General features: G+C 36.3%; 3 protein-coding genes across 3 annotated transcripts in view; 1 reads left to right on the top strand and 2 right to left on the bottom strand.

The window, feature by feature from the left end:
- The window catches only part of LOC121409961 (dehydrogenase/reductase SDR family member on chromosome X-like), a 16,578-nt gene extending 944 nt beyond the window's left edge, over positions 1-15,634 (bottom strand). Inside the window, exons 1-5 of the mRNA XM_041601757.1 lie at positions 15,444-15,634; positions 5,946-6,053; positions 4,415-4,585; positions 3,605-3,812; positions 2,675-2,894 (exon numbers count right to left, since the gene is read on the bottom strand). Coding sequence (XP_041457691.1) covers positions 2,675-2,894; positions 3,605-3,812; positions 4,415-4,585; positions 5,946-6,053; positions 15,444-15,543 — 807 coding nt within the window. The 5' untranslated portion in view covers positions 15,544-15,634. The remainder of the gene's footprint in view (positions 1-2,674; positions 2,895-3,604; positions 3,813-4,414; positions 4,586-5,945; positions 6,054-15,443) is intronic.
- A 23,811-nt stretch (positions 15,635-39,445) lies between these two features.
- Positions 39,446-60,079, top strand: LOC121409941 (probable cysteine--tRNA ligase, mitochondrial). Its single transcript, XM_041601736.1, has 14 exons — positions 39,446-39,857; positions 40,477-40,527; positions 48,161-48,353; positions 48,987-49,092; positions 49,889-50,117; positions 51,207-51,340; positions 51,846-51,980; positions 53,114-53,252; positions 54,741-54,864; positions 56,306-56,401; positions 56,567-56,705; positions 57,122-57,237; positions 57,645-57,701; positions 58,790-60,079. The coding sequence occupies exons 1-14, from the start codon at positions 39,577-39,579 to the stop codon at positions 58,805-58,807; spliced, it is 1,818 nt and encodes a 605-aa protein (XP_041457670.1). The 5' UTR covers positions 39,446-39,576; the 3' UTR covers positions 58,808-60,079.
- A 1,640-nt stretch (positions 60,080-61,719) lies between these two features.
- On the bottom strand, positions 61,720-69,763 carry LOC121409951 (cilia- and flagella-associated protein 97-like). Its single transcript, XM_041601747.1, has 3 exons — positions 68,430-69,763; positions 63,434-63,590; positions 61,720-62,146 (listed from the first exon to the last, which is right to left on the bottom strand). The coding sequence occupies exons 1-3, from the start codon at positions 69,648-69,650 to the stop codon at positions 61,965-61,967; spliced, it is 1,560 nt and encodes a 519-aa protein (XP_041457681.1). The 5' UTR covers positions 69,651-69,763; the 3' UTR covers positions 61,720-61,964.
- Between the last annotated feature and the right edge of the window lie 2,326 nt (positions 69,764-72,089).

Genomic DNA, 72,089 nt, shown 5'->3' with positions numbered 1-72,089 from the left:
GATGATGATGATGGTGGTGGTGGTGATCTGGTGATGATGATAATGATGATTATGATGATGGTGGTGGTGGTGATGATGATTATAATGGTGGTGATGATGATGATGACGATGATGGTATTTTGATGTAGATGATTTTAATTTGTCTCCATTTTTAATTCCACTTCTTGAAATACAATGTCAAAACTTATGTACTGATTACAACTATAGATTATTCTCTCTTTTAGAAATTGCAAGGGAAAATTTGAAGATCTACATTTTGTGCAATAATAATTCTACTTGTATGCCTATTTCTAAAATTCATTCATTTTCAAATGAAAAAATAAGGACAACGGAGGAGTAAATAAATGTGATGGGGAGGTCCCTACACTAAATGTACTGTTCATTGTCTGAGAAAAGCCTATTGATGTACATCAATGAAAAAAAGTGGAAAAGGACATTTTTCATATAACCATCCAAACATTGCATAGATCACATAAAAGGCCACCAACTTAGTGGGTATTTTATCAAGTGTATTTAAACCAAACGAATAGCAGACCAAACAGGTTTAGCCCATGTTTTATCAGACTATCCGTGAACCATCTTTCCAATGTGACAAAGTAAATAACAAGTAGATTTAAATGGAAATGAGACCAGCCGTGCATTGGGCAAAGTGAAAAGTCTAAATGTGTATTTGACCAAGTGTGCTAGACCAACTGCGGACATCGAGTTAATATAACCAAATTTTTCTCCTTGAACTTGTAAAAAACACACAAACTATATAAGTGTGATGTTCTACCCATAATCAATTAGGCATTCACCCATTATGATTACTATGCCAAGGCAATGAGAAAACACAAAACAGAACAAACCTTAATACCTCTGACCTACTTCTGAACTTTTGTACAGAGTTCAACAAAAGAAACAAACAATATATCACACAATGCAATAACACTCATATCATGAATAACATTGAGCCAATGATTATCACTAAAGTGACAATAGTATCAAGGGCACAATACCCTTTCAGACACACCAATTTAATCATACAATAGTATGAATAAATGTACGGTTTGATAGTGAATTCATTGTTTGGGAGCAAACAGCCCATCAATAAAAATACAGGCTCAGTGGAAGAAAGTCTGTCTCATAACAGGTCGTCGGTTCAATCCCTGACCAAGTCATACCAAAGACTTAAAAATGGGACCTTTTGCCTTCTTTTCAGGCTATCGAACTAGAACAGTTCATGAGAGCTAAAATGGCTAACCTGAGTAATTAAATAGTCAATATAAGGACATTCAGACACAAAAGAAACACTGTACATAATGCATTAGTGTATCTCTACAAGATCTCTCTTGTCTGAATGAAGGGTTTTGTTTGCTTGATAACTATGAATGGACCTTGGTCAGATAATACCAAGGTACTGTAATGTTTTGTTCTGCAGTTGATATGACAAGTGCAAAGTCCAAGTCATTGTCCATGATTATCGCTTCAATGGGCATACAGCCAAGAAACCAAATTTGTGACCTAAATGTATTTTAATATAATTCAGTGAACAGCTTGAATTGATATGGATTATTTAATAGCCTTTGAAGAGGATTTTACAAAATTGAAGCTTACCAGTAAAAAAATTCTTAATGATTATTGTGAGAACAAGCCATATTATTGAGTTTACCCCTATAAGTCAAATCACTACTTAGATCATTAGTACCCTTACAAGTACATCATACACATGAGCCTGGTTTGTGATTGATTCATCAAAAGATTTTTAATTTATCAGACAGAAAAAATATCTTCTGGCAACCACTTTGGCCCATATTCTGAAGTCGGGTTTAAGTTAAACTCAGGTTTAAAGTTGTGGTTTAAGCATGGATGGCCAATTGTTACATAAATCACTAACAGTAAAGATATCATTTCAGCTCATTCGGCTCTTAAATCATTCATAATTATCTAGGAAGTATAAATAGATGATTGTTTTCACCATCGATGAATCAGGAAAGAGCAGAGTCAACATAAGAAACGTACAACTTAATAAAAATTTTGATACTTTTGTTTTCCATACTTAATCCACAACTTAAACCGACTTCAGAATAAGGGCCATTGTGTGTATTGCTTGACTATGATAAACTTAAACTCTAATCAGTAAACCTTTAAACCTTGTGTTTTTTTTCTGGCCATAGGATTAAAGGGTTTTCACTTTTTCTACAAGTATTAAATACCAAATGGTTAAATCTAGTTGTTTACTATCAATTTTGTATAATTGCTGATACACTTGGTGTAATAACACCAAATCTTATTCTCATTCAGTCTAATGCCCAGATAATCTAACTTGCTAATTTTGCCTATTGTCAAATGGAAATCTGGTGCATGACAAGTGAATTTAGACAAGTTAATTCAGGTAGTATTAGAACAAGTGGATATTAGACAAAATAAGTACAGCCTACATGGTAATTAGACAAAATGGTAATTTGATTTAGAATGGTAATTAGACCTAATTGTTATTTTTTAAAAGTGGTTGTAAAGAAACTAGGATTGGACCATGTGGGAGAAGACCAAATGGAACATAGACATAGCCGGAGGAGACCAAGAGTCAATTAACCTATTGACTACTGAATTCCTTGATTTCCATAGGCTTTGTACGGGGATCATTTGGTTCCAGTTGGCAAGTGGTTAATTGATAAAAAGAGATTCTACCTACCCAAATCAGACCAAGCTGAGAAAAAATAATCTTTGCCATCTGCATGATCGGATGAAGGTTCTGATAGAGTTGTGTTCCAACGACTCCAGGATGAAGGCTGTTGACGGTTACCCGACGGCTAGCTCGGTAGATACGACGCTGGAGCTCTTGGGTGCCTAAGACTACGGCTAGTTTGCTGTCGGCGTAGGCCTTGTAAGGGGAATACTCTTTCTTTGGCATGCTTGGAGAAGAAATAAACAAGCATCAAGATTAAAATTTGAAAAATGAATGCAGATTTACAAGATTCTATTGCTTTTATCTGCATGCATGTCTCTCACTTTTGTTTATGTTTCATTTCAACTTTAGATGAAATAGCTGTAATACTTTAAAAACTGGTCAAAAACTATCACATCACATTCAAACTTCTATGGACTTATGTGCAATGAAAAGTGGCATTGCAAACTCATAACCATGACTGCATTTGCAATACTGTGAGAAAACTGAACATTTTTTTTAAGACGTGTGTGATTTATGTATTGCTAATAGTAAAATGAAATTCATGATGAAATGAAATGACATTGAATGAAATCAAACTTTACATAAATCTATTAAAAAATGAGTCAGCCTGGGGCTTATGACACTTTGGCTCTCCATCTGGAAATAACGTTAAAGGCCCTGTCACATTTTTCCATTCAAGACTTGCGGGTGAGCTGCAATCAATCACCTGCAATAAAGTTTTGAGCATTAAAACTTTTCTGTGTAAAAATTGGACTTGCACGTGCTTCTATAGGCGACAGCATGTGATACACACAAGTCACACTCAAGACTTGCATGGAACGACGTCATAGGGCCTTAATGTGTCTAGATGGCGAGATACATTATCTTGTCATCTAGACAAGTCAATGACACTTCAAAGCTTCCATACATGTACATCCGAGCTCATAGACTTACATTTTTGGCATATGTGAAGCATCCATCCATCCCCCAAAATGAGCAATGGAAGAAACATTAATGATCCTTGCGTAACTCCTAGAATGAGCTGAGGTGTGGAGTTTATCTAAGAGGAGTCTAGTCAAGAGGTAATGGCCGAGGTAGTTGACCTGAAACTGCATTTCAAAATCATCTGCTGTCTTGCAATATGGTGTCGCCATGATTCCAGCTTCAGAATAGAAAGAGATGAAGCGAAATGATTAGAAACAATCAATGTTGTCCATTTCATGTAGTTAATAATAAAACAAATTTTCTGAGAATTATAATGAGATGAGATTTACGGCTTAGAGTTCTCATCAAATTCTGGAAATGAATTACAGAAGAAGAGAACTGAAAGATATAGAAGCCGAGATGAACATAAATTTGACACAAAACGAACAAAAAGAAATGGGATAAAAAGTAATTCAACCCAAAATTATCGACTCTTTTGGGGTCACATGATAATACAAGCTACACGTATGTTTTTTTATTAAATCCCCCTAAATCTGCAGATATTTACAAATCTCTCTTTGAATGTTCATTTTGAATTTTCTATGATTATGAAAGTAAAAATGTTTATCCATCTGCTTTTTATGTTAATTTTTTATGATTTGGTATATATTTTTTCTGTTGAGAATGAATTTCACGAATTTAATTTTCAATAAATGAAAGTGCATCATATTCAAAAGTCCAGTAACATTTTCTAACAACGATGATCAAGTAAACTAGCTATGTAAAAAAATGTAAAAAAAGCACTAGACAATGATGTGAAATCACTATTTGAATACTCACCATTATTAACTAAAATATGTAGAGGTAGTTTCTTATCAAGAAAACTTTCAGCAAAGTCACGCACTGACTGAAGGGAAGACAAATCAAGTGGTATCCACTCAACGCGAGCCAAGGCATTATCCTTTTTTATTGCCTCAATAGCCTTCCGTGCTTTTTTACTCTGAGGGGTACCTGAATGCAAATATAGCAAAGATAAGTGCATGATTGAATTATCATCACTGTTGAATAATATGAAGCTATAATATCGTCTATTTTTAAAGATAAATTCCAGGAGTGGTATTCTGAGATCCATTTTATCTCAGATAAAATAAAATATTTTATCTCCGTTAAAATCAGTGAGATAAAATACCCTTAAAATCTCTCCGAATTGGTATTCTGAGAACAATTTTATCTTCATTTTATCTCTGTAAGACACACCTATTTTTTAATCAATATCCAATTAGAAATGCGCTTTTATAGCTCTCTGATATCACTCAACCAATGGAAATCCAGACTGCGTCAATTTATTGAGTTCACATACGCTTGCACAATATGCTTACGTGTCTTTCAGAGATTTCTTTTTAACAAAAATGACAATACTCTCATCTTTTTTTCGAAGTCTATTTCGCATCTTTTCAAGCATTGTTTCAAAGACAATATTAGTCAAGAAAAGTCTTATGAAATACTTCCTAATTGTACAGGTATAACTTTAAGGTGTTGTTCTCAATGAATATATCATTTTTCTTCATTTTCATGTCAATATTTGGAGTTAATTCATGTAGAAATATTGACGAAATCAACGTCGCGGAGATAAAATAGCCCCTACCCTCTTTTAAGTTTATTTTATTTTTTCTTCAAAGTAAATTGGGCGCAAGCACATCATCCGCGTTGCAATGTTCAGATACGCGTTGGGCATGTCTACGCAGCCACTGCTCTGTTGCGTATCATCATAGCTACGCAAGATAAAATTTGTACGCAAGATAACATTTTTGATTTTATCTGAGAGATAAAACGTCATCTCAGAATACCAATTTCATTTTAAGAGATAAAATAAAATATTTTAAAGATAAAATGACCTCAGAATACCGCCCCAGTTCTGGTAACGATCTCAAAATGACTTTTTACAGAATCTAATATAATGACCACCCCAGTGTCTGTTTGTACGAATAAAAAATATGTGCCAAAGGATTCTGGAAGAAATTAAATAACAAAAAAATAAGCGTGGATTCGGTCACTTCCGTCGGGTCTTTATTCCAGTAATACTAACACACTGTCCCACATGTGCCTATCTGTGTTGGCGATCTTCAGTGTGATCGTATTTCAGCTTAGATTTTATGATTTCACATAGTTCAGTTTATGTAACTGTACCAGATCTAGATCCACAATGATATAATCATACTTAACCTTGGTTTTACAGACTTTCTCACTATATTAGTGTTTTACTGCAACTACTATCATTTAGCTTTAAAATTTGAAAAACTTACTCTCAAAAATTACTTGTATCCTAGTTATTTTGTAATCTGTTGGATGTAACTGAAAATATACTACTCACCAAGCACTACTTGTACTCCTTTCTTGCATAATACTTTGGCAGTTTCTAAACCAATACCTGAGGCTCCTCCAGTTACTATGGCAACCTGTCCATCATGCCTTGAAATATCTAAGGTAGATTCAACGATGGAGAGAAAAATATTTATCAATTATCAAACCTATTGTGGATAATTACAAAAAAAAGAACACAGACAAGATTATTGCTGACATGTTCATGATACGTGTCAAAATGCCCCTCTGACATATGACTCAATTGATTCCAAAATTAAGTAGTATTCTAAATTAAATGTGCATAACTAGAAAGCTCATTTCAAGTTCTAACTTCTGTAAATATTTCAGCGGTCTTGCTTCAACAGTTTGGAATACCTAATCTATTGGGTAGCAGTGGTGCGTTTCAGCCCATTCCAAGCTTGCATGCAGCATAGCTGTATGTTGTGCAGTGTCTATCATTTCATCATCCACAATCTGACCAGGGAATTTCCTAATCTGACCAAGGAAACCTACAATCTCAGAATGGGCTAAAAAAAAAAACACTGCTACACAACAGATTTACATTGTATCCATATTTTCATAAGAGTTAGAAAAAGAAATGAGCTTTGACTTGTTTACATTTAATTGAGATTTTTTTTTAATTCATTTTAAAAATGGTTAATTAAAACATGCGTCTGCTCATTATTCACAGACAAAGCTGGTAAAAACAGGTGTACAATTCAAAAGCATATAAACAATAAACATAATGATACTCAAATGACATACACTGAAGTCACATACATGTACATGTAGTGGAAAATAACCAACTTCTAATAACACAAGGAATTTTATGCACGTAGCCATGTACATAATTGTTGAAAACAAAAAAATATACTTTGTATTGAGCATTATAACACTAATGTACATTTTGTAAGTTATTGAGCCATACAAGTATGTCACTCAGAGGGATATTTTTTTTTGGGGGGGGGAAGCTGTAATAATTTATTTCTTACATTTTTAATTAAAAAAAAGAGTGACTTGTATTAAACTATTGGCCTATCAATATCATTTATAGTTTGAAAAAAAACTCTTACCCGGTACTTATAATCATACTTAACAAAATGAAAATGAAGTTTTGGGGGAATCCCCCCCCCAAAAAAAAAAATTAAAAAAATTCTTCAAGTAGTATACTGTCATCCATGTGGACCCTCTAATAGCCTCTATTATTAGTTTTGACAAGCCATATACTGGAAGAGATGGGTTTTTAAGGGAAGGGGCTCGAGGAGGGGGGGGGGCAGTCAAATGTACTGACCAAATCATTTCCAAACACCCTCAAAACAAGTTTTTTATGTGTGAAAAATAACCCCCTAAAACAAGTTTTTTGCGAGCTTCATTACACATTTTGGCCCCTAAACAGTTGTCGCCAGAATATGACCCCCAAACAAGTTTTTCTATTAATTTGCTAACAATAAAGCTTAAATAGACAAAACTACATTGATGGGAATTGCACACCCCAAGTGCAGTTAGGATTAAAATACCATAATTATTTAGGGAAGAACATGAACACTTTTCAGAAACGAGAAGGAAAAAGCCTCGGGGGAAAAAGCTTGAGAAAAAAACATAGATCTACCCTAAACACGCTTGGCTAGTCTTTAAAAAAAAACTTTGGGAAAAAAAATACCATATGTTTGACCCTGTGATTGACCAGTCTTCCAAAACCAATAGTAGACTTGTTAAGAGGTTGAACGCTGCACTTTTTAGTACAAATGTCCCACTTGGCACAAATGTTACTTGAGTCAAAAGAAAAAGATTCATCCAAAGAGACACGCTGTATCTATGCAAATAAGTAAGTAATTTGCATAAATTTGCATATTATGTCGATATAGTGAAAACAAGTACATGTATTTAAGAATACATATTTAACCAGAATTGCCCTAAAATTGGAAATTAAGTCCTAGGGTAAGAAAGAGAAGAAACTTGTCATAAAATGATTGGGATGTCCTTGTTTATTATTACCTAATTTACATAAAGTATGCAAATTATAATTTAAAACAGAGTATTTTTTCATGAATCCTGAACTGTTTTATAAATAACAGCAATTAATACACAATGTCATTATTCTACATGAAAGAGAATATACTAACGATAACATCGATATGCTTCATGACAGTATTAGTGTCTTAATTTGCTTAGAAACAGGGCAAATATTTCAAAATGTATGACGTGATATTGCGCTAAAACGAGACCAAAACAACCACTATGTCACAGTCACACTCACGAATCGGACAATAAGGCGATCAATGGTAGATAACACAATCCCAACACAATAGCTTCAATCGGCTTCTCGTATCCCTTTTGTTGGTGTGTCTGCCACACCATGATCTATGGTATATACGGGCAAAATGCATTTCGGTATCGGTAAAACACTATCTGTTTCATTTCTTTCTAATTTGTTTCTCTTAATTGGAAAATTTACAGGAGACATTGCTTTGCAGGTTACTCTAATGAAGCTCTGGCACATGAATCATGACAAATGTACCCCACCTCAATCCACATTTTAATTTAATTAAAATATATATCTTTTGGAGACTGTGAAGTGGCAGAACTGCATTCCCCCGGCACTCCCGCCACTTGACAAAACCAGTTTGACTTGTATTATCGACTTGGAAAAGACGATTTATGAGACATCAGTCAACATGTTTCCTGAAGAAAGTTTTTTTATTTTTTATTTAAGCCTACGCCCACGGGAGCCCTCGGAATTTATCCCATCCCCTCGATCTCCGTATTTCGATACTAAGTAAAAAAATATCGTGTTTTAAAGCCATCGGCAAGGCAAATTGCGTTTTTTTTTATAATAAAGGCACTTTTATTTTAATCTATATTTCATATTTAAATTAATTGGCATAATCGTGATATAGTCCCCAAATCCAAAAGTGGGGATTATTAGATTCACACCTACCAGAACGCATGAAAATCACTTCCTTTCTCCAGAACACAGTCCCCAACTCTCGCACAACAATGTGGCAAAATGATAACACACACAAATGAAACACACAGTATATAAACACTAGGGTTCTCTCCCTATTATATACTCGTGATACAGTCCCCACTCAATGGGAAATCAAGTTCGATTTTCACGGCGGTGGGGACAGTTTAAACAGTATAGTATACTCGTGATCCAGTCCCCACGCTATGGGATACACAGTTCGCTTTGTACGCAGTGGGGACGGTTCCAACAGTATAGCTATACTCGTGATACCATCCCCACGCTATGGGATACACAGTTCGCTTTGTACGCAGTGGGGATAGCTCCAACAGTATATATACTCGTGATACCGTCCCCCCACAACATCAAAGCGTGCTCGTTCAACAAGAGGATGGGGACAGTTTCCCGATGCAACGTGACAAGGATAAAACACATTTGGGTATGGTTGCGGAAGTTGGGGGAGGATGGGGGGGGGCGGGCGGGGAGGGGGGAAGGACTTCAGCCCCTTCCTTTTTCCAAACATAAACGTAAAAATATGACCATAAGATTGTGATTTACTGTGCATCTTCAGTTTCCAATGTAATGCACTTTAACCATGAATGTAATAATTTTTGATCGCCCACAAAACACACAAATGAAACACACAGTATATAAACACTAGGGTTCTCTCCCTATTATATACTCGTGATACAGTCCCCACTCAATGGAAATCAAGTTCGATTTTCACGGCGGTGGGGACAGTTTAAACAGTATAGTATCCTCGTGATCCAGTCCCCACGCTATGGATACACAGTTCGCTTTGTACGCAGTGGGGACGGTTCCAACAGTATAGCTATACTCGTGATACCATCCCCACGCTATGGGATACACAGTTCGCTTTGTACGCAGTGGGGATAGCTCCAACAGTATATATACTCGTGATACCGTCCCCCCACAACATCAAAGCGTGCTCGTTCAACAAGAGGATGGGGACAGTTTCCCGATGCAACGTGACAAGGATAAAGCATTTTAGGGTATGGCTGCGGAAGTTGGGGGGGGGAGGACTTCAGCCCCTACCTTTTTCCAAACATACACCTAACTAGAATTTAATTCGTCATGCGGACGAATTAGGTGATCTGTCATGATTTTTCATTCAGAGTCGGCTAATGTATAAAATGAATAATTTAGATATGATTGATAATCTTGATTCTAGACATCCTAAGAATAAATTTTGACCATTGCTCAAAGTGATTATTAATGTTTCCCATAGACTTTACACGTAAGCAATTTTGAGAATTACAATTCCAATATTGCAAGTGAAAAACGGGCATGATCCCGGCATCTGATCAAAAAGTGGAGTGCACATTACCGAAAGCACAGAATCTCAGCTATAACATATTAAAAGCTCCGGCAAAACTGACTAGAAGAAATGGAGATATGGCTCACGAAATAGAGGAATGTCGAATCTAGTTTTGAGAAAAAGTCATGTCCCATAGAGATTACACACAAAATACATGTGATATGAAAAAAAACAATTATAATCTGTTTTATCTTGCTAAATTTTAACTTTCATACCTTTTAATTATCATAAAGGATCATGTAAGAGGTGGCAAAAAGAAAAAAAAAATGAAAAAAAAAATCATCTTTTCTACCCCAGGAATCGAACCTCCGCCGCGCCCTCGAGAAAGCAAGTCAAATGCGTTATCCATTGAGCCACGATATTCCCCATAGAGATTACACGTAAGCAATTTTGAAAATTACAATTCCAATTTTGCAAGTGAAATACGGGCATGATCCCGGCATCTGATCAAAAAATGAAGGGCACACTTCCGATAGCCCAGAATCTCAGCTACAACATGTCTAAAGCTCAAGGAAAGCTGACAAGAAAAAATGGAGATATGGCTCACGAAATAGAGGAATGTCGAATCTAGTTTTGGGAAAAAGTCATGTCCCATAGAGATTACACGCAAAATGAGGACAAATGACATGCCTCTTTTCATCGCTGTTTTACGCAATGATGCGTTTCTCAAAACGAATATCCATGTTAACTGAGGAGAAAGAGTACCTTCTAAACTAAGACATATCGAAATCTGGGCGAAAAATGATCTATATTCGAGAAGTTACAGCCAAATTTGCATAAATTTGATGACGTCATTTTTGAATAAATGAAATTTTTAGTTTGGGCGCCTATTTGATGACGTCACGAGATAATTTAGGGACAATGGTGACATGATATCAAATCTACAACTCATAATCTATCGATATATGAAAAAAAAATTGGGGGTCAACGGACTATTTAAAGAGCTACAGTGAATTTGCAATAGGCATGTTTTTGCCCATATATGGCCTATAGTGAGAGCTCGCGCGCACACGTGCTGCAAAGTTTAACGGGTGTTAATTTCGTTATTAATGGTTGTAGAAGGTTGATCAAGGTATCAAATTGCTCAGAATTTTATTAGCAATGCAATGATATTAAAAGAAACGGTTTTTCTGCGTTGCGTTAAGGTGTAACGCGCGGAAACGCGCGCGCATATGTGCGCGCGCGCAAATTTTCGAAATGCTTAAAATGACCTGAAACGTACCCAAAAAATTTTATAGGTCATTTGGACGATTTTTTTACCTTTGACGCGCGCGTACGCGCGCGTCATGACCTCTACATGACCTTTGATGACATTGACATTTGATCCTTGACATGAAGTTAATGTCATGTAAATATTGTTAATTTTTGATAATTGATAATGAAGATATGATCAAATGAAGAATTTTACAAAATGGCGCGTAGATGACGTCATCATGACCATATGACCTTGAAAAGCTTATTTTGCCGTCTCTATGATAGATTCTATATATGACGAAAAAATCAGCAAAATTGATTCAGCCGATTTCGAGAAAAGTTGGCGACAAAAAATAGGTACAATGAATAAAGATAGGAAGAAAGAAATAAAGAAAATTCTGACGAAATCAATAGGTGATCTGTCATAGACAGACCACCTAAAAATATGACCATAAGATTGTGATTTACTGTGCATCTTCAGTTTCCAATGTAATGCACTTTAACCATGAATGTAATAATTTTTGATCGCCCACAAAACACACAAATGAAACACACAGTATATAAACACTAGGGTTCTCTCCCTATTATATACTCATGATACAGTCCCCACTCAATGGGAAATCAAGTTCGATTTTCACGGCGGTGGGGACAGTTTAAACAGTATAGTATACTCGTGATCCAGTCCCCACGCTATGGGATACACAGTTCGCTTTGTACGCAGTGGGGACGGTTCCAACAGTATAGCTATACTCGTGATACCATCCCCACGCTATGGGATACACAGTTCGCTTTGTACGCAGTGGGGATAGCTCCAACAGTATATATACTCGTGATACCGTCCCCCCACAACATCAAAGCGTGCTCGTTCAACAAGAGGATGGGGACAGTTTCCCGATGCAACGTGACAAGGATAAAACACATTTGGGTATGGTTGCGGAAGTTGGGGAGGGATGGGGGGGGGGGCGGGCGGGGGAGGGGGGAAGGACTTCAGCCCCTTCCTTTTTCCAAACATAAACGTAAAAATATGACCATAAGATTGTGATTTACTGTGCATCTTCAGTTTCCAATGTAATGCACTTTACCCATGAATGTAATAATTTTTGATCGCCCACAAAACACACAAATGAAACACACAGTATATAAACACTAGGGTTCTCTCCCTATTATATACTCGTGATACAGTCCCCACTCAATGGGAAATCAAGTTCGATTTTCACGGCGGTGGGGACAGTTTAAACAGTATAGTATACTCGTGATCCAGTCCCCACGCTATGGGATACACAGTTCGCTTTGTACGCAGTGGGGACGGTTCCAACAGTATAGCTATACTCGTGATACCATCCCCACGCTATGGGATACACAGTTCGCTTTGTACGCAGTGGGGATAGCTCCAACAGTATATATACTCGTGATACCGTCCCCCCACAACATCAAAGCGTGCTCGTTCAACAAGAGGATGGGGACAGTTTCCCGATGCAACGTGACAAGGATAAAACACATTTGGGTATGGTTGCGGAAGTTGGGAGGGATGGGGGGGGGGGGGAGGGATGGGGGGGGGGCGGGCGGGGGAGGGGGAAGGACTTCAGCCCCTTCCTTTTTCCAAACATAAACGTAAAAATATGACCATAAGATTGTGATTTACTGTGCATCTTCAGTTTCCAATGTAATGCACTTTACCCATGAATGTAATAATTTTTGATCGCCCACAAATGCCTTCATATGAAGCACAAAAGTGCAAAGTCTTTTTCCAGACCCGGTTAATTAAAAATTATAATACAAGTCCAAAGTCTTTTTTCCAGACCCGGTTGTTTCAAAAGTCATAATATAAGTCCAAACTAAGATACCATAATGATATTCCAGTGGAATAAAAATTAAAAATCGAGTTTAGTCTTTTCTCCAAACCCCGATATTCCAAAATTATAAATAATACAACAACAATAACAGTATAACTATAAAGACAGCCCCCCCCCCATAACATGGACATATTTATAGCATAGTCTTTCAGCCAGACCCAGTTATTTTTTTCCAGAATAACGCTAATAGTAATAATAAGAATAAGAAAAACTCAATATCTAAGACCAAACAATCCTTCAACCTAAAAACCTATTTTAAAAAGAGGTTTTGAGCGTTTTCTTTATTCCAGACCTAATCAATTTTCATAAAATATGAAAAAAAATCTTCTAACGTGAGACCCTATCATATTCTTATTCTTGTGGAATAACACAAGTTTTAAAACATACTCTTTCCTCCAGATCCGGTTATTTAAAATCAATTTAAACAATCTTAAAAACATAAGACTTTGTCACATCCTTATTCCTGTGGAATAACAGGAGTACATGTATTATGCCTAGTCTTTCGTCTATAGACCTGGTTATTTAAAAGATAAACAAATATTGGAAAAAACATCAAAGCTATAAGACCAATCTTCAAAATTAAACCCAAAAGTTAAAATGCTTGGATTTAGAGTGTGGGGAAGTTACAAATTGATGCAGAGGTTCGAGGTTCGAGCCCTGGTCACGTCTTTCGGATGGTGACGTTAAAGGTCGGTCCCAGACGTAAATAATCATACCTGATTGATACACGTCTGACAAAACTAAAACACACACACACACACACACACGCTATTCAATGTTGATAAGATTGCGAGGTTTATGTCTTGTCGTGTTTTTAACGATTTTTTAAAACTAGGTCTGGAGGAAAGACTACACTATATGTCCATGTTGTTCGAAATAAATATTTTTTTATTATTATTATTAACTTATCAGTAGTAGTATTCATTTTTATTTCAAAGATCTGGGTCTGGGTGAAAGACTACGCTATATTTCCATGTGGGCCTTTGTTACTTTTTTACTCTGGTCTTGAAAAAAGACTTTGAACTTATATCACAATTTTTTAAAACAACCGGGTCTGGAAAAAATACTTTGAACTTATATCACAATTTTTTTAATTAACCAGGTCTGGAAAAAGACTTTGCACTTTTGTGCTTCATATGAAGGCATTTGTGGGCGATCAAAAATTATTACATTCATGGGTAAAGTGCATTACATTGGAAACTGAAGATGCACAGTAAATCACAATCTTATGGTCATATTTTTACGTTTATGTTTGGAAAAAGGAAGGGGCTGAAGTCCTTCCCCCCTCCCCCGCCCGCCCCCCCCCATCCCTCCCCCAACTTCCGCAACCATACCCAAATGTGTTTTATCCTTGTCACGTTGCATCGGGAAACTGTCCCCATCCTCTTGTTGAACGAGCACGCTTTGATGTTGTGGGGGGACGGTATCACGAGTATATATACTGTTGGAGCTATCCCCACTGCGTACAAAGCGAACTGTGTATCCCATAGCGGGGATGGTATAACGAGTATAGCTATACTGTTGGAACCGTCCCCACTGCGTACAAAGCGAACTGTGTATCCCATAGCGTGGGGACTGGATCACGAGTATACTATACTGTTTAAACTGTCCCCACCGCCGTGAAAATCGAACTTGATTTCCCATTGAGTGGGGACTGTATCACGAGTATATAATAGGGAGAGAACCCTAGTGTTTATATACTGTGTGTTTCATTTGTGTGTGTTATCATTTTGCCACATTGTTGTGCGAGAGTTGGGGGACTGTGTTCTGGAGAAAGGAAGTGATTTTCATGCGTTCTGGTAGGTGTGAATCTAATAATCCCCACTTTTGGATTTGGGGACTATATCACGATTATGCCGCATTAATTATTATCATTATTATTAATGTTATTATTATTATTATTATCATCATTAACAGACATTATCATCATCATCATTATTATTATCATTGTTCTGCAGTTTGTATAATGCTCTAGCACAGCAGTAAAGGCTATAAATGTTAAAAAACTGCTCGAAACATTAACAGCCAGCGATCGGGCGCGGGCCTCACCAAGCGCCAGGCCAGAGCGCAGGGCGCACGATATGCAGTAACGGTACTATATGCCAAAGACGCACGCGACGCCACGTCCACCTTGCAAATTGTAAGAATAGTTCTCACCTTCGGGCTTTTTGTTGCCTCTCAGAAGCTGACGAATGGTCGCAAATATTGCAATAGCATAGACAACAACCATATAAAACGCCTGCCTCCACCACTCCATTCCGCCATCTGAATAGTCAAGACAAAAGTCTGTGAATTAGGAGACGACTTTGTCACGTCTTCAACGCAAAAGCCCTGCAGCAACAAACGTAGAGCTAGAGTTTAATATATCATCACGTGTGCTAGTTTTGTCACGTGATATCTCTGTTTGTAAACATTGGGTTGATTTGGTTCATTCTACATGTATTTTGAACAGTGGCGTAGTTACGGGGGGGGCATAGGTGTGCGTGCCCCCCCCCTGAGATTAGGTGTGCCCCCCCTGAAAAAATTGGCGGTCGAGCCAAAAAAAGGGAGAAAGAAGGGAAAATACAGAAGGAGAAAAAGAGAGGAAATGAAGAGGAGGAAGACGAATAAATAAAATAATTTTGGGGGAATTAAGACTTGTAAAAAATCTTTCATGTTACTTAGCAAAATTTTCTCTCTCGCTTCGCGCTTGATAAGATTCATATCTTACTCAATATGCCGATATGGAGCTTAAAAAATATCAAATTTTGAAGTCAATGTATATTTCAGCTCGGACATCGAGCTTAAATATATAAAAGAAGTAGCCTAGTAGTAGTAGTAGTAGTGGTGGTAGTATTAGTACTAGAAGTAGTAGTAGTAGTAGAAGTAGTAGTAGTAGTAGTAGTGTTACGATACTGCAACAAATAACAAGTAAATTTGATTTTTTTTTATTTCCTCTTTTTTATTACAGGAAATAATTATACATAAATAAAACAAATAATGATCTTACATAAATTTCTTGAAGTGTCCGATGTAAAATCCCGAAGTGATGATGCTATATCCAAGTAATAATCCAAATGATAAAAATCCCAGTTGACTGGCGAAAATTCACAATGATGGCGATGATGAAACTGATGTTGAAGTCCGATGAATAATAAGAGTCACTGCAACGAGTTGAAATGTCCGTGAAGACGATGTTGATGATGATTAACAGTCAATTTCAGCAATCCATGGGTTGAAGCGTGTTCATTGAACAGGTTGATGATGTTGATGATCTCGATGAGAACTGATAATTTCTCAAAATAACTGCAAACAGTTCATTGATGCATAAACTGCTCTGATCTGATCTGGTGAAGTGATCTCATATGATGTGATGTGATCTCCTGCTCTCATATGATGTGATGGTGTGATCTAATATGATGTGATGATCATCTTGAAAAATCTGCAGCTTTTATACTAATTACAAGTGTTCTAGATCATTCTCAAATTTCGACTAATCTACAAGCTTCTAGAATTGTCTTCCAAAAGAACTTTCTCCTTTCAGGAGCAGTCAAAATCCAGAACACTCTTGAATGACCTCATTGAAATCAAGAGTGTCAATAGCATAGCTAAGCCTATTGTTCCTAATCTCTATTCAGAAATAACAATACAACTCCTTGGCCTTTTAAATAGGCAAGGCCTGCATAATAAAAAGACATTCTTGAATGTTCTTTACAATTCTTGGCTAACCTTAAAGGGAAATAACTAATAGATGAATGTAATTGCTTTTACAATTCTTTTACAATTATTCATATATGTAACACCTCCCCCACCGGGGAAAAGAAAGCTTTACCGTAGTAAAGGTTTCTTTATGATTATTTTTTTTCTTTTAACTGTTCAAAGTCATCTTGATAAATCATTTACAGTTATCGTGTACAAAGATATAGTACTTAACGAACATGTTAAAATAAATGAACATCAAAGATGTTTTCTTCAAATGACACACTTAGTCAAAATCATGAATAATTTCACTTTTTATACTCTTGATAGAGCATCAGCAATTACATTATTCTTTCCCTTTATGTGTACAATTTTCAAAGGGAATGGTTGGAGCATTAGGCTCCATCTGTACAGTCTTTGGTTCTTTGTTTTGAATTTCTCCAAAAACACAAGAGGATTGTGATCTGTATAGATTGTAATCTCTCCATTGGTTAGATACACCTCAAACTGCTGAAGGGCTAGTACGAGACTCAGGGCCTCTTTTTCAATAGTTGAGTATTTCTTTTGAAACCGATTGAGTTTCTTAGAGAAGTAGCACACTGGTTTTTCGATGCCTTCTTCATCTTCTTGGAGCAATACTGCTCCTACTCCAACATCACAAGCATCAATAGCTACTTTGAATGGCTTTGTGAAGTTTGGAGCTGCCAAAACAGGCTCATTCACCAAAATGGCCTTTAATTTCTCAAATGATCTTTGACATTCGTCAGACCAAACATACTTCACTTTTGCCTTCAGCAGGTTTGTCAGAGGACTAACCACTGTACTGAAATTTGGAACAAATTTCCTGTAGAAGCCACTCATACCTAAGAATCTGAGCAATTCTTTCTTAGTTGTGGGAATTGGGAAGTCTAAGGTAGCTTGTATCTTGGCTTCTCTTGGTAGCACTTGCCCTTGACCAACCACATGACCAAGATATGTGACCTTTGCCTTGGCAAATTCACTTTTCATCAGATTCACTACTAGATTGGCTTTGTCCAGCCTGTCAAACAGTGCTCTCAAATGATTCAGATGATCATTCCAAGTATCACTGTATACTAGGATGTCGTCTATGTATACGACACAGTTGTCAAGTCCGGCAATCACTTGATTTGTCAACCTTTGGAAGGTTGCTGGTGCATTTTTCATTCCAAAAGGCATGACTTTGCATTGAAATAAGCCTTCAGGTGTGACAAAGGCTGATATCTCTTTGGCTCGGTCAGTCAGTGGCACTTGCCAATATCCTTTAAGCAAGTCTATCTTTGTGATATAGGCAGAATTTCCAACTCTATCAATACAATCTTCTAACCTAGGAATTGGATACGAGTCAGTCTTAGTTACTGCATTTACCTTCCGGTAATCAATGCAAAATCTCTGAGAGCCGTCTGGCTTTGGAACCATTACAATGGGGGAACTCCAACTACTCTGACTCGGTTCAATTATGTCATTATCTAACATAAACTGTATTTCCTTATTCACCATTTCCAACTTGCTTGGATTGAGCCTATAAGGATTCTGTTTGATAGGTCTTACATCACCTACGTCTACATCATGTACAGTTAAAGGTGTACGACCTGGTTTGTCTTTACATACATTCTCATATTCTCTTAACAGGCCAGATATATCATTTCTTTGATCTTCAGGCAGGTGTTTTAATGCCTCATCCATGTTTCCTAACATCTCTGAGTTAGACAACTTTACACCACATGGTTCGTTCTTAGATACATCTGTATAAGACAATTCATTATCTGTCTTTCCATAACATTCTTCTTCATGTACATCTACATGTTTTTCTTCTTCTTTGACCTGTGTTGTACCTATTGGCTGACTAGCCTCTCGCTCAAAGTATTCTTTTAACATGTTTACATGACAAACTCTTTGAGACTTTCTTCGATCAGGGGTACTGATCACATAGTTGACATTATTCAATTTCTTTTTGACTATGTAGGGACCACTAAACCTAGCTTTCAAGGGCTCACCTTGCAAAGGCAACAACACTAACACTTTGTCTCCAGGCTTGAAACTTCGCTCTTTTGCATTTTTGTCAGCGTGAGCTTTCATTTTTCCCTGCGACTCTTTCAAGTGTTCCTTAGCCACATCACAAGCTTTTGAGAGCCTTTCTCTAAACTTTGACACATAGTCTAGAAGGTTTACATCATCATCCTGAACCATAAACCTCTCTTTGATAAGCTTTAGAGGACCCCTAACCTCATGACCATAGACCAATTCAAATGGACTGAAACCTGTGGACTCATTCGGGGAATCCCTGGTTGCAAACAGTAGGAATGAGATCCCTTTATCCCAGTCATCGGGATAGTCTTCACAATAAGCCCTAATCATGGTCTTCAAAGTCTGATGATAGCGTTCTAACGCTCCTTGGGACTGTGGGTGATAAGCAGAAGACTTGATCTGCTTTATTCCCAACTCCTTCATAACTTGCTGAAATATTCCTGACATGAAATTTGACCCTTGATCAGATTGAATTTCCTTCGGCAGACCGTACCTAGTGAAAAACTGCACTAACGCCTGCACCACTGTCTTCGCAGTGATACTCCTCAAAGGTATCGCCTCTGGAAACCGTGTAGACAAGTCCATAATCGTCAGGAGAAATCTGTGACCCGACCTCGTTCTGGGTAAGGGTCCGACACAATCAACAAGAACCCTAGTAAAAGGTTCATCAAATGCAGGAATGGGTATCAATGGAGCAGGCTTGATAGAAGGCTGTGCCTTACCAATAATCTGACATGTGTGACATGTCTTACAGAAATGCACAACATCTTTGTGCATCTTAGGCCAATAGAAATGCCTCATAATTCTATCTTCTGTCTTCCGAATACCGACATGACCTGCCATAGGTAACTCATGAGCCATTTTCAGAATATCTGTGCGGTAACAAGGAGGAACTACAACCTGGTGAATTATACACCAATCTTCATCAGCTGGTCTCCGGGGAGGTCTCCATTTCCTCATCAAAATGTCATCTTTGACATAAAAACACTCAGGAACCTTATCAGCCTCAGCCTCAGAACATGCTTTTTGTGACAAGCTTTTTAATTCTGGGTCTGCCTGTTGTGCCTGTACAAGGGAGGATTTACTAAACAAACTATCATTGTTAGCAACAGAGCCTTCAACACTATCCCCATTCAAATCCTTGAAAAAGGTTTCAGCTAACCAGACATCAGTACTCTCCTCTACATCAGCAGATTCCGCATCATCCTTTTCAGCTCTACGAGTCTGAGACCTAGTAACAACACAATCCGGGAAAATCCCTGGAAAATCTTCCTGCAACAATTCAGTTTCAGCTACCTCAACAGGCTTTTCCGAAACCACTGGAGATGCAACAACTTTATCTCCAGCCAAGTCGTTACCTAACAAGAAATCAACACCTTTCATGGGTAATTCTGGAACGACACCAGCAGTCACAGGACCACTAACTAGGTCACACTTTAAGTCGACCTTATGCAAAGGAACCGACATGAAATTTGGGCCAATACCTTGAACTAAGACGTTGGCATTCTCTGAACTCTCCGGAGGAAGAGCCGAATCCCCTGGCACCATCAGGGACTGTGCAGCCCCTGTATCCCTAAGGATCACCACTGACCTACCAGCAGCACCAGACGAATAAGGGGATACTTCACCATCATGCAAAAAACTCCTAAAAGTTTCATCAACCTGCTTGACTTTATCAGCAAATACTACAGAAACACTCTCAACATCTCGATTGGGCTCTGATGGAACAAACTCCATCGAGGGAACACTTGTTTGCTTGACAAAACCCATGTCTTTCTTAGTTTTGGTTGGCATTCCAACCAATTTCCAACATGATTCTTTCAAATGTCCCGATTTATGACAATGAGTACAAATTTTGGAACTACGACTCTCAGACCGTTTGGTTGATTCTGTGCCCCCACTAGCCTGATTCTTATTAGCGTCTTTGTCCTTGCTTGCATATTTTCCCTCACTAGGTTTATTGTGGGATTCAAATGACCCTTTACCTTTCTTTTTCCAATAATTCTTGAAAGGAGGCCTATCTCCACTACCTTTATGTGTGACCTCAAATTCATCAGCTACTATGGCTGCTTTACTGACTTCAGTAACTCTATGGTCATCTAAGTGAGATTTAATGCCAAAAGGAAGACTCTTTTTGAATTCTTCTAGGAGGACAACTTCCCTAAGGTGAACAAAATCTTTGTCAACTTTCAGTGATCTGTACCACTTATCGAACATCATTTCTTGTTCCCTAGCAAATTCAACATAAGTCTGGCCTGATTGTCTTTGCATGTTCCTAAATTTATGTCTGTACGCTTCTGGTACTAACTCATATGCATTGAGAATTGTTTCTTTTACTGTAGCATAGTCATATGATTGCATTTCAGAGAGCGAAGAATAGACTTTTGCAGCCTTTCCAACAAAAACACCTTGGAGGAGAAGAGTCCAGTATTCCTCGGGCCAATTCAGTCTCTTGGCCACTTTTTCAAATGACACAAAATATGTATCAACTCCCTCTTCATCAAATTTTGGCACAAGGCGAATGTTTTTCGCCACATCAAAGACTTGGGGAGATTTATCTTTCGCAGAGTTAGTATTTGCATGAGCTAACTCCATTTCTTTCAATTTCAACTGGTACTCCAATCTCATTCTCTCCTTTTCAATGTTTATTTTCTCCATTTCAAGGTTTTGTTTGATTCTCTCTTTTTCCAATTCAATGTTTGCCAGTTGGATCTGAGCATCCTCTGACATATTGATGGAAGTTTCAGGCTCCTCTGTAAGCTTCATGTGACTAGCTAACAAGTCAATTATCTCTGCCTTCTTTAAACCTGGGGCTAGAGATACACCCAAATGATCACAAACTGTTATCAAATCATCTTTCTTCAGTGACTTCAAATGATCATATGACAATTCTGTCATTGCAAGAAATTCTTCAACATCAAATGTAGCCATAGTGAATATACACAAATACAAGCACGTAATAACACAGTACAGTATATTCTAGAACTTTCCAAAATGTTTCCAATTCAAATTGGCTTTTGTTTCCTGAAAAACTGGTTTTAATTTCAAATTGGCTTTAAATTTGGTTTTCGTTTCAAATTGCCTTGGCTTGTACAAATTTGGTTTTCGTTTCCCGGACAACTGGTTTTAGTTTCAAACTGGCTTGTACAAATTTGGTTTTTGTTTCCCGGACAACTGGTTTTAGTTTCAAACTGGCTTGTACAAATTTGGTTTTTGTTTCCCGGACAAGCCCCCAAAATTATTTGTTACGATACTGCAACAAATAACAAGTAAATTTGATTTTTTTTTTATTTCCTCTTTTTTATTACAGGAAATAATTATACATAAAATAAAACAAATAATGATCTTACATAAATCTCTTGAAGTGTCCGATGTAAAATCCCGAAGTGATGATGCTATATCCAAGTAATAATCCAAATGATAAAAATCCCAGTTGACTGGCGAAAATTCACAATGATGGCGATGATGAAACTGATGTTGAAGTCCGATGAATAATAAGAGTCACTGCAACGAGTTGAAATGTCCGTGAAGACGATGTTGATGATGATTAACAGTCAATTTCAGCAATCCATGGGTTGAAGCGTGTTCATTGAACAGGTTGATGATGTTGATGATCTCGATGAGAACTGATAATTTCTCAAAATAACTGCAAACAGTTCATTGATGCATAAACTGCTCTGATCTGATCTGGTGAAGTGATCTCATATGATGTGATGTGATCTCCTGCTCTCATATGATGTGATGGTGTGATCTAATATGATGTGATGATCATCTTGAAAAATCTGCAGCTTTTATACTAATTACAAGTGTTCTAGATCATTCTCAAATTTCGACTAATCTACAAGCTTCTAGAATTGTCTTCCAAAAGAACTTTCTCCTTTCAGGAGCAGTCAAAATCCAGAACACTCTTGAATGACCTCATTGAAATCAAGAGTGTCAATAGCATAGCTAAGCCTATTGTTCCTAATCTCTATTCAGAAATAACAATACAACTCCTTGGCCTTTTAAATAGGCAAGGCCTGCATAATAAAAAGACATTCTTGAATGTTCTTTACAATTCTTGGCTAACCTTAAAGGGAAATAACTAATAGATGAATGTAATTGCTTTTACAATTCTTCTACAATTATTCATATATGTAACAGTAGAAGTAGTAGTAGTAGTAGTAGTAGTAGTAGTAGTAGTAGTAGTAGTAGTAGTAGTAGTAGTAGTAGTAGTAGTAGTAGTAGTAGTAAAAGAAGTAGTAGTATAGTAGTAGTAGTAGTAGTAGTAGTAGTAGTAGTAGTAGTAGTAGTAGTAGTAGTAGTAGTAGTAGTAGTAGTAGTAAAAGAAGTAGTAGTAGTAGTAGTAGTAGTAGTAGTAGTAGTAGTAGTAGTAGTAGTAGTAGTAGTAGTAGGTTTAGCATAGGGAGATCCAGGGGTAGCCCTAGATTCTAGGTCTAAATCTTCTTCTTTTTTTAAGATGAAAAAAAAAGCAAAAAAAGCTTGCTCATCGCGCGTTCAATGTTTATTGAGATAGCCTATACGCAGCCTCCAGTTTCAGAGCTTCACTCTCGCATTATTCCTAATTATAGGAAGACATCAATCCTTTTATGATAACAAAATATCGAGTGACCGGTTTTTAGGTCTCATTTTAAATCAATGTTTTCCATGGCTTTACGCTCACATGAATTTTTTGGGAGGCCTAGGCACAGTGCCCCCCACACACTTACTTTTTGAAGCACTTATAAAGTGACCTTTTTTGCAAGAAAGGTGCCCCCTCACGAATGTGTTCTGTGCCCCTTTAAGGTTTCGAGGACCCGTTTCATGTGTTAACGAGTGCCAGAACCCCTTATAGCTTTCTCATAGGTGTCTGCACTCAAATCAGATAATTTTTTTCTTAAAAACACATTCTTTTCATGCCCAATGGGTGTCCGGTTTCTATATTTAGCGTTTTCTGCTTCCTTTTCCAAGTGCATCCTTCATCGCATAATCCCTTTCAAAATATGATTTGCCCCTTTTGCTATTTCTTTTTTTTCTTTTGATAATGAAATGCATCCCTTAACCTTTACTTAAAAGCCCTATTTTAATATGCCCTTGTTCATTTTTGATAAACACCCCTTTTCTTTTCTAGTTTGTTCATAATGTTCTCATTTTGCTTTGTAATGCCATGGTCACATTTGTTCCACGGCGGCCGTACGGCTAGTCGAAAATAGCCGTTATATAAATTTTGATTCAAAGCTCCTATATGTAGTCTGACAAAAAAATGTTAAAACGGCTGTTTTCGACTCGCCGTACGGCCGCCGTAGAACAAATGTGACCATGGCATAAGTGTTTCTATTTTACAGTATGATTCTGGAAAAATCGACAGGAACGGCCTTTTTGCAATATTTTGGCAAACTCCCATAAAGAAACAGCATCATTGGTGAGAAACTAGAAAACAACATTTACTATAATGAAGAAAAACTCGTAAAATAATCTTACGTGCCTTAATTTTCATGACTAGTCATGGGAGTGGGGTATATACGGCATACTCGTGATATAGGCCCCGCTCGAGAAAAAAATTGTAATCGATCATACCTCAATATCTAGGTTGCTAACTTCAGCTCACTATATATACTCGTGATATAGGCCCCGCTGCTGTGTTGAATGGCTTAGAATGCCCGTTCGCGGGGCCTGTTTCACGAGTATAGTACTATAACCGTTATATAGGCCCCGCACTACGGCACTTCAGTCACTTCAACACAAGAGCGGGGCCTATATCACGAGTATATATTAAGCTTGCATTCTAAGATAGTCGCGAAACAGGCCCCGTCCAATGCGCTTGTCCCAGCATTCGCACGTGTGTGGGGCTCGGATGACGGCTATATTAGTATACTCGTTATCGAGGCCCCTTACACTGTTATATCATGGAAAATAACGTGGTCATGGGGCTTGTTTCCCCGCGGCCGGTGAGAATTATCATGGGCGGCACTGTAGGGTGCCGGGGGGGGGGGGCTTGGCAACAATTTATGTTCTAAATAAACAAGGAGAGAGGACATTAGTTTACTTCTTCAGAATTTATTATAGTTATTGACTTTATTTACCAATCGATTGTATTTATTAATTAATGTATTTATGTTTTTTCTTTTGTGATATAAAGAGTCAGAAGTATCACTCGTTTTAAATTAGTTTTATGTGCGGAAGTTCATTTATTTCAATCTATTGTAATTGATTAGTTAATGTATTTATGTTGATTAATAAATGTATATATATATATATTCATTCATTAATCATTTCATTTATTTGTTTTCATTTTTTTTCTTTTGTGATGGAGAGTCAGAGGTATCGTTTTTTAATTATTTTTATGTGTGAAATTTCATTTATTTATTCATCAATCTATTTCAATAATTAATGTATTTTTAATTTATTAATTAATCCAGGTTAATCATTTAATTTATTCATTTTCAGTTTTGTTTTCTTTTGTGATATAGAGAGTCAGAGGTATTATATTCGTTTTTAATTCTTTTTATGTGTGGAAGTTCATTTAATCTATCTATTTTAATTAATTATAGTTATTGTATTTATAATTATTCATTAATCATTTGATGTAGAGAGTCAGAGGTATTCGTTTTTGATTATTTTTATGTGTGAAATTTCATTCAATTCATTTTAACTGATTAATTATTGTATTTATATTTATCTATTAATCATTTGATTTATTTGTTTTCATTTTTTTTCTTTTGTGATATAGAGAGTCAGAGGCATCATTCGTCTTTAATTCTTTTTATATGTGGAAGTTCATTATCATTCCCCTTGTTTTTGGAAAATAAATTGGAGCCCCCCCCCCAGCATTTCATTGTAATTATTTTTTGTGGGGAGGGAGGTGTCATCAATAATCAAATTATATAGTTCTTGTATAATTTCCTCCGAATCTTTCACTTGACGTAATGCTGCGAAAGAATCCATTTATTCATTCATGTATCATATATCTATTTATAATCACCTCAGGATGTAAGTAGTCAATATATATTTATATACAAATGTATATATTCAAAATTCAATATTGTAGCATTCATCTGGCTTCCTGTGTATTATCAATTTATTATATTTTTTCTTTCCTTTCATAAATGCCCCCCCCCCCCCCGCTTCCCCACTTTTCATCCATTCAGAAAAGAAAACGAATAGGCATATTTATTCGGGAAAGATTTAATAATTTTCTTTTGGTCAATTTCATTATTGCTTGAGGATACAGCTGTATCTACACTATATAATCAACTTAATCTGAGACTTATCCCCCCCCCCCGCCCCAACAATTGGGGATAGGCCTATCATTATGCATATTATCTATTTTACGTATAAAGTAGGTCCTACTTTCAAAGTACAATTTCTGTTTTTACCTAAATATCCATTTATTAATCTTTTGTCTTTTAAAAAGCTTACAATACCGTTCGTTGATATGCCAGTATGATATGAAAGTATTTATAGCTTTATAAATAGAGTAGAATTAACTGAGCATAATGCCGAAAATTTCATCAAAATCAGATAACAAATAGAGTTATTGAATTTTAAAGTTTAGCAATATTTTGTGAAAACAGTCGCCATGAATATTCATTAGGTGGGCTGATGATGTCACATCGCCACTTGTTCTTTTGTATTTTATTATGTGAAATTAGCCCGGGGGGGGGCCACTTCCATTCACAAGTGGATACCATGCGCGACCATGGGGTCTCGAAAAGCACCCTAAACACGTAATTTCCATATTCTGAAAATGCACCCCTTAACAAGTATTTGCGTGTGAAACCCTACCCTTAACAAGTATTGGAAATAAAACGATATACTCTTTGCAAATATTCCCTGAAATGAACCCCTAAACATGCAAGTACAGGAATGTTTTGTTACGGGTCCTTCGTTCGTCGGCTTTACCTTATTTGGTGTAGTACGACCCCATTTTCCACACCTCGCGCAAATCGGACTCTAATTACGAAGTGTTGGGGCAAAAAGGACATCCTTTATAAAACATTTGAATTTTGTTTTATCATCCCCGCAAATTCGACCCTAAACACGTAACTTTCCTAGCGAAATAGATACCCTTTTTTCATTATTTTTGTGTTTTTGACACCCTTATCACGTTACGTACGTAACGTGCCCTATCGTGAAAAAGACATCCTTTTTACGTGTTTTTTGGGTCGCGCATGGTATCCACTCGTCAATGTAAGTGGCCCCTCCAATTAGGTTCATTCAATTTTTTCCCTCCAAAAAATAGAAAATTGGAATGTCAATTGATTTAGTGCATTAGATATTCATAGCTGCAATTTATTTCATTATAAGGGAGACATATTATTCACACAAGTATGAAATAATTAAAAAAACATGATTTTATGTAGTAAGATAAGAAAACGGAAAGTGGGGATGTGACATCATCAACATGGGTGTCGATCGGTATTCTTGGTTGGGGGGGATGATTGACACAATTTTTTTGTGGATGGGGATCTTTCAACATTACCCCCACTAAAATCACAAATAAGGGCATTTGGGAGTGGTTGATATGCATGATGATCTTGGAAATTCCTTCATTGTTGGAGTGTACTTTACTTATATATATTTTTTTTTGAAAATTCAAATTGTGTTACAAGAGAGCCTATTCTAAACTCATGCGAAAGGAAAAAAAATGACAAAAATTGTCTGGACCATGTACATAGTGATCTGTTTATTGAGCATGATGTATACACAGGGGCGTCGATCCATTTTTCAGAGGGGGGGGGACAAAATCATGAATCAACGTTCTAAAGGCGCTCTATCACTCAAAAACAAACTCACCCACCCACACATAGGCCTATATATATATATGACTCATGAGAAAGAGACACATATCTCACCCTCACCAACAATGCGAGCGCGAAGCGCGAGCTGAAATTTTTTAGTATGACATGAAAACAGGAAAAATGTACCTGTTTAGGTTTGTTTGTAGTAACTCATGAGGAGGATAGATACATGTATCTCACTAGAGAACGAGCTGAAATTTCTTTATATTTTGACCTGAAAGCTTGATAATCTGAGCATTTTTGGTACCAATGATTGAGATGGTTATCTAGAAGAACAATAGATGCGAGCGCAAAGCGCGAGCTGAAAATTTTGATATTTCGATCTGGAAAAAAGAGACAGATTATTGGACGCTTTTGATAAAGAACAAGATATATATCCAACAAAAGATTATTGCAAATCGAAGCGGGAGTTCTTTTGAGGTTTAGAACTGAAAACAGGACATTCTATTCACCTATTTAATCATGAATAGTATGGGTTTTTGGTACAGAAATGATGCAAGCACGAACTGAAGAGCTTTATATTCCAATCTGAAAAGCAGACATTTTGAGCACGATTTTTAATCAAAATCGAGTTGGTATCTCAATCTCGCTTGCTGATTTAAGTGTAGCATTACAATCTTATTTTTTAGTTGCACATGCGGAATTATTGAGGATCGACGCCTCTGTGTATACAACCCGACTGGCAATATCTTTTTTCTTCTTAATGCATGATAAAATGCAGATTCGGACCAATTGAATTGAATTAAAACTAGCACAAGTTACAAACTGTGTGGCTTCTCGTGCACCATCGGGCTAACCGTCATTCCTTAGACGATTTATCTTGCCACCATTTTACTCCCGTTTATTTTTCCACCCTTTTGAATTAATTGATTTATTAAAATTAATTTACTCACCACTGGTGGGATGGAACACCCTATCAACAAAATTTGTTTTTCGTTGGGGTCCTTTTATGCCATGTGTTAGAAATATCATATAAATAAACATTTCATTCTTTTTCATCTTTAACCTCCACCCATTTGTTTAAAAGTCCTGCAAAACAATACACAAATTGAGAGGGAAACAAACTGATATATGGCATACTATAATCATCAATAATTCATCATGATCAATCTTCATTTTTCATCATTATTATAATTTTTCTACCCTAAATTATTGGGGGGGGGGATGATAATACAGGCCATCCCCCCACTTGAAATATTGGGGGGGATATATCCCCCCCATCCCCCCCGTGATCGACACCCATGATCATCAACCCACCTAGTGAATATTCATAACGACTGTTTTCGTAAAATATTGCTAAACTTTAAAATTCAATAACTTTATTATTTGTTATCCGATTTTGATGAAATTTTCGGCATTTTGCTCAGTGAATTCTACTCTATGTATTGAGATATAAATATTTTCAGCCCGGACCATCCCTTTAATACTGATTAAGCCACTTGAAGATTGTTCGTAACTGTATTTGATTGTGGTTTTAATGATAATGGATTTTTGTTTGCTGGAAATAACGGCATTCCGCATCAACAAATAAAAAAAAATTTGATCGATCGTCATTTCATTAATAATTCACTATCCAAATATTGCATTTTTTTCTTCGCCTACACGGTATTCATTTACTTACTAATACCCTCGCCCCCCCCCCCCCCCCGATTTCCCGTTTTTATTAAAAGCTTTAATAATTTCGGGAAAAGTGTCTCAATGTGTTCTTATAATTTATTTTTATGCACGAATTATTCTATTTCCTTTTCTGTGATTTTTCATTTTAAGGAATTTAATGTGTCCCCCAGATCCGAGATTTCGGGGCGGGGGGGGTGCAAATTTGAGAAGAAAGTTGGTGGTGCATAGGTCTGTCTGCATGATTGAATGCGTCGTACACAGGTACGGGTCCAGTAATTTTAAAGGGGCGGGGATACAGGCTGGTTGGACACATTGCCATTCATGAAATCCATGGTCGGCCACTCAAAGAGGAAGAGGTACAATTTTTTTTTTTTTTGGGGGGGGTGATATGGTAGTTTATGTACATTTTACTTTAATTTTTACCTACAAGGTAGGCCTACCATACGGCCGAAATAAACGAGAACGCTAACTGCGAACATTTTGTGTATTATAATCCATGTATTAAGCGCTATGACTAGAGCACACTAAGCTCTCTTTAACCCTAAACAACAAACATTTAATTAATATTTAATTACTAAACTAAAAATGGGAAAGGACTTTACAGTGACGCATTAACAGGATATGAAAGGGGCGCGAGCTGATTTTTTTTTCACACTTGAAAATAGGATGCGAATGCTATCGAAGTTCGAGTTGAATTTTGTTGATATATATCGACACGAAAAGAGTATGTTTTTAAGCACTGCTGACAAGTAGGAGTGAGAGGGGGGCATCTTGTTCAACACTTAACTTTTCTTGTAGAATTTGATCCATTGCAAAACAAACTCATCATCATCAACATCATCATCATATCACCATCACCCTCAGCTATTTGAAAGAATATGCCCATTCTGCTTTATCAATGTTATAAATGTATTAATTCAATTAGTATAAGTTTGGGATTGTCATTTTTTTCAAGCAACCTGCTTATGACAATCCTTCTCCTGCATATTGTGAACATCATATAGTTAATCATTTTTGTCTGGAATTATCTTAGTAATCTTTATTTACAATTTATGCCAAAAATGCTAACATATTATGTTTATTATGTTATGAAAAATGTATTATACAAATGTTATGGATGCAGAAGAAAACAATAAATCAAATCAATCAAATAAAAAATAGTGTATTTTGAATGATTTCCGTATTGGCGTTTTCCTTGAACCGTTGTCTTCTTTGAATAGATGGGAGCATAAAATTATAGGTCTATAATTATTTTTTTATTTGGGAGCAATATTTTTTTTACCAAAATCCCCATCATCTTGGAGTATATTTTTTTTCTTTTTTGCCACTTAATAAAAAAACCCACAGCACCCCCTACTTAAAAATCGTTCCCAGTGCCCTGCTTAATCGTTTATCGAACATTTGGCGGGGATATTTTTTGTTCATTTCTCTATATTTGAGATTTACATAATTCTTGGTTTGATAATCAGATCATGCTTTATTTTTCGTTTATATAATTGTATTTCTTGAAGACGAAATGATATGACTGTTGTGTTTCAGTGACATTTGTTACCTTGTCAGTTTCGTCCGTTTAATAGTTTCTGGAGGGTAAAAAATTAACTTTATTTTTAGCATTATATTTACGATATACATGTAAATCCAAAATGATATTGCTTGCATCATGTTGGATTCATCTGTAAATATCATTATTTGACATTGATTTACATGTACATAGTTTCATACTAACATAGTATCCTGTTTCTAGGCGACATCCAACAATTCTATAGGCGCTGTTTGTCATGCAGTTGCATCATACATATTCAATGAGGTCACAAATCGTGGCATGTTCTGATATTGTTTTTAATAATTATATAAATGCACAAATTTAGAATGAGAAATCAGATAAAGCACAAAAGTATTTCTAATTTCATTTTTCTGTTTTTTTTTTATATACAAAAGCCAAATCACAACACGTTTTTCTCGTTGTGATTTCGTTTTTGTGTTTTCAAAAACCAAACTAAGTGGCTGATTTCCGTTTTCGCTTCTTCATGATTGGAACAGAAAGCAAATCAATCAATTAGTACCTTGATTGTGCAGGTTACTGGGCAAGTGAAAGTGACAATTACAATTGATCTTAGCAAGACATCCATTACATAAATGGGTAGAATACAATTTCATATAATAAACACTAATTAAAGTATGATAATTTCATTAGAGAATATCGAAGTTCTTAACCAAAATGCGAGACAATAAAACAAATATTTTCTTCAAACATTTAGTTTAAGAATATTTTTTTCTATGTTTCTGTTTTATCATCAACTTTGCGTCAGGGTAAAATGCCCCCTTATCGTGTCACTTAATAGACAACATTTTTTCCCCAAAACACTGCAAACATGAACGAATAAATGAATACATGTATATGAATAAACCAGGAAATGAATAAGTAAGTGAAACAATACGAAGGAGAACGTGAAATAAGTAATGCATTAGCCCCCCCCCCCCCTCTCTCTCTCTACAGTTTCACGTATTGGCTTTAGTAAGATAACAGAATATATTTTGTTATATATTTCTAATACTATACGGAATACAGAGAGATCAAATCCATAAGCAAAAAAGAGAAATTAACGATAATGGTTGGTCTAACATCAAATAAAACAAAAAGTTTAATACAAACAAATACATCAACATTTAAAGGACAAGTCCACCCCAACAGAAAAATTGTTTTGAATAAAAAGAGGAAAATCGAACGATCATAACGCTGAAAATTTCACCAAAATCGGAAGTAAATTAAGAGAGTTATAACATTTTGAAGTTTAGTTTAATTTAAAATAATAGAAGTATATGCACATCCAGGTCGGTATGCAAATGAGGAAACTGATGACGCAACCCACTCACTATTTCTTTAGTATTGTATTGTATGAAATATTATATTTTCCAATTTTCTTCTCATTGTCAAGTGAAACAATTCCCTCCTGAACATTATGGTTCATTCACGTTGGCCCGTATTGTATAATATGTGAAAATGAAATATTGCATAATTCAAAAAAAAAAAAGAAAAGAAATAGCGAGGGACATCAACTGTATCATTTGCATGCAAATGAGTTGTGCATAATATATATCACTAATAAGCGAAACTTTAAAATATCACAACTTGAAATATCCAGCGTTATACTAGCTTGATATTTCTCTATTTATTCAAATCAACATTTCTCTGGGGGTGAACTTGACCTTTAAACAAAATATAAATTCCTGTTATGTAACGAAAAATAAGGTTACTATAACACCTTCAACTACGACTAATTCAAAAAAGGTAAACGATTATTTTTAATTCAGATTATATATTTATGCTTTTAAACTGTCAGTCATTCATGCTTGAATGATCGAGGAATCCTCTGAGAATACCAGGTGAAAGAGAAGATAGGCTAAGCTTTACAATGATTGCCGTCATCATTTTGTATAGCCATTATAACTAACCGAATGAATAAAAATAAATGAAAAATAAATTAAATGTATGACCCTGTATCACCAAAAGAACTCAGATGAAAAATAATAAATATATAGATAATAAATAAATAAATGAATGAATTAATCAATTAATTATTTTCCAAAAATACAAAGAATTAAAAACGAATAATACCTCTGACACTCTATATCACAAAAGAAGAAAAATATTGAAAAGAAATATATTAAATGATTAATGAATAAAATGATATAAATACATTAATCAATTAAAATAGATTGACAAATAAATTAAATGAACTTCCACACATCAAAAGAATTAAAAACGAATGATAACTCTTACTCTCTATATCACAAAAGAAAAAAAACTGAGAACAAATAAATTAAATGATTAATGAATAAACACAATAATCAATTATAATAGATTTATAAATGAATGAAATTTTACACATAAAAATAATTAAAAACAAATGAAGACTCTGACTCTTTACTTCACTAAAGAAAAAAACTGAAAAGAAATAAATTAAATGATTAACCTGGATTAATTAATAAATACAAAATTCATTAATTAATCAATTAAAATAGATTGATGAATAAATAGATGAAATTTCACACATAAAAATAATCAAAAACGAATGATACCTCTGACTCTACATCACAAAAGAAAAAAAAAATGAAAACAAATAAATGAAATGATTAATGAATAAATATATATATATACATTTATTAATCAACATAAATACATTAACTAATCAATTACAATAGATTGAAATAAATGAACTTCCGCACATAAAACTAATTTAAAACGAGTGATACTTCTGACTCTTTATATCACAAAAGAAAAAACATAAATACATTAATTAATAAATACAATCGATTGGTAAATAAAGTCAATAACTATAATAAATTTCTGAAGAAGTAAACTAATGTCCTCTCTCCTTGTTTATTTAGAACATAAATTGTTGCCAAGCCCCCCCCCCCCCCCGGCACCCTACAGTGCCGCCCATGATAATTCTCACCGGCCGCGGGGAAACAAGCCCCATGACCACGTTATTTTCCATGATATAACAGTGTAAGGGGCCTCGATAACGAGTATACTAATATAGCCGTCATCCGAGCCCCACACACGTGCGAATGCTGGGACAAGCGCATTGGACGGGGCCTGTTTCGCGACTATCTTAGAATGCAAGCTTAATATATACTCGTGATATAGGCCCCGCTCTTGTGTTGGAGTGACTGAAGTGCCGTAGTGCGGGGCCTATATAACGGTTATAGTACTATACTCGTGAAACAGGCCCCGCGAACGGACGTTATGAGCCATTCAACACAGCAGCGGGGCCTACATCACGAGTATACATAGTGAGCTGAAGTTAGCAACCTAGATATTGAGGTAGTATAATCGATTACAAGTGTTTCTCGAGCGGGGCCTATATCACGATTTTGCCGAATAGGCGTCCCTTTTTATTTTTTAACCTTTTCGAAAGAAAATGTGCCCTTTTTCCCTGTGCACCCCCCACTTCGTTTTTTCTCCGCCGCCACCCCCCCCCCCCTTCCTTCCTATTGGCGAAAGCTGGACCCGCCCCTGAGTAGTATGGACCATGCAGGTAGTGACGTACAGTACAGAGTAATAGGTCCATGGTTAGGGCACGGATTGGGCTCGTAAGCTCAAATTTTTTATCCACCTCCGAGCTCCATGCTCACCATTTTACTGTTGTCAGACTGTTGTGCAATAGCGCCATCTCTCGACAGATAAGAGTACGACCGTACCGCTGATCCTGAGCTAGCTGAGCTAGCTCGCCGGACGCGCGTTTCCGTTTTACACCCTGGCGAAGGCATTTTCCGGAAAAGTAGCCAAAAAGCGACTAGTGAAGAGTCTACACACGTCGCTGGTTGCATGCAGCGTGCGACACAGGCGAGTCCACCACCGCAGAGTTCCTCGGCACTTCATGTACAGAGAGAGCGGCACAGGAGTGAAATCCGAACATGCTTTTGCAGTCGCGTTGTTTATGATATTTTTTTCCTAAAAATAAATTATTAACTAAATGAATAGAAAGACAGACAAAATCAAAATAAACAGATAATAATGGAAAGACAAATTGAAGTTTGATGGATTGATACACTCAGAAGCTGCCGAAAGATAGATATAGAAGACTGGTAAACAGATAGAGACAAAATAGACAGATAGATAGATAGATAGAAATAGAGAGAGAGAGAGAGGTGGATAGATAGATAGAAAGAGAGAGAAAGAGGGAGAGAAGGATGGATAGATAGATAAATAGAGAGAGGGGGAGAGACAGAGAGGTCGATATAAGGGGGGAGAGAAAGAGAGAGAGAGAAGGATAGATAGATAGATAGAGAGAGATGTTGTAGATAGAAATATGGACGGACAAAGAGAAAGAGAGTAAAAAGACAGACAGATGCCTAGAGAAGGAGAGAGATAGAGAATTTGAGAGACAGATAGATAGAGGTTAGATAGATAAAGAATGAGAGAGACAGAGAAGATAGACAAATTAACAGATAGATAGATAGATATATAGATAGATAGAGAGAAATAGAGAAAGACAGACAGATGGACAGATAGAGATAGATAGATGAGAGATAGATAGATGTTAGATAGATAAAGAGGGAGAGAGACAAAGAATATTAACAAATTAACTGATAGATAAGTTTAAAAAATAGATATATATATAGATAGAGAGAATAAGAGAAAGACAGACAGATGGATAGATAGATAGAGAGAGATATATATATTAAATAGATAATTAAAGAATGAGAGAAACAGAGAAGATTATTAACAAATTAACAGATAGATAGATACTCTAGTTAAAAAATAGATAGAGAGAAATAGAGAAAGACAGACAGATGGATAAATAGAAGGATAGATAGAAGGATACAGAGATAGATAGAGAATTTGAGAGATAGATAGATGTCAGATAGATCAAGAATGAGAGAGAAGAGCGACAAATTAACAGATAGATACTGTAGTTAAATAGGTAGGTAGAGAGAGAGAAATAGAGAAAGACAGACAGATGGATGGATAGATAGAGAGAGATAGAGAATTTGAGATAGATAGATGTTAGATAAAGAATGAGAGAGACAGAGAAGATTATTAGATAGATAGATAGATACTGCAGTTACATAGATAGATAGATAGAGATAGAATTTGAGAGATAGATATATAGACAAATAGAGAGAAAGACAGACATCAGCAAATCGGCAAGGCAAACATTCGTATTGAACCTGGAAAGTATAAGCTCAGCTGCATTTCTGCGGATAACTTCGGTGCGGACTTTGGATCGCGCGTGTTAAGGCCCTAAACCGCAAATTGCACCTAAACCGCAAATCGCCGCCTAAGCTTGTAGAAAAAAGTTTAGTCTTGTTTACTCAATAGCAATGCACTCTTTGTGAACTGTTACATTTTCATCTTCTTCTCCAGAACGGCTGGTCCAATCTTGACCAAACTTGGTAGGAATCATCCCTATGCGTAAGGGATGCAAAGTTGTTCAAGGGATACCTGTAGCTCCCATGGGGGCCCTGGGGGAGGGCCCCCAAGGGAGAAAACACTGTAAATTTCAAAAATCTTCTTCTCCAGATCCAGAAGTAGAACAGTCAAGTTGTTTTGTGTGTAGATACCTTAATAGGCGAAAAATAAAGTTGTTCATGCCAGTTCCTGGGGTGCCCCCCTTGGGGCCCTGTTGGGGCTTAAAAGTCGGGGGTGGGGCACTTCAGGGAAAAAACATATGTTTTTCTTCTGTTTCAAAATGGATGGTCAGATATCATTCAAACCTGGTAGGAATTATGCTTAGGTGTAGGGGACACAAAGTTGTTCAAGGGATACCTGTAGCCCCCATGGGGGCCCAGGGGGAGGGCCCCCAAGCCGAGGGGGAAACCCTGTAAATTTCAGAAATCTTCTTCTTCAGATCCAGAAGTAGAACAGTCAAGTTGTTTGGTGTGTAATAGGTGAAGAACAAAAGTTGTTCATGCCAGTTCCAGGGGTGGCCCCTTTGGGGCCCTGTGGAGGCTTAAAATTTGGGGGTGGGGCACTTTAAGGAAAATCCTATTTTTTTTCTTCTTTTTCAAAACAGATGGTCAAATTTTATCCAAACCTGGCTGAAATCATGCTTAGGGGTAGGGGATGCACAGGTGTTTAAATGGTACCCCCTGGACCCTGTGGGGGGCATCTAGAGGCAAAACTGTAAATTTCTACTTCTCCTTCTCCAGTTCCAGAAATGGAAGTTGTGTCATGCATAGAATCTTATTGAGTGAAAAATTAAGAGTTCTTCATGACAGCTCCTAGGATGACCCCCTTGGGGCCCTGTGGGGGTTTAGAGTTGGGGGTGGGGCATTTCAAGGGGGAAAATATTTTTTTCTGTTGCAAATTTGATGGTCAAATTTTATCCCATATTGATACTGGAATTGTGCTCATGAATAGGGGATGCACAGATAATATTCACATTGTAAATATGGCCCTCGCGGGGACCCTGGGGGATGGGTGGGAGAGCCCAAAGGGGCAATACTCTGTAAATGTCTAACTTCTAATCCAGCAGTATAGGAGTAAGTTTATTGTGTCCAAATACCTTCATAAGTGAAGAATGGAAATTATTCCTGAAAATACCTGGGATGGCCCCCTCTGGGGTAAGGGGGGGGGGGTGCTCCAACGGTAAATATAATTTGTTTTGTTCTTTGAAATGCATGTTCCAGTTTTATCCCAACTTTGTAGGTATGATTCTTATATGTTTGCAATGCAAATATACATGTGCTTGTAAGCTGAGGAATAAAAATTGCTCATGTCACTTCAGAGGGTCTTGCCATTGGGCCCTGTGGACCCAAGTTCAATTTAGGTCCAGTAGGATTTCACGGTTCTAATTGATGTCATGCTCCTAGTTGCACCAAGGGAGCTTGCATCAGCTGAATATCCGTCAGCTCAGGTGAGCGTTGAGCCCCCTGGGGCTCTTGTTAATAATTTCAGGGTGAGAAAATCACTTGTCAGTATTGATGTTTGGATATCTATATTACAGTGGGTTTTGAAGAGTTTTAAAGCTACACGTTCGTCCTTTAAGCATTCGTGATTAAATCTTTTAACATGAATTCATTGTTCTTCTATCTTTGTTTTTCCTTTTCTTTTTAGTTGTGTGGAACATGTAATTCACGTAATGCCTATTATAATATGTCACCGAAGTTTGTTGTTTTCATGTTATAGTTGTCTGATACTTTGTCAAAATGATGGTGTGTGTGTGTCTGTCTGTCTGTGTACCTGTTTGTGTGTTTGTGTTTATGTATGTGTGATTGAATGTATGTGTTATAGGATGAGAATAGAGAGAAAGGGGTGGACAGGGAAATTGATATAAAAGAACAAGAACGCATCAATACCTATTCTTTTGCTACTTGCTTTTATTTCTCTGAACTTGAATACCATCAGCAAACTGTTCACATAAAAGTAATTATAATGACAATATCACCACAGAATTTTTTTTTTGGTATTCTCCCGCTAAAAAGAAGTGAAATATGACAACTGGGACTATAGTCGTGACTTTCATCATGGAATATAGCTTTGAAGTACGAATCACTTATACAGTCAATCACTTCGGATGACATGCCCTTATCGCTTTCAAAGGACAGTCACTCAATTATGAAAATATTGTTCTCTCAAGGTAGGCCACCGATTGCTGTCATTTCAACAGAATGCTAAATTTAACATGTTTTTCTTGAATGGTGATAAAGGAACTTTGGATTTCAAATTATCTAATTGCAATAATTTTTGGCTGTTGGAATCAGGGCTGCACAGAAGTTTAAAAAAATACACATGAATATATTAGTAAACCATAGGTTTACTGCTACTCCTACTACTATTACTACTACTACTACTATTTTGTACTGATTATGACTATAATAATATGAGTACATGGCTTCATTACCCTCGTAACATTTTGTATTAAAGTTTTAAAAAGATTATAATAAATATTTAAAAAATTATTCATAGCGATTCTTTCTTTATTTTCCCCCTTTCATTTCTTCCCTTTTCCTTTTCCTAAGCTTTGCTTAAACCTACAGGCGTTAGATTATACTAGGGGAGAATTAGGGATACACAAAAAAAAACACCCCCCCCAAAAAAAAAACGGCACTATGTACAGCCCAAGTTGCCCAACTCCCGCCATAGCCAAAAGTCCCAAACCAACAAACTAGATAAATAAATAAATAAATAAACAAATAAATAAATAAATACGTGTATCAACAACAACAGTTCTCATAAAAATGAGATCAGCGCCCTAGTTCTAATTCCTCACTCTTCAACTTCTCTCCTACTGCGATTTATGTTTGCCGCCCTCTGTGTTCACGCCTCTTACGCGCGCACGGTCCTTGTTAATATTCTACATGCTTAGGCGGCAATTTGCGGTTTAGGTGCAATTTACGGTTTAGGGCCTTAACACGCGCGCCCAGCTGATAATGTAAACAAACGTAGACGTAGACTCTTCACTAGTCGCTTTTTGGCTACTTTTCCGGAAAATGCCTTCGCCAGGGTGTAAAACGGAAACGCGCTCGCCGGACCGCTGCACCAGCGCAGCGCAGCTAGAAGAAAGACACGCTCCTCCCGGCCCGCCGCCCAGGACCAGTCGAGTCGCGTCGGCCAGGAGTTGCTAAAACCGTACCGTATCCGACTCGACTCGTTCTCCGAATCCTGAAACAAGTGATCATGCTCAAGAACTAGAAGAGCTCTTCTTAACTCCGTCAAAATGGGTTTGAGAATTGCAAGTGACTTATTCGGCCGACATGGCATAATTTGCAGTTTAGGTCTAACTTCTGGATATCGGAGCCGGAAGACTTTGTATTTGAGAAGAGATGTCTGCTCCCCATCATCTGCTTCCTGCCATTCCCATTTCTCTCAAGCCAGGTATCCCGTGCAGAGAGATGGAGAGAACACTGTCTGTGTCTTGAACTCATTATCAGCAGCACAAGATCGGAAAAGTGCAAAAAAAGAGCCTCTGCTACTGATGAACAAAAATGTTGCAACATGGTATTATAGTTCATTTATTCTTCATGAGACATGAGTTCATGTCAGTGGCGTACCTCAAGGATTTTCCAAGGCAAAGGGGGGGGGGGCACATTTTTTGGAAGATATTTTGTCGTCGAAAAAATTTGACAAGCAAAAAAAAAGGCCTTCAGCCTCAGGTTCGAAAGAGGGGACACACGTCTGTCTGTTTTCAATGCATTTTTACATTATAAATGTATCAGTTGTGACTCATCGGGGGGGGGGGGGCAGTAGTGGTTCATGTTGATGACAGTGTCAGTAGGCCTAACGTAAAAGGAGTTTTTTAAAATGTGAGAATTTGGGAGTGGAGTCATGTTGGTGTTATAAACATGAATCTAGACCAACCACAATGAATTAAAAATTTGAAAACAATTATTTCTCATTTATTTGCTTGTGTATTTATTTACTTTAATTGCCAGGGGCAGAAGCTTAGAAGAATACTTTACCATATAAAAAGCATTATTTCGTAGATAATAATATGAAGTTTGTGGACTGGGTTCTTGGTTATTTATTTGACTACACTACTGTTAGTGATATAGGATATATGCTTGAGATAAAGTGTACAATTTCCCTGGCTGAATCTCCTTATTTCATTTGTTTTCAGGTATGCTTGTGGTCCTACTGTTTATGATTCTGCCCATATTGGGCATGCAAGGTAATGATACCAACCATCGTAGACTGGTTTGTAATTTTCCCTATTTTGTCTCTCTTTTTTTTCTAGTAGTGTTTTTAGTTTCTCAATCTTATTTACAAGTGTGCTGTGAACTTCATTCTCTGCTTGGTGCAATTGAGTCTTTGATTCTTGAATAAAGTTTTGAAATGAACTGTCTCTTGTTCTGACTCTTGATACTGGTACCATCTGAGGTGACCAAAAATAAAAACAAGAGGCATCTAAGACTAAGCACTGGCGTAAATCCTTGCGTCACACCTATTGGCAAGACTTCTATGTCCCCTCCACTAAAATTGAAATAAAAATATGGAGAAGGTTTATCAAGAATTATCTAAGATATATCTAAGAGATTTAAGAAGGAAAAGTCGGATACATACCAAAATATGGCTTTATTCCGTCAAAAATTCGAGTGTGTGTAATTCCCAATGGCATCGGTTTATTTAGTCAGAAAAATAAATACCCAATACTCTTGGAGAGTAGACTAGTCGTAATATCGGTTGGAGCGCGCGGAAGAGGAAGGGTTCTCGCCGAGCTCTTCCTTTCCTTCCTTTTGGTTTTGGTTTTCTTTATCAGAATTGCTATTTTTCATCAAGCCGCATATTTTACGGATAATTTCGGACCAATATTTGGATTTCTTCTGCAAAGAGAAAGCAAAGGTAAGCAGGATTTGTTGGCCTTTAACTGTTTTCCATTCCGCACACACTAACGCATAGGCTAACACGTAATTTCAAAAAAAACCCGCCCTGTAGCGGCGGACCAATCATGGCAGAGGGTCACGCTAAAACGGGACCGCCATTGCAAGATACCACTGACGATGAATTCCGGACTGTCACGTACGCACGATCACCTAAAATCAAATTTCGCGGCAAACGAAGACGTGAAGGAAGCTTGGACGTGGAAAATATCACGCCCAGGGCGGAATCTTCGTCAGATAGTACAAGCAACACAACTTTTACGATACATAGCACCCCATCCACAAACAGAAGGGCCAATTTTACTCTGTATATTAGCCCAATAGAAAAAAACAAGAATTTCAATAACGTAAATCCCATAGAAATAGCAAGAGCAATTAAAAGCACTTGTCCCAATCCAATTGACAATATTATCTCTCTCCCTCACAGCATTATTGTCAAGTGCAAAAACCAAAAGCAAATGACCGCTATTCAACAAATAACCCAAATTGGCAACATCCCAGTAAAAATAGAAGAAAAGCGAGCCGGTGTGAAGGGTGTTATTTATGGGGTTTCTACAGCTATCTCAGAAGAGGAAATCAAGCAGGAGCTAAAGACCCAAGGAGTTTCTTTTGCAAAGAGAATTACTAAGAAAGCAAAACAAAATGAAAATGGTCCCATCGAAGAGATACCCCTCAAAAGTGTAATTTTGACATTCAATAAAACAAATCTCCCCCAACAAGTAAACTTATGTTTTCAAATTTTCCCAGTTAAGGTCTTTGTACCCCGTGCTTCAAGATGCTTCAAATGTCAACGTTTTGGCCACGGCATAGCCCAATGCAGAGCAAAGATACGTTGTGTTAGGTGCGGAGAAGCACATACCTTTGAGGAATGTCAAAAGAAAGAAGATAGGAAGTGTATCAATTGCGGGGGTAGACATTCTGCAGCATACAACGGCTGTGCCGTGGCAAAAAAGGCACAGAAAATACAGCACATAAAAGTAACTAAGAACACAACTTATGCTAACGCCGCAAAAATGCTCGCTAATGAAGAAAAAACAACAGAAAATAACTTGACCACGCCTCATAATGTAGACTCAACCAACAAGCACCAAATTGATCCCCGTGTAGCTCAAACTAAATCCGCCCCTTCAGTGGTCCGTCCAAAAGAACCCCTCCCCCAAAAGACGGCACAACAAACAGAAGTACCAATGGATTTTAATTATGAACAAACAAGAAAAGAAGAACATAGATACGAGCCTCAAACGAAAAGTAATTTTTTAACAACAGCAGACAATGAACAGATCATAAATTTTATTACTTATCTTATATTCATTTTTGCTTAAGGAAAAACAAAGAATGAAATTTTAGCTCTGGTCGAATCGGTAACTGGACGATTGCTTAAAAGTGGATCCACCCCTACCCCACAGGCAGAAGGAGGTAGCTAGTTTTTTTCTTATTATGGCGTCCCTAGCAATATTGCAGTGGAACGCACAGGGCCTACACTGCCATGGCAGTGAACTTATAAGATACCTAAGTAACCCTCACAATTTATTCTATCACATTATTTGCATACAAGAAACTTGGTTTGGGGAAGATCATATTTTTAACATTCCCAATTATACATGTACATGTATACCCAGGAACCGTATAAATCAAAATAGAGGAGGGTGTGCATTTTACATCCACAACACAGTCGACTATTTAACCCCTCATTTTGATGAAGAACATGAAATCCAACATATTAAAGTGTATTTGGGCGAGTCCCATATTGGAATAGTCAACTTTTACAATCCATGTCAAAAATTAAATGAAAATATTTTAAATAAATTACTGAGTATAGCCTGTGATACTGATAGGTTTCTCATACTAGGAGACTTTAATTCCCACAACAGCCTTTGGGGCAGTGCAAAAAATGATCATAACGGTCTTATCATAGAAGATTTCATTAATAAACACAATTTAGTTATATTAAACGATCTTTCAGGAACAAGACTTGATCCTCTCTCTGGAAAATTGTCCAATTTGGATCTTACTTTAACTTCCCCAGCTTTATCAAACCGATGCTCCTGGGAGGTCCTCAATTATTCCTTTGGCAGTGATCATTTTCCTATATCGATAGAGCTTTTTATGGATATCTCTAAAGACACCGCTCCTCAAAAAGATGATTCTAGTCGTATGAAATTGTGGTCTTTCAAAAATACAAAATGGGCTGATTTCGCTAAGAAGTGTGAAGAATTGATGGATGAATTCATAAATTTTGAAAGTCCTCAAGAATTTTATACTTTTTTCATAAAAAGTCTTACAGATATTATTCTTAAGACAGTTCCTTCTAACACAAAAAGTCAGCATAACCCTATACCTTGGTGGACTCCCGAATGTACCAAAAGCATCAAAGCGAGGAATAGAGCTAAAAATAAATTAACAAGACATATATCTGTAGAAAATCTTGCCTCTTTTAAGGAAAAAAAGGCAGAAGCACAAAAAATTCTACGCAAAACGAAAAAGGAATATTGGGATTTATTCTGTAAGAAACTCAACCGTTTCGTCCCCGAAGGCAAAATATGGGCAACAATCAAACGGATGAACGGCTTAACTAGCAAGAAATCTAACAGAATGTCGGCACTTATTGAAAAGGATAAGGTAATAACAAAAGATCCAGACAAATCAGAATTATTAGGTACCCATTTTCAGGAAATAGGATCATCTACCTTTCCAACAAAAGACCTACTACCCAACCTTGAATTGGAGATACTTCAGGCACAATCTGAAGGTTTAGATCATGTAATAAATGAATCTTTTACCATTTTGGAACTAGAAAAGGTTCTCAAAACCTGCAAAAATTCAGCCCCAGGTAAAGACAACATACCTTATATTGTTTATCAAAATCTTCCTCTTAAATCTAAAAAAGTAATGTTGAAAATAATGAACAAAATTTGGGACTCGGGAAATATACCCCATGAAATGAAACATTCTACTCTCATTTCGATTCTTAAGGAAAAGAAAGATCCTAAACTTGTCTCTTCATATAGACCAATAGCTCTTTCTTCGTGCTTTTCCAAAATATTTGAACGCATGGTTAAAGGAAGACTTGAATGGTACATTGAAAAACATGTTTTGCCTCCCATAATCAGCGGCTTCCGAAAAAACCATAACACCACTGATAGTATTGTTGATTTGGAAAACACTATTCAAAAAACTATTAATAATGGTGAACATACTTTGGCTCTATTTTTAGACGTCGAAAAGGCGTACGATAGATTGTGGATAAAAGGTCTAATTTACAAATTACTGCAGTGTGGTATAAAGGGTAAAATGCTAACTTTTCTCTACAACTACCTTTCAAATAGAACATTCCAAGTTACAATTGGAAAGAGTGAATCAAAAATTTATGTAATGCAAAACGGACTCCCACAAGGAAGTACTCTTAGTCCAATATTGTATAATATCATGATGAGGGACATCCCTATCATCAATCCAGTCACCACATCTATATATGCAGATGATATAGCAGTCTGGATGTCTGGTAATCAATTAGATGTAACCTCAAAAAATATTCAAGAATATCTTAATAATTTACACGAATGGTTTAATAAATGGGGCTTTCGTCTTTCCTCTCATAAAACCGCTCTGGTATTATTTACAAAAGCCCCCAAAAATAATTGCCCTGATATAAAACTAGGAGAAAATAGTTTAACTTTCAACTCTGTTAAAAAGTTTTTAGGTGTCACTTTTGATCACCGACTTACATGGCATACCCATATCGAGGATATAGTGACAAGGTGTAAAAGGAAACTTAACATTCTCAGAAGCCTTACTGGAACTTCATTTGGAAGCTCCTCCAAATCCCTCCTCATTGTTTATAGGGCAATGATAAGATCGCTAATGGATTATGGGTGCGAGGCCTATGATAGTGCATCCCAAACAATGAAAGCAAAATTAGATGCAATTCAATATCAAGCATTAAGGATATGTGTTGGAGGGCTCCCTCTTACCTCACTAGAAGCCCTGCAGGCTGAACTCGGGGAAATGCCCCTCGACCTGAGAAGAAGAGTACTCACAGATAAGTTCAGAACAAAGATTGAAACACATGAAGACCATCCAATTTTGCTTAATATAAAACCGTGCTGGCAATTCGATTTATCCAAAACTCAAAAAAATAATAAACCTTTTGGAATCAGAGCGGAAAAAATAAACTACTCTGTAGAATCATATAAATACACTTTTCCTCCTTGGCTCTTTCAACGCCCGAAGGTTTCAGTAGAACTGAACAAGGAATTAAATAAACATGACCATCCTTTATACCAAAAACAAAAGAGCCTCGATCTTATTAACTCAAAATGGTCAAATCAACTCCATATTTACACAGATGGATCCAAAGAACCCGTCACTGGAGCCTGTGCTTCCTCCTTTTACGTTCCAGCTTTCCATTACTCCCAGTCTAAACGCCTCACTGATTATACTTCATCATATAGAGCTGAATTAGCAGCAATTATCTTAGCCCTCAACTGGTTAGAAAATATTGATGTATATGTAGGAGTAGTAATATTTAGTGACTCATTAAGCTCCCTCGTAGCAATATCAGAACAAAAAGAAGTACCTTTTGTCTCGGAAATTCTTACCCTATTAACAAATTTAACATATTTAGGCATAGATATAAACTTTGAATGGATCCCCAGCCACTGCGGTATTAGTGGAAATGAGATGGCGGACATGAAAGCAAAAAATGCATTGCAGAAAAAAATTGAAATCAACAACAAATTATCTTTAACAGAAATAAAACATCTCATTTTCAAAAGATACAATCTAGAATGGCAAAAAAGATGGAATGAATCCCACAGCCTCCTCAAAATATACCATCCCACTGTTAATTCTCCCTTTTTCTGTTCCCTAATTAGATTCCACGAAACCATTATCCACAGACTCCGTTTTGGTGTAATAGGATTGAACTACGATTTAAAAAGACTTAATATACACCCCACGGGACTTTGTGATACATGTAGGCCTAACAAATTTGAAACAGTTGAGCATTTCTTAATCGAATGTCCCAAATATATAATAGAGAGGGCCATGCTACTTACAGAAACAAATCTTTCAACCTCCCAAAAAATAATGGATCTCTTAAAGAGTACTAAAGTAGAAACCCAATCTGCACTGGTCCGTTTCGTTCTCAGAACGAAACGACTATATAAAGTCTGAATAAGGAGGAAGAAAGGAGACTTTTCTCCTTCTTTCTTACCCTTGGCTGATTATCCGAGTTTTTTTTTTTTTTTTTTTTTTTTTTTTTTTTTGATTTGGTGATTCGCCAGGGGGACAGAAAGGAGATAAGGATGAAGAGAAAATTTTCGTTGTTAATTTGATGGTTTGTTTAGTTCTATTTTCATTTTTTTTTTTTTTTTTTTTTTTTTGTTTTGTTTGTTTTTTGCACTTTCATCCAATACTTTAGTTTCGGTTTCCCGAAACCTGGAGTTTTATCAGGCCACAAATCCAGTTTACTTTTGCTTTTTCTGTTGCAGCTTACTGTAGCAGAAGAAAGAATCAGAACGTAATCAAAAGAAAAATAAATTAATCTTTTTAAAAAAGGAAGGGAAACAAAAAAGAAATAAAAGAAAAAAAGAGAAAAGAAAAGAAAAGAGAAAAAGAATTCATGAAAAGAAAAAAAAAGAAGAAATATAAGAAGAAAAGCAAAGAAAACAGAAAAAAGAAAAAAGAAAAGAAAAGAAAAAAAAAGAAGAAAAAAAGAAAAGAGGAGACAAAAAGAAAAGAAAGAAAAATAAAATGAAAAAGAAAAGAAAAAAGAGAAAAAAAAGACAAAGAAAATAACAGAAAAGAAAAGGAAGAAAAAAAAAAGAAAAAAAAATTAGAGAGAGAAGGAAAAAAGGAATGGAAAAAAATATATAATAAGCTACTGAAAATGAACTAAAGCTGTGGCAAAAATAGTCAATCCTGACTGGTTGCCAACCAAGGAAAGAAGAAGAAGAAGATAATTGGGGGTTGTGGCGTGCGCCTGTAATCCAAGCTGTGGGGAAGTTACAAATTGATGCAGAGGTTCGAGCCCTGGCCACGTCTTTCGGATGGTGACGTTAAAGGTCGGTCCCAGACGTAAATAATCACATCTGATTGATACACGTCTGACAAAACTAAAATACACACACAGATAACCGTTATGAAACCCAGGGCTTTCAAAAATTCCTGCTAGCTCACTGAGAAAGGCGACAGACTGGAGATGCTTTGTTCTGCAGCAAGAGGTTTGAATCCAAGTTCCCACCGGAAGTAAAAAAAAAGAAGAAAAAAGAGAAAGACAGAAGGGGGTTTTGGAGAATTATTTTTTTTAAATTAGTGGAGGGGACATATGGAAGTCTTTCCCACCTATTGTTCGGGGGGGCGGGGTTGATCTATTATTCCACCCCCCTTGAACAATGGGTGTCACGCAAGTATTTACGCCAGTGCATCTAAGAGTGCAGAAGGGGACTGGAAAATTCAGATTTTGTTTCTTATAATTTTTTATGTCATGTTTTCCTTATGATATTTTTGGTGATGATTTCCTACATAAATATAATATTTGAGTACTTAAAAAACAGTTTTGTAGTTTCAAAGTAGGCACATATCTTCATTACAGTAACTATCATTTGATATAATTGTGTCTTTATTAATAGCTGATGATTTTGTTCTTTTTAAATTCTGATCATTTTTTTATTTCCTTATATCCACTTACAGAACAAATCACAAATTTTTTATTTGATGTACTCTATCTTGATGAAAATTCATTACATGCGTTTTTCTATTTTCTATGAGAGGATTTAGCCTATTATGAATACATTTCACTTAACTGAATTCTATGCAGTCACTAAAATAAAAATAAAGTAGGTGGCGTCTTCATAAAAATTACATTATGTCTGGTTTATTTTTGGTAGAACAAATATAGTTATTTACATTCTCTATTTGCAGCTCTTATGTCAGATTTGATATCATCCGTCGCATCTTAGCAGAATTCTTCCAGACGAGCATTGTCATGGTGATGGGTATCACTGACATCGATGATAAGATCATAAAACGTTCACAGGAGCAGAAGATAGAGGACTTCAGAGAATTAGCTAGATTTTATGAGAGGGAATTCTATCAAGATATGCAATATCTTAATGCAAGTATCAACATTTTACATTAGCGATTTCTTACGTTGTGTCTTGTACTGTTCAGTGTTGTTGGAATTTGTTTTAAATTAAATTCTTATTCATTCACTATAAAATAATACTAACATATTATATCTCATACCATATTTACTACCAATCCTTGGTTTCTATCATGGTTTTAATGTTCGGTGAATTTCAAAAAGTTTTAAAATCATCAAATTTCTAATCGTATCATTCCCACACCCAACCCCCCTGAAGAAAAAAATAATGAAAAAAAAGATGATGGTGATGATGATGATGATGATGAATTGATGATGATGATATGATGGTGATATAAATCTAAAATGATAATAGGTATGATATTAAATAAATCGCTTAATTTTTTTTCTAGGTAATTTCATTCAGATAAGCAATTTGGAACGCATTTCAAGGAACTAAAATTAATTTTCATTATTACTGAGACCTCATGATCAATGTTGATTAAATTTCTAATGATTGACGTATGTGTAAATCTATCATATTGCCAAAATATCTATACCTATAATACATCTCTATTACAATTAGAGATGGCTTTGTTTTATCAGCTCTACAAGATTAAATGTTTTTTAATATTGGCAGATATAACCAATAACTTATTTTTGTAGGTCTTACCAGCGACTGTCTATACCCGGGTATCAGATCATATACCAGACATTATTGCTTTCATCAGTAAAATCATCAGAAATGGCTTTGGATATACAACAAGTAATGGTAAGGAAAGACTTTGTGGAAATAACCGCCTATTTGATTACTGTAATCTAATTTATATTAAAGAAACTATACCAAGCTTTAGATAGGCTTTAAGGATTAATTCTAAAATGACAGACATAACTAAGCATTTTTTCTCTTAATGTATAAACTCCAAAGAGAAATTGGCAAGACAGCTTTCTACTGCATAGCGCCAAGCTGGTATAACCAAGAACATAGGTGACATTTTACATATAAGTTAATTAATCGTAGTGGCGGACCTTATAGACGAAAGAAATTACTCCTGGGCCAATTTGATTTATGTGGAGATAATGGCCGAGCAAAGGATTTTGAACTCGCAACCTCGTGATCATTAATGATAATAATCCTTTTTTATATCGCGGTCAGTATATTGGAACAATGTCTCCAAGCTCTATACAGATACCACATTACACTGGTCATTAGATCCTGGCATTCCCACATACAACATTTGCACTTTCTCCACTCCTTGAGGAGTATTGCAACAAGAGTTTCCAAGACTCAATTGCTAGGCACATTACGCAGATGTTTGCATCATATCAGGTACCCATTTAACACCTGGGTGGAGAGTGGCAAAGTGTGGATTGAGGCCTTGCCAAAGGATGCTATAGGCCATGGTGGGGTTCAAACACACAACCCTCTGATTACAAGGCAAGAGTCAGAACTACACGTACTACACCATGATGCTTCCACACGAGTCCAATGAACTCCGGAGCTGTCCGATGCATTAGACCACATGACCCCTTTACTCCACATTGAATAAATGATTTTCATTCTGCAGGTAGTGTGTACTTCAATGTGGATGCGTTCACACTAGAAAGATACAACAAGCTTGCCAGTCAAGACTTAGATGTTCAGCATGATGACGGTAAAGAGATGATTGATCCTGAGAAGAGACACCCAAGGGACTTTGCTCTGTGGAAAGGAGTCAAGCCAGGAGAACCATGGTGGGAAGCACCATGGGGAAAGGGAAGACCAGGATGGCATATTGAATGTTCTGCTATGTCGCAGTGAGTTTTGACAGGGGTAGAGTGGTCATCATACACATATAAATTACTGGTTTGTATGCAAAGTCACATGGAAAAATCTGCGGCAAAGCGTGGCTGTTTTCAAAAAGGCTCTAAACAGCAATAAAACAGAGATGAAAGGGAGATTTTTCAGCTCCAGATAGCAGGTCTGCTGTTTATTTCCTTCACCAAAACTTTGAGAGAGAAAGAGATAAAAAGGGAAAACCAGCTAGGAAATTATGACTGTCGGAAGAGGACTTGCTCACTATGGGATGGAACATGCACCGTGACTGTAAGAGTCTGTTATTGCAGACTAAATCCTCATATCCAAAGCTATGTAAGGTTTTTTGTACTGATTAAATGACAAGTTCACCCCAACAAAAACTTGATTTGAATAAAAAGAGAAAAATTCAACAAGCATAACACTGAAAATTTCATCAAAATCGAATGTAAAATAAGAAAGTTATGGCATTTTAAAGTTTCGCTTATTTTCAACAAAATAGTTATATGAACGAGCCAGTTACATCCAAATGAGAGAGTTGATGACATCACTCACTCAGTATTTCTTTTGTAATTTATTACCCTGTATATGAAATATGATATATTTTTATTTTCTCGTCATTGTCATGTGAAATGAAGTTTCATTCCTCACTGAACACATGGAATTCCATTATTTTAACATTTTGTGCTTCAGGCAAGGAGGTCCTAATCATCAAATTTGTAAAAATTGAAATATTGTATTATTCAAACAATAAAAAACAAAAGAAATAGTGAGTGACATCATCGACTCTCTCATTTGGATGTAACTGGCTCGTTCATATAAATATTTTGTTGAAAATTAGCGAAACTTTGAAATGTCATAACTTTCTTATTTTACATCCGATTTTGATGCAATTTTCAGCATTGTGCTTGTCTGATTTTTCTCTATTGATTAAAATCAACATTTTTCTGAGGTGGACTTGACCTTTAATGCAAAATATTTAATGTATGATATTGTATTGTACTTTGTTTTGTTTGAATTACCAAACGGGAGATAATAAAACTTCTGTATAACTACTTCCTATAATATTTGTATTTTGTATTCTTTGACAGTGCCATCTTTGGTGAGCGGTTAGATATTCATACTGGTGGGCGAGATCTAGCCTTCCCTCATCACAACAATGAGATAGCTCAATGTGAGGCTTGCTTTAACTCTGGTCAGTGGGCTAACTACTTCCTACATTCAGGTATGAACTTGTATTTCATTAATTATTGGTGGTGGTAATAATTGTGATTATGGCAATAATGATAGTGATTGGTGGTTATAAGGTGGTTGTGTGATGGTCTTTAACCGTAAATGTATAGACTTGGCTACTTTGACGCCTAAGAAGACTGGGGGCTGACTCAGCCCCCCCCCCCCCATGATCTCGGCTGTCAAGTGTGCAATTGGGATGAAAATTGGCACACGTGTTACCCAAGGCATAATTTATAAAACTATAGGATCAAATTCTGCAAAAAAATCTCATTCAGTAATTATTCTAATTTATGCTTAAAATTAAAAGTTTACTCTAATTAACCAGGTAAACCCCCTAAAATGCAAATTTTTGGTTCACAGACTGTTCATAGGAATCTTAGCAATATATTTCAAGTTTCTCCTTATTCCACCGGCATAAAACCACCTCAAAGAGTAATAATTTGTTGGGAAAGCCATGATAAAAATTGATTTATTTCAACCTATTTTGATTCATTTAGGTCATTTATACAGGAAACATGACATTGATAAGATGTCCAAGTCCCTTCAGAATGTTGTGAGCATCCAAGAGTTCTTGAAGACTTATACCTCAAACCAGTTCAGATTCCTGTGTCTAATGTCCAAGTATGATCATGGTAAGTAACCATTATGAACTTGAAAGAAGAAATCTGGACATTTACAGGTCATGCTGCCTTGTATGCGAAATTGGAACGATAACTTTTGATATTATCGCTTGATGTCCAATCCTTAGGCCATATTACATCGTTCCATGCAAGTGTTATGTGTGACTTGCAGGTCACTATTTTTGGTACACTCAGGACCCTTTTGATGACAATATCTCACACGCGTCTCACGCAGTTGCCTGCAGAAGTGCACACAAGTCTGATTTGCAAGTTTTGAACATGCTCAAAACTTTGATGTGGGTGAGTCACAGGCAATTAATTACCCACAAGGCTTGCATGGTGCAATGTCAAAAAGCCTTTAGCAGGATCATTTCTGCTGCAAGATTTCTCAGTGACCATGCATATTGAATGTGCCTCCTATTGTGTTATGTCCTCCAAATCCGAAATAATGTGCACCTATCCAGATACAAGTGGTCATAGCTAATTGCTCTATCCTTTATTAAGAAGTATGAATTATCCTGATGGAAATTTGATTTGATTTGACTGATGTGAATTATTGATTTTCGTTCACAATTGTACACAATATGATAAACATAACATAACAAGGTAAAAAATACTACAAGACATGATAAGACATAATATATAAACGTAATCATAGATTTAAGGAACACAATTCAATAAATAAAGTTATCTCGCATGACATATGTATTTAAAAGTAAGACGGAGGGTCGTGCCGAAAAAAGGACATTCCCCAGAGAATTTTAAAAAAGTTGCATATAAAATGAAGCAGGGAGGTGATAGGTATACATACAGAAATCTTCACAAATATTAAAATATTGTAATTTATTTGTTATACCCATATGAGTTGTATGGTTAGCGGGCAGAATAAATTCCTTGAAAGCTGTTCAATGCACTAAGCGCTGGAAGGCAGCTCAAGCTAAAGTTGGGTAATGATAACAGTTCACCTATTAATATATTATTTATAGAAAGATAGCACAATATAAATAGATCAAAAATGCTACACTGCATCATGATGTGAAAATAGAAATATGAAAATAGAGAGAAAATTATTGCAAACAATAGATACATGTACCATTAACATGGTGAAATGCTAATATTCTTTGTGTTGCTCTGTTTTGATTCAGATTTAGAGTATGGATCCGGTACAATGCAGCAAGCTGTAGTACTTCATAGACAAATGTCAGCTTTCCTCAATGATGCCGATGCGTATGTCAAAGGTCAAATATGCTGTAGACCATTTAATGAAGCTGAACTCATGCAAAGGTACCGATAATTATCTAGTAATTTATTCCATTCCTTTGGAACCTGGACAGAATGCAATAACTTTTCCTTTACCAGTGTTCCAAAGGTAGTTTATGCATTATTTTTGTTTTCATTTATAATTGTATTTTGTATCTTTTGCTGAAAAGATTAAAGGGCCCAGCAACTGACAAATCATGGGGAAATACGAAACTTGCAAAAGGCCAATTGACTTGCATAATATAATCCGTCCGTCATGAGCGCCCGTCGGACTAATGCGATAAAAGTTCGGACAGCACGAATTTGACCGAACTCGTGATGGTTATTTACTTCGGATCATCGCTGTTCCAGTTTCCAACAATCCCAATTCCTAGACTCATGGCAGGTCTCTTGATTGCAAAACCAAAATAAATAACCACTGTGAAGTTACATGATTCAAAGTGAAAACACGCAGTTTACATCTGGTCGGTTAGTCTATTGCTCTCAAGACCTCCCAGACATGCCGGCGTCTATTACATAACACCCCCAGGCATGCAGCCGAGTGGAATCCCTTCTCTGTTCTGAGATAAGCCTTGATTTCCCCATGATTTTGTCAATGAAAGTGGTCGCAACTAATTGCTCTATCCTTTATTAAGAAGTATGAATTATCCTAATGGAAATTTGATTTGATTTGATTGATTTGAATCATTGATTTCCGTTCACAATTGTACACAATATGATAAACATAACATAACAAGGTCGAAAATACTACAAAACTTAATATGCCATATAAAATAATCATAGATTTAAAGCCTGTGTATAGCGTTGGTAAAGGGTCAATAATGTGATTGATAATCGAATATCATCTAATATGACAGTCTTACTGAAGCGTAGAGACCGTTACATATTTTTCCAACTGCACTTCTCTGAGAAAATTTCAAATATTCAAATCTTGGATATATAGCGCCCTCTCTCGGCGATGCTTGTTTTAAATTTAAAAAATGGGCATTCAAGCACTTATCTTATAAATTTAATGATTAGATATCCAAAATTTACAGACAAAGAACATATCTTGAAAGTTTCAGCCCATTCCATGATTTGGAATAGGATTTAATCGAAAGACAAAAACACACAGATATTTAAATAGTAGTAGTTATAGAAGTAATAGTAGTAATGGTAGTAGTAGTAGTAGTAGTAGTAGTAGTAGTAGTAGTAGTAGTAGTAGTAGTAGTAGTAGCAGTAGTAGTAGTAGAAGTAGTAGTGGTTGTGCTCTATGCTGTGCATCGCATTGCTTTCATAGTTGTACGCATTGTATATTTCACGCTCTCATATTCAATAGCAAATTTTGTACAGGAGCCTATGGGATATTCGTCAGATTTCGGTCATTCTAGGGATACGCTCTGATACTCCACAGGCAATTGATGCAGACCAAATTACACATTTTTAATGCATCGCTAAAACACTATATAGACAATAATTGATATTGTTTTGTTTCCTCTTTTCTTTGATTATTGTTTTGATGATTTGATATAGGTTGGAGAATACTCAAGATGAAGTGATAGGAGCATTAGCTGATGATTTTGATACAAAGAGGGCACTAGACTGTATTATGAAACTGGCCCATACATGCAACTCAAATTTCAGTCAAGTATCGGAGGTAAGAAAGTTTCCTTGGTTATTTCCAGTATTTATTTTGTATAAATTATATATTTTTAAGTCCTACATTTTGCCTAACATTACTAAACATAAGCATTGATGATATATAGGCCATAATAAAATTAATATATTTGTCATTCATACGCAGGTCAGCTGACTACTGTTTTGTCTTTTAAATTATAAAACTATTCTAAATTTTGAGGAAAGAATCTGAATTTTGACCAATTTCTGCTCTTTGTTTATATGATTTTCATTTTTCTTTGATGGTAGTATTATGCATGCTTCTGGAAAATGCTGGTAGTTTTCATTTGTTAGAACAATAGCAACAATCGCACCCATTTTTGTCTCACCTGCATAGCAGAGTGAGACTATAGGCACCACTTTTCCGGCGGCAATGAACTTTGGCCATGTTGGAGGGAATTGTGGAATACCCATCATAACTCCAAAAGTGTTTGGATCTAGTTCATAAAACTTGGACATAATAGTAATCAAGTATCACTGAACATCTCATGCAGAGTTTCAGTTCACAAGACCAAGGTCATAGGTCATTTAAGGTCAATGAACTTTGGCCATTTTGGAGGTAATTATTAGATTGCTGTCATCACTTTCAAAGTTTTTTATAGATATAGTTTATAAAATGTGGATATAGCGGTAATCAAATATCACTGACAAGTCATAGGCCGCAAGATCATGGTCAAATGTCATTTAATGTCACTGAACATAGTATTGTATCATTATATGAATTGTGTTTTTTGTGAATAATAACACATGTTGTAGTACACTGTAGTTTTCAAAGTCGGCACTGCTGCTATATTGAATCGCGTAATGCAGGTGACAATGCGCTCCATCTGTTCTGTTATAAGGTTAAGAGGTGTATCCATGAAAGTGTGCCCAAATGAAGAGTGCTGTGCGAGCAGTAGAATGTCCTGTCATTATATCTTCACCACTTAAATAAAAATGGTCAGGGACAACTTCTGCCATGGATTATATTTATGTTTATTTTACAATTTGTGCATTATCATGTGATGCTTGTGTGTTGACAACTGTTACTTAAGAAATACAAGATACCAGAGGACATGAGTGAAGAATTAGAATTGAAGTATATAACTGAACAACGAATCTCAAGCACAGAGAAGCATATGAAATCAGCAGAATAAACAGTGAGATCCTAGACCTAGGAAAACTTGAAAATACTTTGAAAGAGAAACATGGTGATCAATGCATGGGGTTGAGTACTGTGGTCATCAAATTTTTCAGAATTGATGCAAATGAGGAATTTCACAACAAGACCACAACTTATGCGCATCTATAGTAAAACCAAGAATTCATCAACCAAATTTACTTAAAACAAAGCTAATAATTCATGCTTAGCTGATAAGTATTAAGGATGATATCAACCATATTCAATGACATGTTGATGGTTTTGATTTTTTTTTTTTAAGGAGGCGTCAAGTCGCAGCCCAGGGGCAGTTGCAGCTGTAGCTACATATATCAACCAAGTCTTATCTAACTTAGGATTACAAATGTCTACAAGATCAGTAAGTCTCTGCTTGTTGGTCAGTTTCTAAATTAAATACATTGGGCAATATTCTGAAGTCATGTTTAATTAAAACACTATCTAAAGTTGTGGTTTAAAAACTCGAGGGATATATAAATGAAATTGACAACTGCTCCATGTGTGTGTATTTTTGTTTTTTTCCCAGGGTACCCATTCTGGTCAGTCATCCCAAGCAATGAACACTGCTCTAGACACTCTGGTCAACTTTAGACAGGATGTCCGTCGATGGGCCCTCACTGACCAAGAGGATCATGGGATATCGAGTGTAATTCAGAGCAGCAATGGTGAGTGTTATGAATGAATTGTTTATGTTGGTTGTGAATCGCTGAAACAGCACATAAATGTACTCCCTACCTTTAAGGCCAGCATAAAGTATTGACCAGGAACAGTAATATAAACCATATTCATCAGAGTATCATCTAGCATTCTAATTTTACGAAGTGTAGACAGGGCCGCGGAATGGATTTGAAAGTGGGGTGGGGGGAGCTGAGCCGAAAGTGAAGGGCTTACCATGCAAACAAAAAAATCACTATCAGATGGGGATTTTTTTTTTTTACGACATAAACTTTGATGATGGCTGAAATAATTAATATTGAATCTTGAACTCTCAATGTTGCTATTTCTTAACTACACCTTGAGTTGATGGATACCAGCGCATGTTACTTTTTTTTTCCATACCATTTTCCCATTCACTTTTTAGGGGATTCTGAGGAAATGAGGCTGAGAAGAAAGAAACTGATGAAAGAGAGGGCTCCACTCCTCAACGCATGTGATCATGTTAGAGATACGCTAGCACAGAATGGTATACAGATTAAGGTAAATGATCTGGGTTTGTCTTAAAGTGGACATTCAAAGGTATTATTACATGACCAACATTTTGTGGAGTAGTAAAGAAAAGGTTGTGCCAACCCAAAAAGTTACAATATCTGCATGCTCATTGATGATACCAAAAGTGGTTGCATGCACTTACTTTGTGAAGGTGTATCAGGAAGTATTGATTTCTAAGGACGTTACATTTCGAATTTGTAAAAATTCCACCACGAACCTTTAGTGTGTTCAATATGCGAAATTTCATTGTAACACTGTGTTAATTTGTAACTATTTTTCCATCATCATTGTTGAGGCTTTTTCTTTCATAGAGGCCTACATACACTGTATCATTCATGCACAATGGCAGTCCCTCAAGGTTGATTAAGTGATCTTTTCTCCTATCTTGTTCCTAGGATCGGGGAGCATCAGCCACATGGGAATTTGTAGAGAAAACAAAAGTGAAAACAGAGGTAGGATATACATTGTAACAGTCCCACATACTCTGTAGTAGACTCTGCGTTATTCCACCTTCCATTCTTGTCAAATAATTGCCTCACTCAAGAGCATTATCTCAGACCAGAATATGCAAATGCGTGTGAATAACATCCTCTAGGATGAATTTCACCTAAAGTTGAACTGTTTTGTGTGGTCCCTAGAGATGTGGCTTAGGCATAGTCACCTGTATGCTATTGTGCAGTGGCGGATCTAGGGGGGAGCACATCTGGCCCGTTCCCTTCCCCCCCCCTCTTGAAAGTTTTAAAATTTTCCGCAGATTAAATTACCTAACTTTTAGGTGAAAACCTTTTTTTTGGGGGGGGAGGGGGCTTGTGAAATTTTCCGTGGGCAAGATGACCTTCCATTTTAGGTCAAAGCGATTTTTTCCTTTTTTTCCGTGTCAAATTTTAATCGGGAAAATGTGCCCCCCCCTTAGGTAAATCCTGGATCCGCTTCTGTGAATGTGTGTATGATTTTCCATAATGGATATAAAATAAGTTAAGGAATTAGGAAGGTGGAGGGAGAATGCAATGTTAAAGGATAAGTTGTACCCATCTAAACGCCAATACTTGGACCGTTACGATCAATAGAAATGTGGTAGACCAATATAGCACTGACAAAATCTGTGCCAACTTTGACAATTGGATATCATGTTTGTTTTCCATCTTATACTCTGCATCTTCATACTGTACACAAAGGCCTTCAGTGCAATGCGATGTCTGGACTTACAGCCATCAGTGACTGCCACTTCTACTTCTTAACTTTTTGATGCACTTTCACTGACATACAAATTTATTCTTAAGTTATTTTTTGTCATTAAAAATATGGAATTTCTTTATCGATTTATTCTACCTACATGTAGGTACTCTCTTTCACCTTAATCATTTCAAATTATTGATATTGCTTATTAACTTTTTCACATTTCTGTCTCATCCATCTCTTATCTTTTTTCAATCACTCTCTTTTCAATCTTTCCCCTCTCTCCCTCTCTCTCTTCCAATGTCTTTTTAACTATCTGTCTTGCCATCTTTTTATCTCTTTCTTTCTTTCGTTATTGTTGCAGGATGGAACAGACAGGTGACAAGAATAACTCAACAGAGACATTGAATTGATTTTGATTGCAACATGTATAATCCACACAGCAAGCAAAGCAAGCACATATAGAGAGATCTTATTTACATGAGATACATTACAAACACTGCAACATTGGCTATAACATTCATGTTGATTTATAATTGGTATACTATAGAGGTCATTAAACGTTGCCACCCAGTTGCAACTACTATGGTAACAAAGCTCAACAGCCAATCCAAAACGAGGATTCAATGGAAGTGGCCAATGGATGGTGAAGTTTACCATGCTTGTATTTTCTGTGCAATGAAGCCCAGATGAAATTGTAACTTTTTCATTTTGCATATTGATGTCCTTTTCTACTTTAACTTTTATTTCCTATGACATGTACATTTAATACTGAAACAGCTGATAAAATATTTTTATTTTTATTACAATAGTTAATACAACACTTTATGGCAGTTGCTAATGGTTTACAATAATGAAGAGATTGGACTCTAAACATTAAATTACAAAATTAGGGGCGTTTTGTATAATACATACATGTATCTTTATGAGTAAACTCTACCACCAATGATCTCAGAGCTCAGCAAGAGGGTAAAAATGAAGTATTATTGATAGAAATGATGACTAAAGGCTCTGTTACATCATTCTGTGCAAGCATTGCGTGTGACTTGCGAAAATATTTCTGCTACCTACAGGTTGCCCGCATTGACAGTATCTGGCATGTATGTCACACGCAGTTGCCTTCAGAAGCTGATTTGCACACAGAAAGGTTTTGAACATGTTCAAAGCTTTGTTGCGGTTGAGTTGCGGGCAATCACCCTCAACAAAGCATATAACGTTGTGACAGGGCCTTAATTTTGATACAATGGGGTTTATACAGTTCGAAGCAGTTGCATGGTGGGAGGGGGATGATTTTTGGATTGAAAAAAATATATCAAAGATTATCATTTATATGGAAGAATTTGTCATATAATGTACATGTGATTTGTTAATAAAGTTAAGAATATCAAAATATACAAGTAATCTGCTTTATTTCTTCAATTGTACTGTGAATTTATTTAACAAACGTACGTGTACTGTTTATTTTCAAATGGAAATTAGGGACAAAATAGTTTCTATTCAAATGGCTAGATGCAAAAAATTGAAATACCGATCTATCACAATAGTATTGCAGATGAATATTGCTAAACAATGCCAAGTTTTACTTTTTGCTACTTATATAATAGTCCTGTCATTTTGTTCTAATTAGGCTAGACTTAAATAAATTTTAACACAAAACCATTCAACAATATCACAATGCAAAGGTTTCCACAAGACAATGCTGCTCTGCAAGACAAAACTTTTTGATTGTTAGATCAATTTTTATGATTGATAATATCAATCAATATGCGTAATCAACCATTTAATTACGGTACTCACTAAGTTTTGTCTTATATGGCCCTATATCAAAAACAATTTCTCGAGAATGCACTACCTAGTGAGATAAAAACATCTTACAGTAGTCATATTAATGACTTTAAAATGACTATTACTGGTTTTATTCAGAGATAAAGAATAATCTCAAACTTTTCTGAGATGTCACATTTAGACATATCGTTATACTTGTTGCACATCACAAGAACATATACTACTATCTAAAGCAGGTATGCAATAACTGATCTGATTTTACTGAAATTACTTTGAATGGCTCCACACAAAAAGGCACAATGATTAATACGATAGAGTCGAGACTTATAGAATTTATTTGAAAGACGAGTTGAATATAAGCCAAATGATATGTGGTATATTATCATGTCCCTATAAACGTATGAATACATTTTGAATTAATGTGCTGTTTCGGAAGATTATTTTTGTTACATTTAGGAAGTGATGAGTACATGTATAGAACACCAAAATAAAGCAGAGTAACAAACTTCAAAAGACTGATAACCCTGGATGCCGCATTTCTGTAAATTTCTGGCAAATGGGTGAAAAAAAATTCTTGTCTCTGCAGGTGTGCAATTAGAGGAATTCTTATATTCTCACTTTCCTTGATGTACACACTTGTGTGTGTGTGTGTGCGTACATCTACATGTAGCTCATTTAAAATCCATGATCCTACTCTCAAAAAAAACAAAATGAGAAAAAAATCCATGCTGTGGGATGGGTGATACCCCTCGGTTGCTTCACTCCCTCGCATATTGATTTCAGGGAGTTTGGAATGTTCCCTGTGCATTTGTTTAAGAGACAGATAAATGTTTTTGTGTATGTGTACATAATGTTTACACCAAACACTCATTCCAATCCCTGCATATTTTGAACCACAACCCCAACCCTACATGTAGGTATGTACTACTACATAATAGGGCATGAGCAATCAGTGTCGGATCCGGAAGGGGGGGGTGTGATATTACTTAAAAATACAATATAAAAAGAGTGTATAAAAACTCCCCCAAATAATTTTAAGTACATTCCTCTTCACCCCCATTGAGTCGGGGGGGTGTAATTTTTTTTTTGGGGGGGGCTTGACAAAATTGACAGGAAAGTTGCAAATGAGAAATTTGAGCTCTTTTAACCTTGTCAAAAAAAATTCTAAGGGTGCGACCGTTTAGGTCACCTCCCGTAAGAAATGCTGGATCTGCCAAAGAGGCAATTGCCATATGTGTCGGGCATGGGCGGAAATCCCAGGGGGACACAATATCAAATGTCCACCTAATATTTTGGGTCTTTGGTGATGCTAAGAAATATATAACTCAAAATGGGAATAAAACGTGCGTTTTGGGACGAGATGACCTTTTTTTTTTGCCTGTCACATATATTTTCGTCGAAATGACCTTAAATTTTAGGTACCGGTAATAACCTTTTTTTTTTTTTTTTGATTGTCAGATTTTCCAGACCCTTGTCCCCCCTACCTTTTGGGAGAGATTTCCGCCCCTGTGTCGGGGCAAAGATTCCCATGACTGTATCATTGAGGTTAGCTTTTCCTCTAGATCACACAAAGTCTGGATATGCCACAGAGGGCAATTGCCATATATGTCAGGGCAAAGATTCCCATGACTGTTTTATTGAGGTTTTCTCTAGATCACACAAATGAAATTCAAGCGGTGCTGATTCCAACCAGGGGCTAAATTCCCAATCAAACGATCACACTTTGATATGAAACACATCACATCGTTTTACGTTTAATCATCGAGGTAGAAGCGATCATCCCACGCAGGTCTGCCAGCTTTATATCCTGACCATTTTGCACTCCTGGGTCGAGAGCGACCAGTACTTGATGACGTAAAGGTGTCTGCACTGAACTCTGTACCAAGACTAGACATACTTGATGCCCTGTTCATCCCACTGGTGCTGTATGCTTTACCTATGTTAAACACAGAGGAGAAATGAAGTGATAAATTTCAGAAAAAAATAGAGCAGATAAATCAATTGATTTGTTGTCAAATTGACCCCCCCCCCCATTAAAGACAAAAGAAAATTTCCTTGACCTTTACAGTGATCCAAGAGTACATAATTAGAATTCGAACATGGTAGTTGAGATTTATATTTGAATCTATAGCCCCCTCTGTAATGGCTTTATTTTTATATACATGTAAAATAACCATTTGAACACTAGTTTACATCTTTAATAATTAGATATCAGAAGGCTACTGATAAAAGTTTATAATCATCCCATGCTTTAAAAGGTGTTAAGAAGACAAAACAGGCAGATATTTTATTTTGGTCAGGCATCCAATCAAATTAAATTCTGATGTTAATAACTCAATAGATATATCCAATAAAACTTATTTCTATTTTACAACCTTCACACCACAATGGCTTTGGGGCACATGCATTAATGTAAACTTGTAGTGATGAAATGAAATAGTGACATGCACTTGTGGGGGGGGGGAATACCAAAGAGAAGCTTTAACATTTTAACAAAAGAGAGATTATTATTTATTTGGCATCACCTATCCATGAGAAGCTAACCAGCAAAGATCACTCCCAATATTCCACTGATTTAAGGGTATGCGTGATCACTACACCAGGATGAGTTTCATGAAACTGTTCTTAAAGTTAGGCACAACTCGAGCACTGGAACCTGGTGGGTGTTTCATGAAAGTTGTCAGCACTGTCTAAATTGTCGGTGCTGACTATTCCAGTGAAATCCTTGGTTTTAATTGGCTGAAAGGCATAGCCTCTGACTGTTACTATGGTAACTGTCGGAGAAAGACAACTTGTCAGTGCTGACAACTTTCATGAAACGGCCCCCAGTTCTTAGAATATCGATTACATAATACGTTATCATAGTTAGTTATCATTTAACACACAAAAAAGGGTCACCAGTGGTAATATAAAGCCAGGTGGGTGTTTCATGAAAGTTGTCAGCTAAATTGTCAGTGCTGACAATTTCAGTGATATCCTTGGTTTTGATTGGCTGAAAAGCACTGGCCTCTGACTGTTACTATGGTAACTGTCAGAGAAAGACAGCTTGTCAGTGCTGACGACTTTCATGAAACGGTCCCCACTTGTAATTTATGAACAACCTATCTGGGGTTCTACCTTTGCTTTATAGGCAAAGTTTGAATTCTAATTTTGATTTTGATACACGGTAGTTTAACTTTACTACACAAATAAATTGTAAACAAATGTCAGAGTTATGTGTTACCCGATCGCTTAGCACTCGATGGTCTTGATCTAGGAGGTCCTCCAGGGGTTTTAGAGACCTGCGTAGCATACTGCATCTGCTGATGATAATCTTTCATTAGTGCATCCTTCTTCACTTGAGGAGTAGCCCTTGCTGCCTCAATACGTTTCAAGATTTGCTACAAAAAGAAAATGAAAAAGAAAAGAAAATTGATACTAGTCACAGAAATCTGTTAGATGAACATTAGACGAAGGTCAGTTTTAAACGGGTATGGTTTGCACAATCTGATCTGGGGCCCGTTTCATAAAGGACTTGCAACTATTGCAACTTTGCCATTATGGCAACTACCATGCTAACCTTAATTCTGATTGGCTGATGAGCCCTGTTACCATGGTAGTTGCCATAATGGCAAAGTTACGACAGTTGTTAGTCCTTTATGAAACAGGCCCCTGGAATATTAATTTGTGATTGAACTTTGGCGAATATAGAGATCAACTTACATGTAAATGTAAACTTGACTGACTGCTTTTATAGATGCATCTTTTGATGGCAACAATGAAGCAAATTAGCAGTGTAATGAATTATTTCATCCAATACATAGATTTTAGAAACAAAAAATTATATTTTAAAGAAATGCGTCTGTATTTCTAGTTGTATAGATTTATTTTTGTTTTAGTTTTTATTTTAATGAAGCCAGAGATATTGTGACTTCACCATTCTGTTAAGAGGATAAAATACTAGTACTACTGTACTATCATCAAATTATCATTATTTATTACTGTTTATTATTTAATATTATCATTACTAATATCAATATTACAGAACCATTATCATCATTAATACTTCATATCATTTCAGCTACATTAATCCCCCTCCGCCCCCATTATTTGTTCTCGTTTTTTTTTTTTTTGGGGGGGGAGAACATGAATAAAATGGGGATGCATGTAGTAGAAAAAGAGAAAAAAAAATCCTTTTATAACAAGAGTTGTACACTATATGGTACAAACGGACAGCACACATGCAAGCAGAAATTATTCATGATCATGCATAAGTAGAGAGAGAGAGAGAGATAACAAGTCTCAATTTTGGATCCAATAGAATGAATGCATTACAGCCAAATATGCGCATTTAAATCAAGGGCACTTACACTCACGATCATCCAGGCAATAAACCCAAATGAAGTACTACATGTATGTACATACATGCCCTTTTTATGACATAGATATTTCAGTATGAAGTATAGAGGTAAAGAAGTACATGTATATGTATAGTATAAAAAGGGAACTCAAAGAATGTACAATAAAATGAGAATCAAGTTGGTATTGTGAAGTATAAAGAAAGAACATAAAAAGGGAGAAGAAAATACAAATGAAGAAAAGAGACATGAGTTTATCGGGGTGAAAAAAAGGCAGAAGAGGTCAAGAAATACGAGTGTCATGTTTACAGACAGGCCTACACGTTGATGCGACCAAACGTCCGCACGAAGGTAATTACCATGTTATTAGCCATTAACACCACCACTACCAGTAATTGGATTAAATCGCTCCAGGTCTCTGACATCATGCAGTACCAATCTACATGTAAGTGGATGTCTGTTTAGACAGGTAACCATAGTAACGATAGTTTGGTTTGATGTCCTAATGGAGTTCCTTTCATCAATCATACCTAACTGAGGGTGGACTGTATCCAATCCAACTCAATTATTCACTGCATGCATCACCATGGGCTCTGAACTCATTCAGGTAAAACATGAGAGATCTGTACATTACATCTAATGTATGCCTCTCCTTTACCTTGCATTTTTAATTCAATAACCATCCACAATGCACATAAAAAAAAAATTTATATATACAGTACACATGTGATTTTCCTATGGATTATTAATGGATGGATAATAAGAATCATTCTGAACTTCAACTTATGAAGAAAAAAAAATTGTTTATTAAAAACATAAAAACTATAAATAAAAAGTGGGAGAGAATAAAAACAGTACTGATTTAAATTTTGATTTTTTTTTCACTGCCAAGGATCTGTACAATGATGTATAGTGTATCATCAAATGTATGATCCATTAATGAAATAATGGACCTGATGAAATGATATCAGCTGAGCAGTATTGAATTGATTGATTGCCATGCAGTGATTGTTGATCACCAGACATGGTATACAGTTGCCTAGAAACCACACAAAGACAGACAGTGTGCAGTATAAATTTGACCTTCATTACGATAACTCTTCATTGGGAGAGAATCTTTTCTATTGTTTTTCTCAAACAGTGCATTAGAGTACCTAAAATATAATTCATTAGCAAACAGTGTACACAAGTTCATCCAGGTGGAGTACTATAGGGGTGGGGCAGGGGACGATTGCCACCCCCCCAAAAAAAAAATGTGGTCCAGGGGAAAATTGGCTAGGGGGGATTTGCCCCTGAAATGCTCAAAAATGCATTGGATACCAAAGATGATCCATGGAAAGACACCATCCATTTTAATGTTATCCAATGTTGCAGATTAAGGCGCTAGTTTTTGAAAAGTAGAGTAGCCCCTTGAAAAATAAAATATCTTTTTTGCCTGATGTGACCTTGGAATGTGAGGTGTGTATACAATAACAAAATATACCTGTACATGTATTGCCAAACGTTTGAAAAAAGTCCATCATATAATATAAAACAAGTTATTAGAATTTTAATTATTTGATTTGTGATGTCATACATGTATGTGAGCAGCTTCCCTCCATATTGTATATTAAATCACTGAAATGTAATTTTCTCAGAAATATGGTCTCTTAGTGTACCTTCAGTATATTTAAGCAAATCATTTCTCATCTTTAGAAAACAAATATATTTCATCATGAACGATTACAAATTTGAAATTTAAATGCATTTCATACATAAGATATGGGGTGGCTGCTTGTTTATGACATCACAATCCAAAACTTAAAATTATAATTTTTTTTCTTAATCTTTAATGGGATTTATAATGTGACCCTTTAACATTAAACGGAAAACAGTATTTGAACTGTAAGTGAAATCATAATCCTGAGAATTTTTGTAATTTCTGCAGAAATCAAAATACTCTGACATTATAAAATACAAAACAAAAAGCATACGTGTGCAAACTTTAGATGAATTATAATCTTACCAAAAAAAAATCTTATTCTGGAGCAAGTACACACTATACTGCACAATGTGCACATACAATACATGTACTTTAATAATTCTTTTTTTTCTTTTTTTTTGTATTTTAAATGATCAAGTCTTAATCTCATAAAATCTCACTGGTTGGCGAAGTATGAAATAATGATTGTATTAGGGAGAATGTACCCATTGCACAAATAATTGTGTTTAAAACTTTAAATGCAATTAAATACATCAAGCACAAATCCCTTCTTACAGGCAAAGTTCATTGGTTAAAAATCCCAGGGGGACACCCCTCCCCCACCCAGAATAGTAGGGGGGACACAATATCAAATGTCCCCCACTGAATGTATTATGGGTCTTTTATGATGGAAAGAAATACATCATTCAAACTCTAAATAAAACATGTGACATGTATTTTTGATGAGATGACCTTATATTTTTGGGGTGATAACCTTTTTTCTTTTTTTTTGTGTTAAATTGTCTAGCTCCTGCCCCCCCCCCCACCTTTGGGGAGAGATTTCCACCCTTGATTAAAATCAAGTTTTGCTTGATACTTGTCATTGAAAAAGACTTGACCTTTGAGATTTGTTCAGACCTGACTGTTACATTATTAATAATGTACATGTACATCCATCAATTCCATATCACCACGGCACAAATCATCAATGTGAATAAAATAAAATTTTCATATAAAGTTGTAATCACTTTATACACTACACTGTACATGTATGATATAAGCTACATGTATGGCCTCTACATGTAGGTTATTTTGATTTATGAAAAGCTTCAGTTATACTTGCAATTATCATCACATTAATTAGAGGATGTATACAAATATCCTGACTAAATTTATTGGCATTGAAAATTGGGAGAGTAAGGTGAGGACTTGTTTTTTTCCCTTTAAATGCATTCCCATTCATACAACACATTTTTCTTAATCCCCAAAGTTCTGAGCCCTTTATTACCAGATTTTTTTTCTTTTGCAGCTTTTCCAGCTTTGGAAAGCCGTCAATCTGTTATACTGCTTCTTCACGAAGCACCTCACCTCAAGTGAACTCCATCTCAGTGCACATGATACCCACCCCCCCCCCTCTCATCTCCACAAACCTCATGTAAATCCCTATAATCTGGTCAATGGATTATTTGTTCAGGTCAATTAAATTAAATTTCAAAGCTAATAACAGGGCTTAAATTGCTCTAAAGCCAATCAAGGCCATGGATGTCCTCTTGATTTGCTTCAATGCCCTATGGTACTGTGGCCTTTTTTCTCTTCTCATTTTCCCCAATGGTGCTGCAGTAGTAAAATGTGCCCCATCAGAAAGTGGATTTGACTTTAAAAATTTCAAATCAACAAACATTAAATTCAGCTCTAAAGAATAACAGGAATTGTTCATACATGTATTTTATTTGGTTTACCACATATTTGTCAAACCTTTGATTCCTCATGAGTCTACTGAGGAGACTACTATTAGGTGAACATTACATTGTAAATAGGCCCAAAAGCAACAAAACAATATCATCCTTCAAAATATAATAGAATTTCATAGGTTCCCTCATTTGCGTACTGCCTATGATGTGATCAATGTATACAAGCAAAAATACAGATTGTCAGAATCTTTCACTTTTCCATCCCATTTGGATGATGCATGTTGATCTGTTTATTGCAAATGTGTTTTTTATTTTGTAGATTTGCCTGTTTGAATGCAAAACCCATACCATCCAATCTGAAAAATGTAACTTTTATATACATGAATTACCTGAACAAAAACAGTTTGCCAACAAAAGGCTTGAATAGAGCTAAAAAACAAACAAAACAAGAATGGAAACTTTGTTAAAATAAAATTTAAATTAACTTTTTAAAAAGGAAAATCTACAAACCATGTTTTCTATTTCAATCCTGCGTTGGTCTCTCTGCCTCCTAACTGCTGAATGGCTGACTGGTTTCTCTTGGTTCCCAGTGCCAGTGGACTGAGTATAGCGCTTAGCACTGCTTGGTCTATCGACTCGACCTGCTCTGTTAGCAGCGGGCGGCTCGGAGGACTTCCCAATGATCTTCTCCAGGAGTCTCCTATTATCTCTATCAATACGTCTCACTTCATCATTACTGAATGACATGTTCATTCTCTGGTGAGGCATAGGAGCTGACTGCGGTCGATTCTTTCTCTTCCCTGAAACAGGTCTCTTTAAATTCTTGTGTAGCATCGACAAATCAGATTCCTTTGGTGTTTCATCCAATTCAAGGACTGCTCGTAGCAGCATGCTCAGTTCTTTTGCTTCTGTTTCTCGCACACGAGGATCCTCATCATAATGAGAGTAACCAGGAGTTTTAGTCACTTTGCGACTATCTCTCAGCTTTGACGATTTGGGTCTGCCCTTCGGCTTCGCATGTCTTTCGTTGGGATCTCTATAACTGTCTACATCATCTCCTTCAAAGTGAACACTTCTCATTCTCTCTGACTCCCTCTCCATTTCTTGTTCATCATATTCAAGCTTGGGAATAGGCGAACTAGGTGGACTTTGCAAAGGTGAAACATCCGTCACACTGTCATTGTCTCTGTGGCCAGATCTTTCACTCGACTCGGAAGTAAAACTAGAGCTTGATCTTGAGCTTTCGGTGGATGCATTTGAACTTGAACTATATGATCTTCTTCTGCCGACTGAGGTTTTTGGACGAGATTTCGAACCAGTTTTTGAAGTGGCCTTTCCATTTCGAACATCTCTCTCTCGCCGATTTCCTTTTGAATTCAAGGCATCAATATCGTCTTTAAAACGAAATGATTCACTACCATTCTTTGCCTTATGTTCATCTCTATCACTATCATCAAAGTCATCCGAATAATAATCTGCTTCATTACCATCATCGTGAGTTGGAGTTGCTGTTGGAATGCGAACACTCACACTGCTGCGGCTGCTTGCCACGCTACGCACCGACTCTCTGTCATAGTCCCCGTCGTATCCCCGTGCACTGCCACTCCGCTTACCGCTCTGTGGTCGGTTGGGTTTGGGATCCGGAGGATCTAATCTTGAACTGCGTTTTGTTGATGGACCTTCATCGAAAAAGTCGAAGTCTATCGGCTCTGGGCTACCATTGTGGTCCATCCTGCCGTCCAAAGTTTAATTCGAAATCTCAAAATTGCCTGAAATTCTTCACATCAGTCGTCAGATTGACAGTTCTTTCTGGGACTCAATTGAAATATGTGTTGTAGCAACTGTGACGTCATAAGCGTCGATGGTTTTTAATTTTACCACAAGATGGCGCTATAAATCTAAAAGCAAAAGTGAGGTTGGGGCACTGGTAAGATCAACGGGTTGAGTAAAGAATCCGGTCAAAGTCATGCATGACGACGAGTCTGGGGGTCAGTGTCCATTTTTGCCCTCTCCAATCAATGACAGCATAGAGGGTGAAGGGGCTGAAAGTCACATTTTCACGAAATTTATATTATGCTTAGAATAGATTGCATTGTATCTTTCACCACCATAAATTTTAGAAAGGCCCATATACAGTGCGTATATATCAAAAAAAAAAAAAAAAAAAAAGGACAAATTTGAAAAGTCTTTAAAACTTTTGTTTCAAATTCTGATATCTATATTTTGATGTCAATAGGTGCTCTAAAGTCTTATCTTTCAAAGGCCATTGAAATAATTTAGTTTCGTTCATGCTAGCTTGAGCGAACACGAAATGTTTTTGTCAGGGGTTAAAGAGGAGGCTTGCGCCAAAATGGGATAAAAATTATTAATATGATTGTCGGACTTTTTGCTAATCAGCAGACTTCCTCTTAACCTTTTCATTATCTTTGCCATAATTTTCAAATTATGAGGTCAAAATTCATTTCCAAATCTATGTATTTGCTTTAATAGTTCCGTTATTCCTTTTTAATATGTTCTCGGCTTTGAATATTCCTTCTTTAGGCAAGAACATTTTTTTTAGACCGAAGTATGGGAGAGCGTGTTTTTTTTTCAAATGCTTTCATTGTGTAATACAATTGTGCCTTTGAACAGTGGCATACTAATGGGTGGGGGCTCGGGGTGCTCCCCCTCCCCCATACAAAAAAATCATGACCAAGAAAAAAAGTGGAAAAGAAAGTAACAGAAAAGAAAAAAAGTAAAAAAAATATGAGACCATTTTCTGAATATTATGTCAAAATAAAAAAAAAGATATTTTAATAAAAAAGTGGAAATTTTTGCTTGCTCGCTTCACAACTTATTTACCCGAAATGCCATATCTTGCTCCTTCAAAATTGACTCAATACACCATTGCCATTGACGTGAATCCTTTCCTGTTTGTCCTGCCAAGCACATAATTAAACTTGGTCAAGGAATCAATAACCCCTTGAAAGTAGGATTCATGCATGTCTTCCATAGGTACCATAACATAATTTGTTTCACATAATAAAAGGATTTGAATAATTACAAATTCTCCCAATTAATAATGCAAATCTTCCCACTTGGGTTGACAAAAAGTCTTTTCTTACTTATGATAGAAATTTAAAGGTAATAGAAGTTTAAGTCAAAAACAAAATTATTCAGGTAAATAAATGAATTTGTAAATGAAATTTGACAGCATAATTCGAAAATGGCAAAGATATTGAAAAGATCAAGAAGCAGTCTGCTGATTAGCCAAAAGTCTCATCAAATTTCTAATTTTCTGCCATTTTGGCGCAAGCCTCTATTTGAACTTCCGACAAAGAGTCCAGTGTTCTCTCAAACATGAACAAAATTTATTTTTTTTAAATGGCATTTCAAAGATGAGATATTAGAGCATCTATTAACATCAAAATATAGATATAATAATTTGAAACATTTTTTATAGACTTTTCAAAACTGTCCCTTTTTTATACGCACCGTAATATAAGAGGCTTAAAAGCCCTTAATGGCGCACATATTCATTGTAGTGGCGAATCCAGGGGCTGGGAGATCCGCCCCCACCCTAGAGGGGAGGGGGGATTTGAAAATTTTGGAAATCATTATGAGTATAACAAAATATCCGCCCCGGTGTTAAGTGGATGCCTATTGGGGGAGGCTTTTCACAGAATTTGGGAAGAAAGTATGGCATGGGCTCCCGGGGGCTTCCTTGCACCCCAGGGCCTACTGGGCCACCAAAATGGAGTTATTACTTTATTTTTCGAATATACTTACTTTATGACTTCATCGGCTTCCTAAATTTGCACAGGCCCCATGTATGCATTAAATGAGAGATTATTCTTATTTGTTTTTTTTTATTCATAAAAATCGCTTTTAATTGAAGAGGACATACATCGATTTTGATTTTTTGGGGGGGCAGACTTATATCACTTGCTCCCATGAATGACATTTGTATAGTGATATTTTTTCCTAACACGATATGCTGACTCGTGCAAGACTATAATTAATTATATTTTCTCTGTTACAAGTTGGACAAGTATATTGAATGAAAACTGACCATTTCATTTTAATTCAAAACCATTTCGTGAAAAATGTTATGTATAAAAGAGAGAATGGCACAGTGCATTAGTTTTACCTCCAACATGGACGGTCCAAGATCCCTGACACTCCAAGCAA

This window comes from Lytechinus variegatus, chromosome 1 (assembly GCF_018143015.1).
Source record: "Lytechinus variegatus isolate NC3 chromosome 1, Lvar_3.0, whole genome shotgun sequence".
NCBI lineage: Eukaryota > Metazoa > Echinodermata > Echinoidea > Temnopleuroida > Toxopneustidae > Lytechinus > Lytechinus variegatus.
The sequence above is the reverse complement of the archived record's forward strand: the minus strand, read 5'-3'. Positions and strand labels throughout refer to the sequence as shown.

Excerpts from the sequence above, each read along its gene's own strand:
- LOC121409941 (XM_041601736.1), top strand. The coding sequence starts at position 39,577 with ATGGGTTTGAGAATTGCAAGTGACTTATTCGGCCGACATGGCATAATT. Across the intron at positions 39,858-40,476 it reads AACAAAAATGTTGCAACATG|GTATGCTTGTGGTCCTACTG; the intron begins GTATTATAGTTC and ends ATTTGTTTTCAG. Across the intron at positions 53,253-54,740 it reads GAAGCTGAACTCATGCAAAG|GTTGGAGAATACTCAAGATG; the intron begins GTACCGATAATT and ends GATTTGATATAG.
- LOC121409951 (XM_041601747.1), bottom strand. The coding sequence starts at position 69,650 with ATGGACCACAATGGTAGCCCAGAGCCGATAGACTTCGACTTTTTCGAT. Across the intron at positions 63,591-68,429 it reads GGATTGAAATAGAAAACATG|CAAATCTTGAAACGTATTGA; the intron begins GTTTGTAGATTT and ends TTCTTTTTGTAG. Across the intron at positions 62,147-63,433 it reads ATCGAGTGCTAAGCGATCGG|GTAAAGCATACAGCACCAGT; the intron begins GTAACACATAAC and ends TGTTTAACATAG.